The 60737-nt window shown below is 34.8% G+C and overlaps 6 protein-coding genes and 1 long non-coding RNA gene across 10 annotated transcripts in view; 4 read left to right on the forward strand and 3 right to left on the reverse strand.

Moving 5' to 3' along the window:
* Nucleotides 1-4332, reverse strand: part of LOC109159739 (mannan endo-1,4-beta-mannosidase 5-like) — an 8480-nt gene extending 4148 nt beyond the window's left edge. The window contains exons 1-5 of the mRNA XM_019307850.1: nucleotides 3975-4332; nucleotides 3636-3830; nucleotides 2433-2555; nucleotides 1722-1927; nucleotides 970-1247 (exon numbers count right to left, since the gene is read on the reverse strand). Of these exons, the coding sequence (XP_019163395.1) occupies nucleotides 970-1247; nucleotides 1722-1927; nucleotides 2433-2555; nucleotides 3636-3830; nucleotides 3975-4322 (1150 nt within the window). The 5' untranslated portion in view covers nucleotides 4323-4332. The remainder of the gene's footprint in view (nucleotides 1-969; nucleotides 1248-1721; nucleotides 1928-2432; nucleotides 2556-3635; nucleotides 3831-3974) is intronic.
* A 12732-nt stretch (nucleotides 4333-17064) lies between these two features.
* LOC109160371 (dynamin-related protein 4C-like) lies at nucleotides 17065-19165 on the forward strand. The gene has a single exon (XM_019308704.1). It carries the CDS (start codon nucleotides 17115-17117, stop codon nucleotides 19089-19091), a length of 1977 nt encoding a protein of 658 aa, XP_019164249.1. The 5' UTR covers nucleotides 17065-17114; the 3' UTR covers nucleotides 19092-19165.
* Nucleotides 19166-28106: 8941 nt separating this feature from the next.
* Nucleotides 28107-31041, reverse strand: LOC109160138. 3 transcript variants are annotated; one of them, XM_019308321.1, is made up of 3 exons: nucleotides 30386-31041; nucleotides 29882-30205; nucleotides 28141-28469 (listed from the first exon to the last, which is right to left on the reverse strand). In XM_019308321.1, exons 1-3 carry the CDS (start codon nucleotides 30842-30844, stop codon nucleotides 28323-28325), a joined length of 930 nt encoding a protein of 309 aa, XP_019163866.1. In that variant the 5' UTR covers nucleotides 30845-31041; the 3' UTR covers nucleotides 28141-28322. The 3 variants fall into 3 exon arrangements, with proteins under 3 accessions (XP_019163864.1, XP_019163866.1, XP_019163865.1); XM_019308320.1 differs by having other exon boundaries at nucleotides 29882-30225; nucleotides 30259-31041; XM_019308319.1 differs by having other exon boundaries at nucleotides 28107-28469; nucleotides 29882-31041.
* Nucleotides 31042-32826: 1785 nt separating this feature from the next.
* On the reverse strand, nucleotides 32827-35985 carry LOC109160141. Of its 2 annotated transcripts, none has more exons than XM_019308324.1 (8): nucleotides 35908-35985; nucleotides 34665-34789; nucleotides 34509-34597; nucleotides 34342-34437; nucleotides 34150-34244; nucleotides 34038-34078; nucleotides 33871-33954; nucleotides 32827-33279 (listed from the first exon to the last, which is right to left on the reverse strand). In XM_019308324.1, exons 1-8 carry the CDS (start codon nucleotides 35960-35962, stop codon nucleotides 33130-33132), a joined length of 735 nt encoding a protein of 244 aa, XP_019163869.1. In that variant the 5' UTR covers nucleotides 35963-35985; the 3' UTR covers nucleotides 32827-33129. The 2 variants fall into 2 exon arrangements, with proteins under 2 accessions (XP_019163869.1, XP_019163868.1); XM_019308323.1 differs by having other exon boundaries at nucleotides 34342-34440.
* A 1581-nt stretch (nucleotides 35986-37566) lies between these two features.
* On the forward strand, nucleotides 37567-43346 carry LOC109160142. The gene is made up of 4 exons (XM_019308326.1): nucleotides 37567-37692; nucleotides 37809-37862; nucleotides 37978-38029; nucleotides 42876-43346. The coding sequence occupies exons 1-4, from the start codon at nucleotides 37610-37612 to the stop codon at nucleotides 43095-43097; spliced, it is 411 nt and encodes a 136-aa protein (XP_019163871.1). The 5' UTR covers nucleotides 37567-37609; the 3' UTR covers nucleotides 43098-43346.
* A 2816-nt stretch (nucleotides 43347-46162) lies between these two features.
* Nucleotides 46163-50567, forward strand: LOC109160140 (TVP38/TMEM64 family membrane protein slr0305). Its single transcript, XM_019308322.1, has 7 exons — nucleotides 46163-46768; nucleotides 47742-47794; nucleotides 48222-48314; nucleotides 48408-48631; nucleotides 48759-48825; nucleotides 49209-49313; nucleotides 50328-50567. Exons 1-7 carry the CDS (start codon nucleotides 46369-46371, stop codon nucleotides 50349-50351), a joined length of 966 nt encoding a protein of 321 aa, XP_019163867.1. The 5' UTR covers nucleotides 46163-46368; the 3' UTR covers nucleotides 50352-50567.
* A 980-nt stretch (nucleotides 50568-51547) lies between these two features.
* On the forward strand, nucleotides 51548-53661 carry LOC109160143. Its single transcript, XR_002050692.1, has 2 exons — nucleotides 51548-51715; nucleotides 53102-53661. It is a non-coding gene; the product is annotated as an uncharacterized LOC109160143 (long non-coding RNA).
* Nucleotides 53662-60737: the final 7076 nt, after the last annotated feature.

Below are 60737 nucleotides of genomic sequence, written 5' to 3' on the forward strand. Positions count from 1 at the left end.
AACTGTAAGCCAGTCGATACTCCTATGGTCCCTGGTATTCGGCTCACCAAAGAAGGTGGCATCATTCTCAGTGATGCCTCTGGCTTCAGGCGTCTTGTTGGCCGGTTGCTCTACCTTACCGCAACAAGACCAGATATAACCTTTGCCGTCCAACAACTTAGCCAGTACGTCGATGCTCCAACAACTGAACACCTAGCAGCAGCACATCGTGTCCTCCGCTACATCAAGAAAGCTCCTGGACAGGGGCTACTCTATCCAAAGTCTAACGCCCTGCAACTCAATGTCTTTTCAGACTCCGACTGGGGATCATGTTCCGACACTCGAAGATCCATAACTGGATTCTGTGTCTTTCTTGGCTCTGCTTTGATATCATGGAGGACGAAGAAACAAGCAACCGTTTCACGTTCATCATCCGAGGCAGAATATCGCGCTCTAGCTGCCACCGTTTGTGAAGTCCAGTGGCTTACAACGCTAATGCATGATCTACAGATAAAGCTAGAGAAGCCGGCTGCTCTTTTTTGTGACAACAAATCGGCAATCGCTATCGGTGAGAACCATGTGTTCCATGAACGCACTAAACACCTGGATATTGATTGCCATATTGTGCGGGAGAAGCTCAATCAGGGGATCATCAAGCTTCTGTCCGTCCCTTCTTCAGCCCAAGTGGCAGATGGCTTCACCAAAGCTCTTCCTATTTCCTCATTCCAGTTGTTCACCTCTAAACTGGGTGTTCAGGACCTTCACACTCCAGTTTACGGGGGGGTATCGAGAGGCTTTGAGGGACTTTCATGTAATTTCATTCCTTGATGAAAGTTGTTAGAGGCGGTTACATCATAACCGTATATATATAGTCTAGCATCTGTTGTAATCACAGATTTTTTTTTCCATTCATTCGGTTCACTTCCTCAATACAACTCAAGTTTTCCCTCCTCTTTTTTACTTCTGATCTTCCAATGCCATCCTAATCAACATATCCGTCGTCCCATCCGCCCATGCCTCTTGCCATGAGCTGCCACACCATGCTAGCCGCCATTGTGCCACCGTCCCTGGCCAGGTTGTAAGTTTGCCTGTAAACGTTATTCATGAAAGAATTTCGGACGCCCACGCTGAATCCTCTGTCCCTGCTGTTCTTTCCGAATTCTGCTAGCACTAAGGGTTTATTCAGTATTGTCTTTGCATCTTCCCAATGCCTTCTTATCCACTTCTCTACAAATTCCATCTCATCATTTTCACTTTCTCCCGGAAGCCTGTAATAAACCACCAAGTTAAAAGCTAACTTTGGCCTTAACTTTTTTACTGTTCTGGTGGGACTCGATCTAACACTTGCTGTGGCCCTGATACTACTTGTTATAGATCAAGCCCTAATAGGCAATAGCGAAGGCTTTAACTTTATTTCTTTATAGACTTTCGACGTTGGATGCTGGCCTTGACCTTTACTTTTTTATCGGCCCAACAGTCCTGTAGCCCCTGGGTGCTAGACTTGGCCTTTTTTAGCCTCCGCCCAACAAAAACGGTAGTCACTCTCTGAGAGTGTGCACGAGTAAACCTTATCTTGTGACCATAGTCTCTAAAGGATCACAAGGGGGTAAACCGAAGACTGCGATTTGAATTTGTGACCTTGTGGTAAGAGTACAAGTCTATATGGTTATCCCTACTCACATGTTAATTTATGTCAATTTTTTTAGAGCAACGTAATGTAACGACGTGGAATTGGTGCTTACCATCGAGTAGTGTATAGATGGATGGTGGCGAAGTCAATTTGTTGAACAAGGTGGTTGGTAATGAAATCAGTTCCCAGTAGGTAATTGCCAGGGTTAAATTGCTTCCTATCAGGCACTGAGTTCCCATAAAATCCTTCCATTCCTATCTCCAAAAGGTGTTTGCTATCTATTGACTTCACAAAGCTTGCCATTTCTTCAACCCATGACTGCAGGTACGTTTTCTTATTCAATCATATAGCAAATATGGTGGATTTACAAATTTAAACAAGTTTAATTTGTGAATCTTGATAATGTTTAGATTCTATATTTATTTATTTATTGTTGGCTAAAATTTTTGACTGTTGATGATATAATATATAAGCATAAATGTACAGTTTAACTATCAAGTTAAAGACTTTTAGTTGAGACAAAGCACATCTTTTAATTTGGTATTATAATATATAATATAAATGTGTATTCCAAATATTTAAAAAAAAATTGGGAAAAGCAACCGAACTAATTTCATGAGTTTTTAGGGGTGGTAAGTGTTGAAGAAAAGTTTATGAATCTCAATGGAGGTTATTAAGTAAGGTGATAATTTAACTTCATTGGACATAGAATAAAGATGCAACTGCGTGTTTGGTTAGTTTGACTTTGTTTTTTTAATATTTGTTTAGTGGTTGGAAATGATTTTAGTTTTGAGAAATGCAAAATAGTGATGTTATTGCTCACATTAAAAATATGTCCAGAGTAATTGGCTTGACAACGAGGCTCATTCATTAGTTCCCATGCCATCACGGCTGGATCATCCTTGTATGCAATTCCAGTAATTGTGTTTATTCTTGTTATAACTTTCTGCAAAATAATAATAATAATAATAATAATAATAATAATAATAATAATAATTTAGTCTCGTGGATTAGATTAAAAGAAAAATACGAAAAATGCTATTTATCCTTCTAATATTTTTTTTATCATATTTTATTTATGATATGAGTTATAAGAATTAGATGCCATGACTGACCCTACATATTTTTAATTAAACACTAACGGCGCGTTTGGTTGGAAGGAAGGAATTAAGGGGGAAAGGAATTATAATTCGGTGGGAAAAGAATAAGGTGGGAATAAAGTAGGAATTACAATTACATTGTTTGGTAGGGAGGAATAATGAAAATGGGAGAAGTGATATAAAGACTAAAAATACCCTTTGTGTGATAATATTAATAATAACATTCAAGGACAAATATGTCTTTTCCTTCCCTTTCCCTTTGCATGAATTCATTGAATTGCAATTCCATGGAATTGCAATTCCCTCCAACCAAACAATGTAGTTTATCATTTCATTGAATTGCAATTCAACTCCAACACAATTCATGCCAACCAAATACCCCCTAAAGTAACTAAGTAATTAGTGTCACATCAAGAGAAGAAATAAAGAGGGAAATTTTGTCTAGGAGAGTGTGTAACATTACTTTAGACTAAGGCTATGTTTGACAAACCTAGCTAAATTGAAAGCTGAAAAGGAGTTGAAAGCTGAAAAACTATAAGTTAGGAGCTGAAAACTGAAGAGCTGTTAACCTAGATGTTATGCTTGAAAGTGTTTGGTAAAATTAACTTTTTGATAAGCTGATAAATGTAAAAAGATAAAGGAGAAACGAAAATGGTTTTAATTGTAAAGGGTAAAAAATGTCATTTCTTTAAAATAATAAGGACAGAGATAAGAAAAAAAAAAAAAAGTTAGGAAGCTACTAGTTTATTTTGAAATGCTACCTTAGGTAGCGTTCCCAAAATAAGCTCTCCAAAATAAGCTTTAATTTTAAGCTACGAGCTTATTTTGGAAATATTACTAAACAGTGCTTATAGCTTATTAGTAGCTTAAAATAAACTATAAGCTCCTAAATAAGCTCTATCAAACAGAGCCTAAATGAACTTTACCTTGATGTGATTCTTGTAATAACCTTTGGGGACTGGATGATTAAAGAACTCATCGTCATTGTAAACCGGTGCTCCTGCATTCCTAGCCCATTCAACATATTGTCTTTTGCCACCAAAGTCAACCCAATTGTTCACTAAGCTCAATATCAAACGAACCCCATGTCTTCCTGCTTCCGAGAGCACAAAATCAAGCCCCTATGATCACCATGCAAAAATAAATAATCCATTACAAATAATTGATGTATATATTTTATCTCAATTAAAAATTTAAACTGATATCATAGCTATATATATTTATATTATATGCTCAACATGTGGGAAAATAGAACAAATAGTTACCTCAAAAACACGTTCATCATAGATGCCCGGTAATATTTGCAGTCCGTTGTAATGATTTCCGTCGCTAAAAGCCAAGGTTCGACAGACCGATAGGCCTGCGGCGGAAGCATACCTGAGCACCTCGACGACTTTGTGCCTCCCGTTGGGCTCACTTGCCTCGACCATCAACCAATATGAGTTGAAGCCGTTGAAAAGAAATGGTGAGCCGTTGAGCTCAAAACGTGCACCGTTTCTTGTAACCCACCCTTTAACTTGTGACATTTTTGGGTGCCTAGCTTGTGTTGTTGAAATAGTTAAAAGCAATAAAAACAGCAAATTGAAACAACAAGCTTTCATTAGAGAAGCCATTGGCACAAGATTGCTAATGTTGTGGAGAATGGTGTGAGGTAATGGTTTGGAATGTAGGGTTATTTATAGAATTGGAAATGTAATGCTTATGGTGTAACATGTATTATATATTAATCAGGACCGGAATAAATTGTTTGTTACTTATAAATAAAAGTGTAATACTTTTAAATCAAAACGTAATATTTAGGAGTTGAACAATTACTTATGACAAAAAAGTGTAACTAGACTGATTTATGAAAGAGAGTGTAATACTTTTAAGTCAAAATGTAATATAAGGGGTTGATGAGTTACTTATGATGAAAATTATAATATTTATAAATGAAACTGCAATACTTATGAAAAATCTAACTTGTCTCACGGATGAAGATTCGTGTGATGGTCTCATGGAAGATTTTGCATTATTAAATTATTTGTAGTTCAAAAGGTGTCTTTTAGGATCCATTTATTATCTAATTTAATCTAATTATTTGATTGTTGGTAAGACTTTCCCTAACTTTTCTAGTGGTAGAAAGAGTTAAAGTCCTGTTTGATAAAAAATTGGCCTATAGGTTAATTTTGATTTTTTTTATCACTATTAATTGTTTGATTTAGTCAAAATATCAATATAAATGTTTGGTTAATTAGTTTTTTACAACTCCAAACAGCTATCAACTAACAACTAATTTACCAAACATTTTTCTAACAACAACTAATGTTATCAACTAGTTATATCATCTAATTAACGCAATCAGCTAACAGGTAACAACTAACAACCATTTACCAAAGAGGACCAAAAGAATTCTAAATTTTTCACTTTTTTTTTAATGTTTAGAAAATCGACAGAATTTCGAGATTTTTTTTTGTAAATGTTAAAAAGTTTATGAATCTCAATGGAGCTTATATATTAACTAGTATTTCTTATGCGCGATGCACAAAAAATAGGTGCTCAATATTAATATTTTATATTAAAATTTTAAATTTATTTTAATTTTAGATATTTAAATTATTGTAAATAATAATAATAATAATAATAATAATAATAATAATAATAATAATAATAATAATAATAATAATAATAATAATAATAATAATAATGTAAAACATTTCTATAAATTTAATATTTATATTTTAAGAAATAACTAACATATAACCCCAATATATAATGTGTATATTATTATTATTATTATTATTATTATTATTATTATTATTATTATTATTATTATTATTGAAAATAAGAAAATATATGGTGGATGCATGTGCATGGTAGCACTAATGGAAAATATAACGGAAGTTATAACGGTAGGGGTATGTTTGTCCAAAATATTGTATAGTACAACATTTATAGCATAATGTATCATAAAACTTAACGAAAAAAAAAAAACGAACATAAATGAAGGGTAGGTAACCTTCATCCACACTTACCTGTAATTTAACTTCATTGGGCATTATAATTTAATAAAATGGGAGATATTCGACAAGCTAGTTTTCGATAAACATGGTATAAAATGGGTGTTGGTTTGACTTTGTTTTTTAATGTTTGTTTGGTACGTGGTTGGTTATGTTATTAGGGAAATGCAATAGTGATGATATTACTCACATTAAGAGTATTTCCAGAGTAATCGGCTTTACAACGAGACCCATTCATTTGTTCTGATCCGCTGATCCCATGCTATCACGTAGGGCAAATTATATCATGAATTATTCACCTTGTATTATGAATTTTGATCTAAAATGACATTCAGATTATGCGTCTATAGTTAACATATCATGTATATATATAATTTATTAACTACATGCATATAATATGTTAACTACAAATACATAATATATTTATTAAAGTAGATACATAATTTAACGGGTTAATTCCACCAAATGTCCATTTTCTTTGGTGACAATTCAAAATTTAGTTTCACACTATCGTTTTTGTCATTTAACACCCAGACTATTATATTTTAGACACTTTTAGTCATTCTCATGATTTTTCTATTTTTAGTAAGGACATTTTTGTCTCTTCATATTTTTCATTTGTTATTTTTCCGGTTTGAATCAGTTTAATTGGTTTAGAACTTTACTAAAAACCGGTTGAAAATATGGTTACTAAAAATCAGAGGTTATCTAAAGTTTTAAAATGATTAAACCGGCTGAAACCCGAAAAATAACAAAAGAAAAATATGAAAAGACAAAAATACCCTTACTAAAAATATGAAAAGTCATGAAAAGGACTAAAAGTGTCCAAAAAATAATAGTCTGGGATGTTAAATGACAAAAATAATAGTCTGTGATTAAATTTGAAATTGTTACTAAAGACAAAGGACCTTTGATAGAATTAACTCTAATTTACCTGAATATATATAATATATTAAGTGCAGATACATAATCTGAATGTTGTTTTGGACCAAAGTCTACAATGCACGGTAAACCCTGGTCCAGGGATAACAAATTCATCATGTTAGATCATCCTTGTATGTAATTTTAGTAATTATTACTACAAGAAACAACTTAATTAGCGCCATTTCAAAACCACCACTAAGGTATTTCATGTATAGCGGGTCCCTAATCATCACCTAATTAATGAAGTGTCATGAACTATTTCGCAGTGATTTTTCACAATCGTCGAATGTGTCGCAAAATATAAGTCATTTATCAATGATAATTTAGCATCAATTATAAGATCATTTAGCGATAGTTTTCCTAAACCCCACTAATCATATCACAAATAAATAAAATCATGGGAAAATGGCACTTTTTACTGCTGAGTTATATACTTATAGCACTTTTCCCCTCTCAATTATTTAGGTAAACATATTAGCCCCCTCAATTATTCTAAAAGTGGTGCTTTTTACTCCTGATATATTAAATTGACATTTATACCCTTAAAGTAAACATTTTATTTATTTTACTACTCCAACAAATTATTGCGTATACGTAGGGATGACCACGGTCGGTTTGAATTGAACCGGATACTAAAGCAATTGAATTAATAGTTTCCGGTTATAATTCAGATCTAGAACCCAATATTTAAATGTCAATTTATTAAAATTATGTATCAAAAAAATTGAATCTTGAACCGTGAACCGGCGGTTCCGAATCCGATTCGCGATTTTGAACCGTATTTATTTTAAAATTTTATTTTTTATTTTAAAATAGTCTAAATTCAACAATAAATGTATTTTATTTTTTCAGTTCGAAACATGAACCGTCCGTTCCAGTTCACAATTTTAAAAAACTCTAAATATCGAATTTCGATTCTAAATTGTAATTGGAATATTTCAGTTTGGTTTTGTTTGGTTTGAACCAAATTATGGTCATAATTTGTTGGAGAAAAAAAATAAATTAAATATTTAGTTTAAGGGTAAATATGTCCATTTAACATTTCAGGTGGAAAAACAGCCACTTCAATAATTTAGGGGGAAAATATGCTATAGGTATATAACTCAGGGGGAAAAAATGCCATTTTCCCTAAAATCATTTATCAATAATAATTTCGTGGCAATTCCATGATATTTTAGCGGTGGTTGCCTTAACCGTTGCTCATCATAGCACAAATTGTTTAGCTATTATTTGCGACATTTCATAATTGTAGCTATAATAATTTTTAGAATAATATTTTACATTTATATTTTAATTTTTTATTTTATTTTTTATTATTAATGACACTTATTAATTATCGCTAACATTTTGTAAATCTTTTTAAAAATGTCAATAACTATTTCTTTATATATATTTTTATTTGTTTTTATCATAACCATTTATTTATATTAAAGGTTATTAATTACAATAAAATTTCTCCTTGCATTTTCCTATATAATTTTTGGCACTACTTCATTACTATTATAATTTTTTTTTATCAATCCCTTTATTAAAAAAGAACAAATTGCACTTTTGGTCCTGTGAGTATTAGGGTACTGACAATTTGAGTACGTGACTTTCAAAGCTCCCAATTTAAACCTTTAACTATGCAATTATTGGCAGATTTGGTCCTCCGGGCCAAATTGCCGGCCAATTATGGCCGGAAAAACATAAATTGGTTCAAATTGTTTTTTGACGAAGGTAAAATTGTCATTTCACTCCCTTCTTCTTCATTCTCCATTTCTTCTTCGTTCTTCTTCTTCGTCCCGGTGAACTTGATATGCTCCAACGACAGCGCCGACAGCATCGGCAGCGACGCCGTGAATTCCGGCAAGGAGCCGTGCAGTTTGTTGAAGTTGAGGTCAATCGCGATCAGCTTGCTGAGAACGCCCATGTCTTCCGGGACTTGCAAGCGCGTGAAGTTGTTGTACGAAAGAGTGAGCTGTTGGAGTGATCGGTGCCGGAAGAGCGCCGCCGGCGCTCTTCCGGATAACTCGTTGTGACTCAGATCCAGTACTTGTAAACACCTCAGCTCCGATACTGCGTTTCCGGCAATCCTGCCGGTTAAGTAGTTGTTTCGAATCGAGAGTTCGACGACGGACCTCGGGAACACCGCCGGAGATTGAGTTATCACTCAGGTCTACGAAGTACAGGTTTCCGAGTCGACTCAGATTTGGTAACTTGCCGGAGAGATTATTGTTCTAAAGCTCGAGTTTGTTCAGTCTCACCAACCCGTTGAAACTCGGCGGGATAGAACTGGTGAGCGAAGAAGAAGAAGAAGAACAAAGAAGAAAGGGAGAATGAAGAAGAAGGGAGTGAAATGACAATTTTACCCTCGTCAAAAAATAATTTGAACCAATTTATGTTTTTCCGGCCAAAATTGGCAGGCAATTTGGCCCGGAGGACCAAATCTGCCAATAATTGCATAGTTAAAGGTTTAAATTGAGAGTTTTGAAAATCACGTACTCAAATTGTCAGTACCCTAATACTCACAGGACCAAAAGTGCAATTTGTTCATTAAAAATGTACTATAATAGCAATTATACCCATTATGTTCGTTGCATAATTTCACTTTTAAAAAATTCAACTAAAATTAATATTAATAAAGAAATACTATTCAACAATATTCTAGTAATAATCTAAACATTAACAATGTCACAATGTAAGTATAAAGTTTGTCATCATTTGAATATCAGATCATACTATGCATATTGCAGACTAGGTAAACAAACGGAAAAAGAAAAAAAAATAAACATATCATTTTTTAAAAAGTAAAGATCAATTAATATGATATCAAGTATAGTGTAAAATAAAGTTTTATATTGTAAGGAACATAACCAATATGAATGTATGCTTGCTTCACTGTTGCCTGTTGGCTATTGGGCCGACATTTAGGGGTCGTTTGGTTCAAGGAACGTCAGATTACCTTAGGGAATGTTAGATTGCTGGGAATGTTAGATTACTGGGAATGTTAGATTACTGTGTTTGGTTAAAATTGATGTATATAATATAATCATGTTTGGTTTAGGGTTATCTTTTATACACACTATAATATCCTTAACATATTTTCATATATTTTAATAAATTTAAAAATTAAAATAAATAAATAAGATAACGGGATCATATATAATTACATGATTTTAAAATATTAACTAAAATCTTGAACTTGAGAAACAAAATTATTTTATATGCTAACATAACATAATAAAAATAAAAGAATATATAATTACAAATATATATATATATATATATATATATATATATATATATATATATATATATATATATATATATATATATATATATATATATAATAAACTAACATAACTAAGGTTATCTTACATTACCTAAGATTTTGAAGGGAATCACATTCTCTTCAAAATCCTATGTGGAGGGAATGTGACATTCCTTGGGAATGTTAGATTCCCTAAGATAATATGAACCAAACACCTGAATGTGAGCTTTGGAATGTCACATTCCCTTGGTTATGTTATATAACCTGAACCAAATTGGTTGTGGTTTTTAAATGGATTTTTGTAGCTTTAGCAGAAAGAGAGAGAAAAAACTCACCAAAAAAAAAAAAAAAAAAAAAAAAAAAAAAAAAAAAAAAGAGAAAAGGGGTAAAAGAAATCAGAAAAAAATTAAGAATTTTAATTAAGGTACTCGCCAGCTCTAAGTTGGACGCTTGCAATGGAGTAGTTATACCATGGACCAGGGTCCACCTTGCAAGGTGGGCCCTGTTCCTAAACCGTGTATACCAATAGGGATGCTTTAGATTTGTTACCTTTTTGCAATGCGCTACCCAGTTGGAGATAATGGTGTGTGTGTATAAGAGAATCAAATGAAAATCGCTACCTATGTAGGAACTGGGAGCCAAATTTAACCGTTACTTTAATTTGGGATGATAAAAGAGCTGTAAAATAAGGCAACATGCAGTGACAATTTGATAAACATATCAAACTTAAAATGTATCATGCAACAATTAAAAGTACGCGATGCACTTTTATATCTCAGCGATTTTACTTATAATTGTTGCACGATGCAGTTTTAAAAATCTAATTTTGAGTGCATATTTACATGATCGCAGTTGCACTTATAATTGGTACTCGATACACATTTACAATTTTTACGAGAAGAATGATATATTCTTACCTGAGCTCGCTCATACATAGGAATGAAATGAATTAAGACTACTACAAGGAATCAGGTCATATCACCTCTACATTATCAGCAATAAGTAGTAATCTAATACTACTTAGGAAAAACGCAAGCACACACATGAAGGCCTAAGTCAATGTTTATGCATGCCTATTTAATTTGTGCTAAAATTTGATTCTCTATAACATGTCTTATTTTGCATCTCCATTCCTGATTCAACATACTTCCAATATATAGTTTCAACCAAATTATTGTTATATGAATTTATACTGTATCCACCCTTCTTAATTTCATCAATTGCGGCACGAAAGTTTCTTTCTAACTCTGCATATCTAATTCTCCTATTAAAACAAATTAAAGATGAAATGCCAACACGGGCTTATGAACCATTGAGTTTTTGTTATTTACATTTTGTCAAATGCTTTGTCAAGCTATGATGTATGTGAAGGCTTTGAGTTGGGATTTGACCTTTGGGAAGAAAAAACAATGATAAAACCCACCATACTTCAGCCCTAAGACTTACAATTTAAAAAAAAAAAAAAAAGATTCTTTTTAAAATTTCAACTTTAGTGTCTACCAAAAAAAAAGTGCCCATCATTTCTCACTATAAAAGAAAAAAAAAAAAAGAGAGAGAGAAAAAGAAATAATCCACAGCAATGTTGAAAAAATCGCTAGGCGCCCTCTAGGCGTCGGGGGACCGCATAGGGCCTAAGAGGCCGACCGCCTAGCGCCTAGGCGTCGATTAATCGGCGCCTAGGCGCAATTTTTGCAACATTGATTCACAAAATCATATCATTGTGTGTCTCGATAAAAAAGAGAATGAAACTTGATTTCAACGGCAATATAGAGTTCGATTCTTGTCACAAATATTAGAGGTTTGGGTTTAGGTTAGTTTTTCGGTGAGCAAAAATATACAGTTTGCGTTGGTATAAGTCTCGAGACTAGATGTCGGATCGGGGTGTGGGGGCCTTAGGATTGAGGTTCAACCTTTTGGAAGATTAACTTGATTTACCTCTTTAAAAGACGAGGATAGATTCACGACTAGATTAACTTGATTTACCTCTTCAAAAGATTAAGAACTGAAAATTTTGGATTAGTTAAAAAGAGAGAGAGAGAGAGAATGGGAAAGTATTTAAGTAGTGGCATTAGGAGCCAATAGAGAAATGACTTGGTCTCCAAGAGTTCTTTACCACCATATTCCTAGCTTTCGCATAATAAAACAGAAGCGACAAAGCAAAGCACAACTCGTCAAAGGTTCCGACTTTTATGGTGTACGGAGCTGAGAAACACCGAATGAAATTAACGCGCTTATTGCGTCAGTGATGGAACGCTTTACATACAAAATACTTTCTTTATTTGCTCTGCAGCAGTATACGGTTGGTTTCTTATAGGGAGACATGCACTGAAGTGAATCTACAGCGAAGAAACAAAGAAAATTATAGACTGATGATACATTTATTTTTTCATACTTATTTTATAGCATGTGATTATTTGATTCTTGAATCTTATCTATATTTCACTACAAAAGATTTTATATGTAATCATATTAGTAAATATGTAGATAATAAACCATCTCACGTATCATTAGCTGTGAGACTGATCTGACTGAGTCAGGACAATATGAAAAATTAATACCTGAAAAATGTAATACTAATCAGAAATAAAATGTTTGTTATTTATAATGGAAAGTGTAATACTTTTAAGAAAAAATGTAATACTTTTACATTTTGATATAATAAAAAAAAATGTAACACTTTTGAGGCCTTCCGAGCGGACCAAAAGGCCTTATTATCTTATGAATTAATTTCACTTTTGGTCCCACGACTTTTGAGTTCTTATCACTTTTGGTGCACAACTTTGAATTTTTTCAATTTTGGTGCTTAACTTTGTTATTTTTATCAGTTTAGGTCCTTCTAGCCAAATTGACGGTAAAATATTTCCAAATTTTATATTTTAGGGGCAAAATCGTCATCCCATGGAAAGATCTTCAATATTTAAACAAAAGAAAAATCATATTAAGAGGAAAAGAAGAGTTTGCCAATGGTCGAAACTATAAATCCCATATATCTGTCTAGTTTCTGCCCATCTTCCCCATTATTCTCATCATCAAACACCTATAAATATGATTTTACGGTGATCTTGTTTAGATATTGAAGATGTTTCCTTGGGATGAAGATTTTACCCCTAACAATATAAAATCCAACAACATTTCACAGTCAATTTGGCCGAAAGGACCAAAATTGATAAAATAACAAAGTTAGGCACCAAAATTAAAAAATTTTAAAGTTGTGCACCAAAAGTGATAGAACATCAAAAGTCGTGGGACCAAAAGTGAAATTAATTCTTATCTTATTCTGTAACTTTCATTATCCTTTTTCTCAGAGTTTGTGCGATTTGAAAAAAAAAGTGGTGCATTAGTGTCCTTTCTACATCCAACGATTGGGAGAAATCCACATGTCTTCATCTAACAACTTTAAATACATAGCTGGTTTGCGTTGGATCCCCTGCTAATGAAGTGACTTAGGATTCTTCTAAACACAATTTGAGGATCCAGCTAGTAGGTATTTGCTGATAGACTGAGCTGGTCAAATCTACTGATTCGTTGTCTTTAGATATGCTTATTTACTGTAGTTGATGCTTTGTCAACATCCTATTGATATACTAAGTTGATCAGCTTGAACAAACTCAAGCTGAAATACAAATTTTCCCAAGTTTTTTGCTTATACTAAATATACCTAGCCGAATACAAAATTTGAAACGTTTGAGATATCTATAGTCCTAATACAATATTAACATCATCAAAATCTAAGTAGAACGGTTCCAAACAAAAATACCGAAGTCGGGCCCTTCTATATCGTGGTAGGTTTTCGTTTGCCGTTGGTAGTTTTTGACCTGGATCATGGTAGACTCCTGCTTTTCATCTATTAGGTTCAAATCAGTCCAATAGATGCATGTCCTCGTTGGGTAATGCGGCCTTTGCATAGCCCTAAGCCTCAAAACCATATATACACGAGGGAGAACGGGGTCTCGCCGGTTACTCTTCTCAGCGTGCCTATACAAATCATAATAAACAATGTTTAGTGATATTTTTAATGAACCTACAATATTATAATAATGGACGATGGTCTATGATACAAAGGTGGACCATGGTCCATGATATAATTTGTTTACCGGCACATGAGGTGATAAATCAAGTATGAGTACAAAGAGTCCATTCCAAACACACCCCTATTCTGTGCCAAAAGCAAGTCTTAAATGAGACTTTCATCTATTAAACCAATTTCTAGGGGACCAAAATTCTTTCTTTGGTATGTATGGGCAATTTCTTACAAGAGTGACATGCACCAAAGAGAATCTACCTCAAAGAAACAAAGAATATTATAGAGTGATGATACATTTATTTTTAAAATTTGTTTTTTAATACTTATTTCTCCTGTTAAAACAACGATGAAACCATCACACTTCAGCCCTAAGACTTACAATTTAAAAATATTAAACTCTAGTGTGTACAGAAAACAACTCAAAAACATATGCCCATCATTTCTCACTATAAAAAAGTTTTTTTTTAAAAAAAAAAAGTTGAATAAAAAGAAAGATTAATCCACAGAAGCGTTGCGTGTCTGGATAAAAAAGAGAGAATATATGGGGAGCCAATAGCGAAATTACTTGGTCTAGCGTTCTTTACCAGTTACCACCTTTTTCCTTTCGCATAATAAAACAGAAGCGACAAAGCAAAGCACAAAATCCACAAAGCTCTACACTTTTAGAAAGACTGAACAATATAATGAAAGGCATTACGTACAAAATACTTTCTTTGGTATGCACCATATACACTTTCTTTCTTATAGAGTGACATATATACATGCACTGAAGAGAATCTATCGCAAACAAACAAAGAAAATTATAGATCAGTAATAGATACATTTTTTCTGACTCTATTACATTGTAATGTCTACATAGAGTCAACAACACCTCCGAGGCTCGATCTCATTACCTCCCATATGAGAGAGGTGACTACATGTCATCTGAGTACAAAGTGTTTGACAGATACATTTATTGTTAATACTTATTTTATAACGTGTGATTATTTGATTGAATCTTTTTTAAATGAATTCATGTTTAATTTGTATTAAGCTTAATCAATTCATAATAGTTGATAAATCTAAAGACTTTGTGAAAAAGAAAAAAGAAAAAAGAAGTAATTCTCATTATTAATTCACATCCTGTTGGATTACGGTCTATTTGAAAAGTAATATTTTTATTTTCCTTCTTTCTGTGTTAATCAGTTTTTAAATGTTAAACAATGCCATTTTAGGTTTTTGAAAATTATACTCCCCTTTCTGATATTTGTAATATTTAATTTATTCTTAGTGAGTAAAATGGAATAAAAAACCAGTGATATGCCTATTGTAATTGGCTACGGTTGGAAATTTGTCCGTTGCAATTGAGAGTTGATAAATACATGCCTTAGTCACCAAGTGGCTTCTAGTCCATTGGTATCCGATTGGCCCCTTATGTGGGATGTCTTAGGTTTGAGCCTTGGTGAAGGCGTACATAGTATATGTGGGTGTCCCCCTTCCTTTGTAAAAAAAAAAAAAATACATGCCTTAGTCAATTTGTTGCAATTAGGTAGGTAATATGCTCACGGGACGGTTAAATTTATAATTTTTAAAAATTTTGACAATTTTAAATTAAAATAACTATAAAAAAAGTAATTGTTTTTAAATTTAAAATTGTAAAATAAAAATAAAAATCTTAAATTTTAATCGCCATGTCAACTTATTAGTTTTTGAACCAATTTTCGTGGTTGTATTTACGGATAAATTGAAATAGAGTCAGACGGGACTACATCCCAGTACATAGACGTATTATGATTAAAAGCAGTAGATGCTAAAGTATGAGCTAAATGATTCTGTGATCTAGAAATAAAATTAACTGAGCAATAATCAAGCATAGTCATGTAATCTCTGCAACCATCAATAGCATAGCCAACATAGGATCGAGTCTGGGTGTTAGATGAAGATATAATAAGTAGCCCTGAAGTATTTGGCAGTCAGTGTATAGCTCAATTGACCGTTACGTTCCCCACGAGCTCTTAGCCATGACAAAGCTTCTTTGCACGCAAGAACCTCGGCCATAAGTGGAGAGAAACAGCTCTGGAGGGGCGCACTGTAGGCCAATACGTATCCACCATTGTCGTCGAATAAGATTGCTCCAACTGTGGCCGTCATCAGCACCAGACAGTACCCCGCGTCGACGTAGCAACGTCTTGGTCGTACTGTTGTGGCTGTGTGGGCAATGGCGCAGGTGTGTGTGCAGTGGCTGTTGTGGTACATCGGCAATATCGGTGTTGCTGGACGGCACACGGTCAGTCGACCGATGCACTTGTTGCCACGCTTGCATGGAAGCTATAGCTGCGGCAATCACCTTCTTCAGCATTGGTAGGCATGCGTCCCAAACCGCCCCGTTCCGTGCTCTCCAAATATTGTATAAAATTGCAGCTGCATATAATATTCCATTAGTGTCTAGAACATCCAAGATTGCTCTAAATCATACATGGAAAACATTTCACAATGTGGGGGAAGTGGAAGGTTAGATTGAATCCATATGGAATTTGCATAACCACACGATACTAGTGAGTGCATAGTGTGCTCATGAATGATTCCACACATGGCACACATCGGATTACATCCACCCTCTTTATAAGCAACTTGTTGGTAGTATGGAGGGTATCACTTATATCTCTTCATAAAAATGTCAACTTATTAGTTGGGGGTTGAGTATCCTTTATTATTATTATTATTAATTATTATTATTACTATTAAGTTTTGTTAAACTCACAATTGATTACGCATCGAAGAACTTTGCGAACAAGTTCAAGCTCCTCTTCACGATTTCGAGTGCATGAGAACTCCACATTTTATTAATAAAATCAAAAGAACAATGATCAAAAGTCCGGATAACAAAATAAGGAACAACTTCACCACCTTATATATGCAAATATAAGGACATATGAATTGGAGAAAGAAAATAATTCTTACCATACAAAGTATATTATTGAACCAAAATTATGAAAGTAAATAAAAATAAATATTGAGGCATAAACCAAAATAATAACCTTTCTTTGTAAGAGCGTGGCTATAAAAGCTCAAAAAATAAATATTGAGGCATAAACCAAAATAATAACCTTTCTTTGTAAGAGCGTGGCTATAAAAGCTCAAAAGGCAGCGCTCAACCTAACATCTTACATACCAAGAATTCAAGAAATTATTCAACTTAGTTTCAGAGAGATCAAATTAAGCAGACATGGGTGAAGAATCTTCTTCTTCGCAGGTATTAATCTGCAGAGAAGAAGCCGCCATTGATGCCCCGATTATCTCATCCTACAATGACCGCATCAGGCCACTTCTCGACTGTGTAGACAATCTCCGGCGCCTCAAGATCATGCAGGAAGGCATCCAGCTTCCGACCATCGTGGTGGTCGGCGACCAGTCCTCCGGCAAGTCCAGCGTCCTAGAGTCCCTCGCCGGAATCAGCCTTCCGAGAGGCCAGGGGATTTGCACCCGGGTCCCCCTCATCATGCGTCTCCAGAATCAACCAAATCTTGCTAGCCCGGAGCTCCAGTTGGAGTTCAACGGCAAAATTGTCTCTACTGATGAAGCTCAGATCGAGAAATCAATAATCGAGGCCACCCAAGAGATAGCCGGCCATGGAAAAGGAATTTCCCACACACCTTTAACGTTGGCTGTCAAGAAAAATGGAGTTCCGGATTTAACCATGGTGGATTTGCCCGGAATCACCAGAGTTCCGGTTCATGGCCAGCCGGAGGATATCTACGAACAGATTTCTAACATCATCATGGAGTATATAACCCCAGAAGAAAGCATAATTCTCAATGTTCTATCCGCCGCTTCTGATTTTACCACAAATGAGTCGATTCGGATGTCTCAGAAAGTCGACAAAACAGGGGAAAGGACTCTCGCCGTGGTTACAAAAGCCGATAAAGCTCCGGAAGGACTTCTCGAGAAAGTCACCGCCGACGACGTTCGGATCGGACTGGGTTACGTCTGTGTCCGGAACAGAATCGGCGACGAATCGTATGAGTTGGCGAGAAACGAAGAAGCCAAACTCTTCCACACCCATCCCCAGCTATCCAAGATCAACAAATCCATGGTCTCAATCCCCGTCCTAGCCCAGAAGCTGGTCAGAATCCAGGCCACCATTATCTCCAAATGCTTGCCGGAGATCATCAAGAAAATCAACGACCGGCTGGCGGCGAACGCGGCGGACCTGAACCGATTGCCCCCCAAGTTGAACTCCGTGGCGGAAGCCATGACCGCATTCATGCGGATTCTGGGCTCGGCCAAGGACTCGCTCAAGAAAATCCTGTTACTCGGGGAGTTCGACGAGTACCCGGAGGATAAAAACATGCACTGCTCGGCCCGATTGGTGGAGATGCTCAACAACTACTCGGCGGAATTGCAGGCGAGAAATCCCGGCCAAAATAAAGACAATTTCTTGATCGACGAAATCTCAGCCTTGGATGAGTCCAAAGGGATTCAACTCCAGAATTTCCTCCCCCGCGGGATTTTCCTCAACATGCTTCAAAAAAACGTCAAGGCAATTTCCGCAATTCCTCGCAATTTCGTCGACGATCTCTGGGATTACATCGAAGCAGTTCTAATCAAAGTGTTGATCCACCACTCCGAAAACTACCCACAGCTCCAGTCTTCAACTAGAAGAGCTGCCCAGAATCTTATTTCCAAGAAGAAACAGGAATCGGCGAAATGGGTGGAGGAGATAATCGGGATGGAAACTCATACAGATTACACATGTAACCCAGAATACATTACTACATGCAATAAACTCATGGAGAAGCAGGGAGAGTTCATGGAGGTCGTGAAGGATCCATGGAGGTCCAAGATCACGATCGCCGGAATCGGGGAAGAGATAGAAACCCAGCATCTCAAGCGCCACCAATCCGTGGCGCAGCAAGCGTTTGACCTGAAAATGAGGATGGTTGCGTATTGGAACATAGTTCTGATGAGGTTTGTGGACTCCATGGCACTGCACGTCCAGTTCTCGATCCACAAGCTGGTGACGAAGGAGATGGAGGAGGCGATCGTTGCCGATCTTATGGCGCCTCACGGCGGCGGCATAGAGAGGATGTTGGATGAGTCTCCCACCGTCGCCAAGAAGCGTATCCGGTTAAGCAAGAGCGTGAAGCTGCTGAAGGAATCCAAGAATGTCGTGGCAAATATCATCGATCGCATTAGTCAATGATGATTTGTGAATACTATCTTTTTTCTAACCTTCTAATTGTGAAGTATGTTGGCTACTCTATGTGCTGTTTGTCACCTTTGCTGTAATGATAATAAATCAAACCTTTATCTGTTTGTGAATTGCGATATTGCAAGGGGTTGCTGGGATAGCACTACTGGGAATTATGAAATTTCCGACCAGCTGAAAGTGATCTTAAATCAAGTTGAAAACCTTGTTCCGACCACTTTTAGTATCTAAAAAAATTTTTGTTGCTATTTCCGACCACTTTTTAGTATCACTTTCAGGTGGTCAGAAATTCCATAATTTTCAGTAGTGTAGGGTGGGGTATGGTCACTTGTTAGGAACAAGGGTATTAATTAAATTTTGATTATACTAAAAAAAGTTAAAAAATTTTAGTACCCAATTATTTTTATTTTCTAGACTTAGTAGTTTTTGAAATCTAAATCCGAAATGTTTGCTTAGAGAATGAAGTTTATTAACGGGAAAGTAAAATAACTGGAAAGTAAACGAAGTTTAAAAAGCAACTTCACTATAATTTAGTCTTGAAAGGTCAGTATAATAACTTCCGAAATGCCAGGCTACAAAAAGTTGAAGACTCAACAGAAAAAAGTTGAAGCTATGAGAAGTCAAAAGAGTGAAAGACCGAAGGTTCTATGGTCGAAAAATGAAAAGACCAACCTTAGTCGGAAAGATTAACGAAAAGTTAATTTAAGGTGAAAAGTAACTTTCGAGTTCCGAGAGGTAAAGGATTAACTGTACAAGAAGTCGAATCCAAAAGGTTGCTGAGGTATGATCTTAAAGAACTCCCCCTTTTAAACTTGGTCCCCTAAGCCTTTAAAGCTTTCAAATCTTCATTTTTATGATTTTCGCACCCCACGTACGAGCACCGTACGCGCATACATGCCCGCGTTATTGGTTCTGCCAATTCCAGTACGAGTGTACTGTTCTCATATTGTTTTAACCATCAAGATGCAAATTAGACTTTATTGTCTTTAGTAAAGTTGTAGTCCATTGAGTTTCTGTTCCAATGCAACTTGAGTTGTAAATAAAGAATAATCAAAAGTTCAACCTTGGATAAAAAGGAGAACTCACAAGATACAAATCAAGCAAAGAATTAGAACAAAGTTGTCTCCATATTTGAATTTGCGAACTCATTGCTATGGTGAAGATAGTAGTTAAGTCAACATTATATAGGGGAGAGATCGCGTTGTTGAATGAAGTTAACACTTCCGTGACAGTTCTTTGACATAAGCGAAAACTCTCAAAATTATAAATTTTTTGCATTTGGAGAAATAGGTCAGCAAGAAAACGAAACCCCTAATTACTCTAGAAGGCTTTATGAACTTTGCAAAATTGGAAAGAAAAAAGAAGAAACATTACAAACCTCTAGAAGGAAGAAACGAAAAATTTATTTGCTCATTCATAATTGCACTTTCACTGCACACAAAAGCAAGAAATGAACCTTACAACAATTTCAATCTAAAACTCCAGACAAATCTCGAAAGTCTAAAAATAAAAAGGAAATGCTTAGAAAATCATGAATAGCACGCAAAAATAATCTGATAAGAAATTCATAATTAGAGCATAAAAAATGAAACAACTAGAGAACAAATCATAATCTATAAAGGTAATTCAGATATGTCTAATCAAGAATTCGAAACAAAAATCAATCAAACATCAATATAGGTAAATGAAGAACAAGAAAAAGTTCAACCTTGGATTAAAAGGAGAACTTGCAAGATACTAATCAAACAAAGAATTTGAACAAGGTTGTCTCCATTTTTGAGGTTGTGTACGTACTCGTATTGTGGTGAAGACTAAAGTTTAGCCAACATTATATATGGGAGAGATCGCTACTGAATAACATTAGAAGTTAGAACTTCTATGACAGTACCCTGACTTGAGCACAAACTATCAAAATTACAAATTTTTGTATTTAGGGAAAGAAGAAAGCAAGAAAACAAAACCTAATTTCCTTAGAAGGCTCACTGAACTTTGCCAAAATGGGGAGGAAAAAGAAAAAGAATACTAACCTATAGAAGGAAGAAATGGAAAAATAATTTGCCCATTTTCACAAGTGCACTTGCACTGCACATAGAAGGAAGAAATGAACCCTACAACAATTTGAATCAAAAACTCTATAAATATCTCAAAAACCCTAAAATTTCATGGAAACACTTAGAAAACCACGAAAACCAAGCCAAAAAAAAAAAAAAAAAAAAAAAAAACACACACACAAGAAATTCATAATTAGAGTATAAAAAAAATGAAACAAAGATTAATCACACATCCATATAGGTAAATGAAGAATAAGCAAGTTAAACCGTGGATAAAAAGGAGAACTCTCAAGATACTAATAAAGAAAAGATTTGGAACAAGGTTGTTTCCATTTTTGAGGATGTGTACTAGTTGATGTGGTGAAGGCTAAAGCTTAGCCAACATTATATAGGGGAGAGATCGCTGCTGAGTGACGTTAGCACTTCTGTGGTAGTTCCCTGGCCTGAACGCAAAAACTCTAAAAATTAAAAAATTTTGCATTTGTTGAAAGAGGAAAGCAAGAAATAAAATAAAACCTAATTTTTCCATAAGGCCCTATGAACTTTGAATAAAAGGACAGGAAAAAGATGTAGCAATACTAACCTCTAGACAGAAGAAATGAAAAAAAAATATATATATATATATATATATATATATATATATATATATATATATATATATATATATATATATTTGCTCATTTTTACAATTGCACTTGCAATGCACACAAAGAGAAGAAATGAACCCTACAACAATTTCAATCAAAAACACCAAACAAATCTCAAAAATCTAAAATTTCAAGGAAATGCTTAGAGAACCATGAAAACCAAACAAAAAAAATCTCACATGAAATTCAAATTAAAGCATAAAAAAAATCAAACAACTACAAAACAAATCAAATCCAATTCTTTCCGCTTGCGCCTTCACTACTAGCAATACACTACAAGAAAATTGGTCATTAATGAGAGGTAAAACCGTCACTAAAGGATCAAAAACCATCATAAAAGACTTTTAATGACGGGAAATTTACCGTCGTTACCCGTCGTTATATCTTCCGCGGTTAAAAACAAATAGTGACGGGATATGATACCATCATTACTAAGCATATAGTGATGGTGTATTTACCGTCACTAAAACGTTCTTTTTGTGACAAAAAATCCCGTCACTAGTACAACTACTCACTAGCATAATTTCCTTTCATTATATTCTTGTAATGATGGAAAATCACGTCATTAATATTACTAATATTAGATTTTACCAATCACTACAAATTATAATTTAGTGTAAAATATTAATTTTCTAATTTTGTATATATTGTTACTTCCATTATATAAGGGAGAGAGAGCCATTGAATGACATTAGCACTTCCATTGCACTTCGATGAAGTGAGCGCACACTCGTAAAATTAGAAATTTTTTCATATGTGGCAATATCCTCTTCCAAATGTTTCACAATGATTTCTCTAATTTTAGAAAATTTTAAAATACTTTTTTCAAATAAGAATATAAACAATTAATATTTATGCTTAAATGAAGAAAAAAATATTTCTACATACACATTTGTAATTTTTATATTCGTACTTCTCTCACATTTTTTTATCCTAAGATTATTGTCTTAATTTCTCATTTCCATGTAACGTAGATCGGCTCTCCTCACAATAGCACTTGGTCTGCACACAGATAGAAGAAATGGACCTTATAACAATTTCAATCCAAAACTCCATACAAATCTTTAAAATATAAAATTTCACGGAAATGTTTAAAGAACCATTAAAAAAAAAAAAAAGACCAAAAAATCTTAAAAGAAATTCATAATTAGAGAATAAAAAATAAAAAGAAACAATTACTAGAGAATAAATATTAGTCTAAATAGGTACTTTGATATGTCACATTGAGAATTCGCAACAAAGATCAATCAAAAATCCATATAGGTAAATGAAAAACAAGCAAAAGTTTAACCATGAATAGCAACGACAACTCAGAAAATATTAATCAAGCAAAGAATTGGAACAAGCTTGTCTCCATTTTTGAGGTTGTGTACTCATTGTGGTGAAGACTGAAGTTTAGCCGACATTATATAAGGGAGTGATCGCCGCTGAAACACTAGAGTACCAATCAGAATCTGGAAAGGTATTTCTTATATGTCTCATCGAGAATTCAAAACAAAGATCAATCAAACATCAATATAGGTAACTAAAGAACAAGCAAAAGTTCAACATTAGATGGAAAAGAAATCTCACAAGATACTAATCAAACAAAGAATTGTAACAAGGTTGTCTCTATTTTTGAGTTTGTGTACCGGTTGTTGTGGTGAAAACTGAAATTTAGCCAACATTATATAAGGTACACATGGCCGTTGAATTACATTAGCACTTCCATTGCACTTCCATGACACGAGCGCAAACTCTTCAAATTAGAAATGTTTTCATATCTGGCAATATCCCCTTCCATAAAATGTTTCACAACAATTTCTCTAATTCTAGAAAATTTTAAAATACTTTTTTAATATAAAAATATAAACAATTAATATTTATGCATAAATGAAGAAAAAAATATTTCTACATACACATTTGTAATTTTTATAATTGCAATTCTCTCACATTTTTTTATCCTAAGATTATTGTCCTCGTTTCTCGTTTCCATGTAACGTAGACTAGCTCTCCTCACAATTGCACTTGGTTTGCACACAGATGGAAAAAATGGACCTTATACCAATTTCAATCCAAAACTCCATACAAATCTTTGAAATGTAAAATTTCAAGGAAATGCTTAGAGAACCATGAAAAACAAGCCCAAAAAATTCTAAAAAAAATTCATAAGTAGAGAATAAAAAAGAAACAATTACTAGAGAACAAATACTAGTCTAGACAGGTACTTCTGGTATGTCTCATTGAGAATTCGAAACAAAGATCAATCAAACACCCATATAGTTAAATGAAAAACAAGTAAAAGTTCAACCATGGATAAAAAGGAAAACTCACAAAATATTAATCAAGCAAAGAATTGGAAAGAATTTGTCTCCATTTTTGAGTTTTTGTACTCGTTGCTAAGGTGAAGACAAAAGTTTAGCCAACCTTATATAGGAGAGATATAGCTACTGAATGACGTTAGCACTTTCGTGACAATTCCTTGACATGAGCGCAAACTCTCAAAATTTGAAATTTTTGCGTTTGAGGAAAGTAAGAAACCAAGAAAATAATAAAACCTAATTGCTCTGGAAGTTCCTATGAAATTTATCGAAATGGAGAGGAAAAGGAAGCGGCATTACCAACCTCCAAAAGGAAGAAATGAAAAGATTATTTGTCCATTTTCGCATTTGCACTTGCACTGCACACAGAAGAACGAAATGAACCCTACAACAATTTCAATCTAAAACTCCATACAAATCTCAAAAGTCTAAAATATTATGGAAACGCTTAAACATCTATGAAAAGAATGCCAAACAATTATTTTACAAGAAATTCATATTTGAAATTAAAAGTTACGTTATTTACACCCACTTTTCACTACAAATAGAAACACCCTAATGGAAATGGTTAGAAATTAATGGGGAAGCGAAAAAGTATTATGGGAAAGAGAGAAATTTATGGCAAAGAGGGAAAATTTATATGTGGCGGAAAGATTTTTCCTTTAAATTTACTTTCCGCAACACTTTCGGGACGAAAGTATCGCGAAAAGTAATATAGATTTTTTAATAATTTACACGTCTATCTTTTGCGCACATTCTGGAAAAATGTGTCACGGAGAGTAGTCGCATTTTTTAAAGAAAACACTAAACTTTTTAAACAAAAGTGTAGCGTTTTCTTATGTATTTTTTTACGATTTTTCCTCCACACATTTTTTTTTCAAATATACACTACACTTTTATTAAGAAATGTATTAAAAAATCATATTCCTATATTCATTTTTGTAGTAGTGTATGTCTCATCGAGAATTTGAAACAAAGATAATTCAAACATCCATATAGGTAAATGAATAACAAGCACAAGTTAAACTTTGGATATGATGAAAATGAGAACAAACAAGATACTAATCAAGCTAAGAATTGAAACAAGGTTATCCCCATTTTTGAGTTAATGTAATCATTGATATGATGAAGACTAAAGTTTAGCCAATATTATATAGGGGAAAGATCACTATTCAATGACATTAGCACTTCCGTGGCAGTTCCCTGACGTGAGCGCAAACTCTCAAAATTAGAAAAGTTTGCATTTAGGAAAATACGGAAGCAAGAAAACAAAACCTAATTTCTCAAGAATACCCTAAGAACTTTGCCAAAATGGAGATGAAAGAGATGAAGATTTACTAACCTCCAAAAGAAGAAATAAAAAATTTATTTGCCCATTTTCACAATTGCACTTGCACTGCACAAAAAATGAAGAAATGAACTCTACAACAATTTCAATTCAAAACTCTATACAAATCTTAGATATGTAAAAGATCAAGGAAACACTTAGAAAACCATAAAAAGCAAGCCAAAACAAAATCTCAAAAGAAACTCATAATTACAGTACAAAAAATGAAACAATTACTAGAGAGCAAATATGAGTTCAGAATGGAATTTCCGATATATCTCATCGAGAATACGAAACAAAGATCAATCAAACATCTATATACGTAAATGAAGAACAAGCAAAAGTTCAACCTTGGATAAAAACGAGAACTCACAAGATAATAATCAAGCAACGAATTGGAAAAAGTTTGTCTCCATTTTTGAGTTTTTGTACTCGTTGCTGAGGTGAAGACGGAAGTTAAGCCAACATTATATAGGAGAGAAATAGATATTGAATGATGTTAGCACTTTCGTGACAATTCCTTGACATGAGCTCAAACTCTCAAAATTTGAAATTTTTGCGTTTGGAGAAAGTAGGAAACCAAGAAAATAATAAAACTTAATTGCTCCGGAAGTCCCTATGAAATTTGTCGAAATGGAGAGGAAAAAGAAGCAGCATTATTAACCTCCATAAGGAAGAAATGAAAAAAAAAAATTCCATTTTCGCATTTGCACTTGCACTGCACACAAAATAACGAAACGAACCCTACAACAATTTCAATCTAAAACTCCATACAAATCTCAAAAGTCTAAAATATTATGGAAACGCTTAATCATCCCTGAAAAGAATGCCAAAAAAATTATCTCACAAGAAATTCATATTTAGTGAATTGAAAAATGAAAAAACTAGAGATCAAATCAGAGTCTATGATGAGTGTCAAATACACTATGTTTGTGAAGTGTTTTGGAGGCGTTTTGTGCTTTAATTGTTATCCTTAGGATGCTCTAAGTGCTATAAATTGAGTTAAAGGACTAATATGGTGCATTTTGGTGTTTGTTAGGCAAAAGGATTAAGGCAAGGCCAAAATAGTTAAGAATATAACTTAAATATGAAGAATGCGAGATTGGACAATCACGCCCAAGGTCGTGCCGTGAGGAGTAGTGTGACACCAACTTCAGAGACATGGTTCTGCTCTTCACGCCACTCCCCACATAGTAGAAGCTCATGACAGAAACTTCCGCAAGTTGGTTATGCTATCCACGCAAACAATCTCGAAGTAGGAAAACTCGTGACATGAACTTTTGCACCATGGTTCTGCTCGTCACCCTTCTCATCACGAGGTAACTAGTCTCATGACGAGGTTATGATCACGCGGTGATTGACTTGTCACACAGTCCACTACCACGTGACGAGCTACGTGATGTAGGTTAAAATTTCGGCTATATATAGATGTTTTCTTCTCATTTGCGGGGGGGGGGGGGGGGGGGGCGGGGAGGGGGGAATTTTAGATTTTTACACTTTGTTCAGACTTGTACTTTATATTTTAGAGAGAGAATCCTCCATAGGGTTCTTGGAGCAACTTCACACATTGATCTAAGGAATCTAGGGGATCCCAACTATAATTGATTGGAGATTTACCTAAAGATTGGAGATTGTTCTTGAAGCTAAGTTTAATTTGTACATTTCATTCATTTGCAGTTTACTTTTTGCTGGTCCGGTATGAGGGGTTAAAGGCAAAATCAGCATCGATCTTGACAATAAAACACTTGGTAAATAGGATGTAATCAATGTTTAATAAAGTTTATGCACAAAGTGATAAACAATTTAACTCCAAGTTAGTATTAATTCAATAAAAAACAAAAAAAAAAAAAACACACACACACACACACAAAATCAAGTAATACACTCATTCATACTAATTCTGAAAATATGAACTTGAAAAATGAACAAGTGCAAAATGGATGTGGAAATAATTGATGAAACTGAATACGTTGTGGCATTAGTATTCGGACTACCTACAAAGTTATTGTTGTTACTATCAAGTAAATAAGTTATAAAAATAGAACAAGAGATCCTACTCATGAACGTTATACAAATATAATATAATAAATATTAATATTTTATTCGATACTTCCACAAAAACATGTAGGGAAAAACTACCACTACATGCAAGATCAAGAGCTCATAGTACAACTAAGAAAACAAATCCACAACTTCCTACACCATAATATCATTACATGTCATCTATGCTACCATCAGTAACACAATTACAAATGACAAACTGCCAAAAAAAAAAAAGACAAATAGTGAAGAGGAAGACAATGACGATGCTACTTAAAAGAGAATTAAGAAAACTTAGAGAAATTCAAATAAAAAATAGTATTTATTTAGACTATAATTTTTAGACTAAGTATTTAGGCTATCAATTTTACAAAGTTACAAGCATTTATTTTTAAAACAATTATAATGAATCTCCTATACTATCTTACCTTCATATACTTTGAATTACCTATTTAAATAAACAAATTCGATATTCAATTACCTATTTATGAACTTATCCTATATAATCTTGCATTGATATACTTTAAAGTACTTTATCTAAGTATAAACTAATCATATATAATCTTGCATTGATATACTTTGAAATACTTATTTAAATATAAACATTGAAATACTTATTTAAATATACATATTGGACATTAACATATTCGCGCAATGGGCAGTGTAAAACTAGTAATATAATTCAAGTGAGATACAAACTCTATGCGTAGTAGTCGTCCTAATACAACCAACCCTTTGAAGTTCAATAAACTATATCATTCTCAACTATGTTTACAGAAAATACGTGCAACTGGAGGTTTTTAAGTTGAGCAACAACTTCAACTAAACACAAAATTCTAAAATCTTAACCATATAACAAATCATGCTTCCTGCAGGGCAAGTTTGGTCATGACTGGCCATGGTGCTACTCCAGTTGCTGGCAACTGAGGCCGGATCACAGGGACCCGCTTCACTACCGAGAATGCCTCGTTAAGGCGCGCAGCACGGCTCATGAACTGAGATACCTTCTGTACACACCAAACGTACAATAAAATAGTCAGACTGCCAAAACAGTTCAACATGCAAACATTAATGGATATTACAGTCCCTGAACTATATATCTAAGCATTCACACTCTATGTTAATCCAATCATATGATTACAATCAACATAATGCCAATGAAACACAGTCTTTTGATCATATCTTACCAAAAGGTGGAAATTAAGAGGCCTTAGTAGGACCTGTATCAACCCAATTATATGTAACTTCAGGTAATTAACAATCCAAGTACCATGTGTGATGTGTTCGGGTCAGTCAATATGCACAAGAATTTATTTCTGGCATGAAGCAAACCAAAATTCTATAAGGTTTCTTCCCAGAGAGGCACAAAGTAAATTCTCAAGCCCCAATCTCCCTGTCACATACTCACATGGTGACAACTGAAAAATTGCACCAAAAATCAACTTCATCTGCCTAGCATATGCAACTTAATTTCATAGAAGGTTATGGGATGGATGCCAAATATTCTCACTGGTTTAGGTAGAATAATAGTCAACAATATATTCAAGGATAAAGTATGCTATAATTTACTGAATTTTTTAGCAAAACTTAGAAAAATCCCTTGACTATATACTATTCCCCTGAAATCTAACGATAATCAAGCTTCAGGTTCAGTATACCCCAGCTACTGGCCTTTTTCTAGAATAAATAAAAGTGCAACATCAAAAGAAACAATACGCTGCCTCCCGAGGTAACACACAGCTATTATTAGCAATTACTCCGTATTACCTAAATGTATACATAATTGGATGGACTTTTTGAAGATAGTAAGCATCACTCGAGGCATATTGCATAGGATGTACTTAGCAACCTAAAATATCAGTATTGTTATAATCTAAGATGGGCTATAATGCACATAGGCCAAACCACACTACAAGATTGAACCCAATCAATTAGCTGGTCTAACCCAATGGCCTTATAAACAAGTATCAAATACTAACAGCGTAGGAATAATCATTTCTATTGAAACTTTCTTCTGGCCATGAAAGCAATTCAATTCCCTCTGGAGTCTAGACCTAGAGAGAAAGCCAAATGATGCAAGAGCATAACTGGGTGTAAAAGCTTGTTAAGTCATGTGTTTAACACAAAGCTAAGACACATTTGTTATTCACAGGCCAAACCAGCAAAATATTTAAGTAATCAATGAACACATTGATGGAATAATCATTTCACACTCTACAGCTACAGAAAGCTGCCAAATTAAATTTACTAACAAATGCATCAAGGCACTAAATCTTTACCAGTGGGTTACAAAAAACATTGTATTATCAGTGTCTGTTGATAGTATTAAATAGATGACTAAATCAAGCTTTGTTTTTAAGGTGTAAAGCAACCAAGCACCAAAGTAAAGAGCAAAAGAAAACTTCAACCTAAGACTAACCTTGTCATCCATGGTGACTTTGAGCTCCAAGCTCCTTATCTTCTTCTTCACCCTGTATATTCGGTGACCCAAAATAGCAAATCCTATCAGAGCAGCAGCCATGGAGAAGGTCCACACAGGTTTAAACCTGAACATACAGTACTTCAGAAGCTCAAACGGCGCCTTCCACCAAACCACACTCTTCTTTTCCACCTCTGCCTTCTTCACTTCAACAATTTTGTTCATGGTTTCACCACCAGTTGGCACGATTTCATGTTCTTTTTCAGTGAACACCTCTGATCCGTCGCACAAATTCTCCTCTTTTTCAACTACCAACTCCTTATCCTCAAACTCATCGAATTTCGCTCCACCATATCCATATCCATTTCCTCCCCAACCGGAATTGAACTCCTCGAAGTTATTCTTCACTTCAACTTCAACAGTTTTGTTCACGGTTTCACCACCAGTTGGTAAGGTTTCATGTTCTTTGTCAGCAAAAACCTCTGATTCCTCGCGCAAGTTATCCTCAAACTCCTCGAATTTCGCTCCACCGAATTCATTTCCTTCCCAACCGGACTTGAATTCCTCGAAGTTATTCCCTGTCTCATTAATTCCACCAAAACCCCCTTGAACTTTCTCCTTATCGAGAAGAAAGTCAATTTCTCCTTTCCCCTCAAACTCCTCTAGCATCCGAATCTCTGACCTATCAACTTCCAACTCGGGACAGAACTCGTCAGAACCCTCCCGGGACAACGCGTGGCCAATCCAATTCGGATTATCCGATGCCCCTGACCCCGCCGCCCCGACGGCATCAGCAGCAGCAACGGTTTTCAGATACCGATCGTCATCATCAACTGAAAAGTAATCGTTACGAATCACACCATCCGAATCAGCTCCGAATTCCCCAAATTTGAACTGGTTTCCAGAATCCGAACCCGGGCTCGGCTGCAGCACCTCCCAATCATGAAATTCATCCATATCCATGGCGGTTTCACTCTTCCTTGATCGAAGGGGAAAAACAAAGAAACGCTAAGCTCCTTGGGAATGAATCAATTACAGTGAGAGAAAAAGAGATACAAGGGAACGGTGAAAACAGGGGCAGCAGAAGCCCCAGGGTCGAGCAATTACAACACTGGGCGCAGGTGGTTTAAACTACCTCTTGGATTTGGTGGTAGTGGTACCCATCGGATACGATTCATTTTAAACAATTTTACTCCGTATCGGATAAATAATGTTTATCAAAGTACGCGTTTTGTGCGAATAGATAATGCTTAATAGTTATTTTTAAATAAATATATTAATATACATAGGTAAATAAATATTGAATTTGTTTATTAAAATCGATAATTTAACGGATACAGGACTGACCCAGAGGGGGGGTAGGATGAGCACCCGCCCTGGGCCCAATGTTGGGAGGGGGCCCCTAACTTTTTTTTTTTTTTGTTTTGTTTTTTAAAACAAATGTTTACAACCATTTGATATATTTATCTGAAATCTGAAATCTCCACTAAAACTCAATTTCATGACCTCCCATATGGGAAAGTCACTACATGTCATTTGAGTACAAAGTGTTTGGCGTGAATATTGAATTAATTTATGATTATACTTCATCTAGGGTCCCAAAGTTTTAGTGAGCACTACTCCAAGACTATTATACAATGTTTTTTTTTTTAATAAAAACAGTTATATGTTTACAAAAATTAAAAATTGTCATTTTGTTATTTTCAATTAACCAATACTATCTATTAAGAGTTTTTATACCATAAACCAGGATCCACCTTACAAGGTGGACCCTGGTCCTAAACGACGTATAAATTATGTATTTTTAGTATTAGAATTGTGAACTTCTAGAATATAAATTGTGTCTCTAAGTCAAAACACATAACAACAGTAGAATGAAATTTGTGAATAAAATACTAGGTCATCAAATCCTAATATCTTAATATTGTGTGATTGCAATATTTGAAAAGAACTTGTGAATACAAAATAAGATAATCGATTACATATATATATTAACATCGTGTATTCGTAGTATACAAATTTTGAATTTTTAAAAAGTAAATTGTGATCATTTGGACTGAGGTCCACCTTGCAAGGTGGACCTGGGTTCACAAAATAATTTACAATCTTTTAACTTCATATATTAAGGATTTAAGGGCCCTTGTTTTTGTTTCGCCCCGGGCCTATAAAATGATAGGACCGGCCCTGAACGGATATAAATACAAAATAATATATGATATTAATTATATATAACTATTACAAAAATAAATATTTACAATTTTGTAATAATACTAGTCTAAGTACTCAATCTAAAAGCGATAGTCTAAATAAGTACTACATTTGATTTAAAAATACGTTTTAAATAAACAAGTAAATAATTAATATATTTTTTAAAAATATTTGTAAATGCAAACTTATATTTTTAATAATTGTATTTTTCTCACACATTTGGTATCCTGCGTTTTCTCTTTTTATATTTCTGTGCAACCTAGGTGTGTCAGGATACAAAGTCACTCTTCTATTAATGTCACCCACAAGAGACAAGCATGCAGAAGTAATTGATTCTAAATGCACCGATGAAAGTCAAGAGACATTGCACTAATGTATATAGTGTGCTATTGTGTTAAGAATGATTAATAATTTGTGATAAAGTTAAAAAGATAATATAAATAATTAATAATTTGTGATAAAGTTAGAAAGATACAATTTCAATATAATATTGTTGTTTAATCTCATCTTATCTTATCACTCCCAACTGCAATAACAAAATAACAAAAGCACAAATGTTAATGACAAACAAAAATCCTAAGCATGGTGCAAGTTGAGGTATTTCATAATTAATTTAAAAAAATAAAAAAAAAATGAGAAGTTATTGGTATATGCCGTCCAATATTACATGACATCAACATTCTATGATAACCAAATATTTTTATTAAAAAAAAAAAAAAAAGGAAGAAAGACGGGTCCTAGTGCTATGAATTATCTTCAGTTTACTAATTCCTTTTGAAGAAACAAGGTCAATATTGATGCCTTATGATCAAAGACAGGTTTTTTTTTTTTTTTTTTTTTTGAATCCTGCAGTATGACAATTCAGAGAGCTAAGGATTTAGTTAGGTGCCTTGTCTACTTACAATTCAATAGTTGCAGTTTGCTCATCTATTTTCCAATACATCTTCAGTCAGTCAGCCAGCCAGTCATTCAAATGTTTGTCCCAAATTGACTGATAAGCATGGAGTCCTGGGTCCATTGACATTACTTGGTATCATTAGTTAACTGATTTTGGGACCAAGGGAATACTTCAAGTCTTTGAAAAACATTGATATTTTCTCAGCTTTATCGGCTGAAAGGTCAGTGTTCTTCAAAATACACTCCTTTGATGCTTTGGCTATTGCTTCAATTGAACCAATGGCTTGGTTGAGCTGAAAAAGAAAGGAACATAGTTAACTTTACATTCGTCAAAGAAAGGTTAGATAAGAGTGCAGGCATTAAATATCATGCCTGGCTTCTAGCTTGAGCAACCAAAATAAGTTCTTCTGCAGTAGTGGTTTTATCAGATTATCAAGAAAGTAGAGAGGAAAAACTGATGTTAAAGCTTATAGGTCGTACTATCATGGGATGAGTAGGTCTATATACTATACTCCTGGGGTGACGAGAGAAACCCGCAACCACTACCTGAGGGTGTACAGGTAAACCATGCCTTGTGACCTTAGCCGGCAAAGGACCACAAGGAGGTAAACTAGCCTAAGTTGCTCATAGCTAATCGGCTCAAACCAAGAGGGTTGAGATTCAAACTCGTGACCTTGTGGTTACAAGTTTGTATCCTTAGCCATCTTGGCTGGGGTTACCCCACAACAAGTTTCTTCTGAGATCATAAAATGAAGGCAACACCAGTTACTCATGTCAGAACTTAGAAAATAGATGTGGCTCAATTGCGAAAGAAAGCGTAACAATTCCTTAGAAAATGGACAGCAATAATTCAACACAAAATGATGATTAACAGAAGTTCTTACTGAATTTGCATCATGCTTATCAATGCCAGGAATTGCCGAGACAACTTTGAGATAGGCATCCATTGCTTGAACTGATTTTTCCTTCTAACAATGTAACATGACAACTTAAATTCACATAAAATGAAGAATGCAATATCAGTAAAAAAGGAAACAGTCTGAAATCTAACCTCAGATTTCAGTTTTGCAACTGCATCTTGCCGCTTACAGACTGCAATTAGTAGCAGTTGGTATAAAGATATGCATAAAACTTTGATCAATCATCAAGAAATGAGGCCTTACCCCCACGAGCATGTGCAATCTTCACGATCTTTTCCATACCCATCTCTAAATATTTCACTGGAATAAAAGTTGGCTTTCCAAGTTCCATACCATACCTTCAACAAAAATAATAAAACATTGCACAAAATAAGTTTCTGCTTGTTAGTACACTATGCACAATTTAGTTAAAAATAAAAGCAGAGAGGACCTTACTTGAAGTAAGAGCAAATGAAACAATCATTTTGTTCCTGGGTTGGGAGGGTGACAACCACATACAGGTTTGCAAATTGTTCCTTTAGTTTCTGGACTCTACTATCAACAAGACAAGATTAGCTAAAGGTGCAAATGATCAACTAGAAAAGCAAAAATTCAGAAGTTACCTGCAAAATATTGATTTTGTTTCCACACCATCCCAATTAGTTACAAAAATGAAAGCCACAGACAAACCCCCACAGTTAATGATAAAATCCTGTTAACAACCATAGTTTAGTAGCACATGGAGGACCAGAGACAGTGAGCTGAAATCAGATATTTACCGGTGCTATTGGCACAAAATTCAGACGAAAAGAGTTTTCCTGTAAGAAGCTGGAGATGAAATTAATAAAAGATGGGTGTTGCTCATCCCTCCAAGTGTTACTCACCATACACACCCCATTGCAACCTGCATGAGGATTTATTAAAGGAATTGGATAGATTTAAAGAAAAATAGAGAAGATAATGTAACAAAACTAGACCACTCTGATCAACAGTGACGGAAGACATAAAAGATCTATATATGAACAGTTGAATATCATTTAAAGCTTTCTGAACAAGATGTCAAAATGGAAAATTATGTTGATGCAATCTACTTTAGGATACAAAAAAGGAGAACCTTATCCTGTAAGTGAGAAATCATCAGCAATTAAAAGATGACTATTGATATCACATGTACACATTGCTAGTGGAAACATAAATCATAGAACTTATCACATCAGACCTATAAAGTATCAATTAATTCCATCACTACAGAATACTGTTGGTAGAGAAATTTGATTTAAATTCATTAGGAATATAGTGTCCTAGAGTCCTAGCTCCTAGTGCATGATAAATAGATGATGAATAAAGCTTCTTGAAAAAAGGAAAGCAAATGGACTAGCACAACATTTGAAAAATTGCTAATTTCATGTCACTTCACAATTCATGATTCAAAAATGCTGCAAACTTGTGTGTTGATGATACAGAGAAATGTAATGTTTTGACTGTACTTATGCCTTAAAAATCCGCAAATGAAAATTTGAGCTTTAGCTCCCCAAAATTTGTAAGCTATGGTTGGTAGAAAAACTATGAGTTTATTGGAACAAGTTGATTTATCCACACAACCAATTTTCCTTTCTGACATCTGAGGAAGAGCGCTTAAAATTTTACACAGAATTACAAAATCAAATTCGCAAGCCCATTGTGAACCATTTCTCTAGCGAAAAATTACTCAATGCTATTGCTGATCAATATTCTCTAGTAAGTTTAGCGCAATTTAGAGGTTTAAGGCATCGAAGTGTCAAACTGCAAAATGAACAATTCTGCTGGTATCCACAAATCAGAACACTCATATTCAGCTCTAAAAAACATTAGTTTCAGCATCACGAAGCAAATTTTTACACTGGACAACATGAGATCGAATTTAATGGAGATTTTCAATGCAACAGAACGCAAATGCGGAACGCATGAGAATCGCGATGAGGAAGAATAGAGAATAGATACAAAACGACGATTAGGATTGAAGAAATGGAAGTGGAACAATACCAGAGTTGGATAAGCTAGAAGGATTCGGAAATGGCTGCCTGTAACCGCCACTCATCAGTTATCTTCGAGTCCGTTATGGTGAGAGAGAACAGAGTGAGATCTCCGGCATTTTTTTCAACTATATATACTCGACTTCGAGAACCGCGAAAATTGAAATCGTTTTTCCCTTTTCTTTCTTTTTCATTTCATTTTCTTTTTCCAACTTCAAATTTTATTTGAGCAGACAATACTTGACACCGTAATGGCAATATAATAATTTTTTTTTTTTTTGAAAATATAATAATTTGATTATTATTATTATTATTATTATTATTATTATTATTATTATTATTATGTAATTATTTAAATTTTTTTGAAAGGTAATTATTTAATTTAATGAGTCCACGTGGCAATAGAATAATTTGATTATTATTATTATTTTATTTTATTTTATGACAAAAATTAGAAGTTAGGGTTTAAAGACTTTAAACCCTCTAACCTCTTGAATAATAGAGATTCAAGTTCTTTTACCACCAAGCTACTCATTAGTGTTGATATATATATGTGTAAGAAATAAGTAATCATCTATCCTCTACTTCATCTACTCATCTACTATAATAAAGCCACAACATTAAGAAAAATAATAATAGAAATAGTATATTTATGAATTAGTATCTCTAAAAATATAATTACCAATAAGGAATAATGACCACATGTTATTTTCAATGTATCTTTTGAATTCAAGCGTTTTTTGAGTACTACAAAACATTATTTGTACGCATTAAAGTAGATAGCAATATCTGTATATATATTGGGTTCTCATATTGTAGAGGACTTAAAGACAGTGTCACCATGAGCCCGAAAGTGATGGTGGCGATAACGTGAGTACCGCCGAGGTCAAGGAGGAAGGCAGCATAACGGATCAAGACAACGACAATTATTGTTCGCTAAAGAGGATAGAGAAAATCTCGAATTTTTTAGCGATCTAGAAGACTAGAAGAAGCGATGCTGCCGAGACCATAGAACAAAACATCGGCACCAACTATTATCACACATCAGTGAAGATAGTTGGAGGATAAATTTTATGAGAAGGCTATATATATTCGCTAGGATTTTTTTTTTTTTTTTTTTTTTTTTTTTTTGTAGATTTGAAGTTGGCATTAGTTTGGCTTAGTAGCATGTTAATGGTGGCGGTGGGAAAAGATTTGGTGATATGTGGCTGCAGCAATGAATGGCAGGTGTGCTCGGAGAAGACTGCATGGGATGATAACTCTGCATGCAGATGAGATATACATGTATATTAATAGGATTAGGGTTGGGGTTCAGCCTTTGGAATAATGTATATTAATAGGATAGATTTAAACAAAACGAAAGCTTAAAGAAATGTTGTTCCTTAATTTTCAAAACGTCACATATATTGTCCCTCCCCTAATAAGAAGAAAGATGAATATTGTTGTCGGTAGCAAAAGAACAAATAAATAAAGAAATATGGAGGAAAAAGCGTAATTGTCTTCAAATATAAAAAATGACGAATATCCATATTTATACTACTAAAATTTTAGATGAGAAACAATATATATCACATTTAAAAAATTAAGAGACTAATAATTTAGGAATGCTATTGATAATTTACCTGGCCTAAATTACCATTTTACTAACAAACAATAGTCTTGAAATAAGATTGAAATTGAACGTCCCCGCAGTCCCCTGTACAGAAAATGCAATGGACTCAAGCTTGAAAGTGAACTATCCCAACTCCAAACGGCCCTCTAAAGCTCTCATTTTCGACCGCCGCTATGGTTGGGTGTAAGCTTTCTAACCCGCCCCACTTCCTTCTCCCCCCCTGTTTATATATCTATCTTTATGTGTGTACCAGTTAACATTTATCTTTGTTTGAATACATAATTCTTTGCGGTTTTCAGGTTTGATGAGTGGAAAGATCCATCAGAACAGGCCTTAGAGGGTAGCCGTGGAATGTAATTTACTTAATCATTTTAAATTGAATTGGATTTTTATTCTCTTGACTGAATTTTTTTCTGAAAATGTTCCTAGATTTTTCGTTTCTCTTAAACATTGTTTGCTTTGTTTAAGGTTCTGCGTTTTGCCTTTAGCAAAAGCTTTGTTGAAGACGGCTTCACAAACGGTACATAGCTTTCTTTGTCTAATTATTCAGAAAAATGGTTATTTTCCCCTCTAGTTTATTTTATTATTTATTATATATTCCTATGTTGATGTGGATTTTAGGTTCATATACACTGATTTGTGATTATGTTTGATCTCCATGTTCATTTTAATTGTGGAAAGCTATTCTAATAACAAATGTGTGAGTAATAAGTCAGTATAGGAAGGGTTCCTGAGCATTTTGTGCAAATTTGAGGGCTCGGGGTTCTGTATTTGGTGTTAATTCCTTTTACTACCTTCGCCCTCACATGAACTGATTTTATGAACTCATATTACTTCTCTATATTAGTTTTGAGTAATATGCTTACCGTAGAGTATTTGAATTAAACCTACCTCCCACATAGAACCCCAAACATTCTTCACTCATGCAATTTCCCTATATTTTCAGCAGTCATTAAATTCAATTCATTTGGCTTTTGCGAAAGCCTAGCCTGGCAGCGTCTTTTAAAAGACCATACCCTCTATCTGTCATTTGATGTTGCTTCTAATTCCTTTTGTCTCATGCTTTCTCCTAATGTAGTACAAGTAGGGGAAAAAGAGGTAGTCTATAGAGAAGGAAGAACAGGAAGAAAAGAGAGAAAAAGGAGTGAGGAATGGGAGGAGAAGAAGACTAGTGTTGGTGAAAAGCTTCAGTATCTTCAATATTCCTAAACTCTTTGACCAACTAAGGGTGTGTTTGGTTCGAACATGGGAATCGGAATCAAATACTTGGTAATTGGAATGAGTATTGGTGGATGTATTTTGCATGTTTGGTAGTAGGGTGGAATTGGAATGATTACTAATATTGATGTTTGGTTATGTATGACCCTATAATCGGAATAATGGTTTTAAAAATACAAAAACAAAAAATTAAAGCAATTGATCTTAAGAGTAACGATGTAGTGAGTAGGCAATGCATTGAGGAAGGTTGCTTACTTGCCATGTTACATGAACAAAAACAAAAGGCATATTCCTCAATCTCCTTATGACCTCATCAGCCTTCATGAGTGGCTTGCAATTTGGCAGGTCTTTTCTGTAGAACTTAATCTACTTTGAAAACATAGTTTCAGATCAAACTGTTAGGAAATAGACAGGAGATTATGATCCAATTTTAAAGAACTGAAGTGGTGGCTCTTGACAACTTTGGGACATAAATTTGAACTTGCTTGCTTTTCTTGCACAAAGGTTGCTTAAATTTGTTTGGAATGTCTGCATGTCAAACAATGCTTGATTCTTTCTTGTGTTTATTCATCTGAGTTCAGAACAAAGGCCCAGCAAAATGCTTGTAAATAGGTGAACTGGAATAAGTGGGCTCATCCACCTGTGGAAGTTTTTCAGGAACACTTTTATAACTTTGACCCAAAATGGATTCTGAAAGGAAAACTTTGCCTCTTTAATTCTTCCATCCACTTTCTTTCTAAATCTAGGGTATTTTTAATGATTATGGTGCTTGAAAAAACAAGTTTAGCAAGGAACTTTCCCTTTAAAACCCAATACCACATGTTTCTCAAATGGAATTTGCAGCTGAAGCAGTAAAAAGGACCAAGAACGGCAAGAAGTAAATGTACCAGTATGTGTAGTTAAAGAAAAGTTGTGAAAAAACAAAGGATTCCAAGTAAAAACCCCACTGGAAATCAAGAACCAAAAACTCACCAGAGGTATAGAAAAAAAAGACCTTCCTAGTTGTTTTGATCAAAGAAAATACAAACTTGTACTAAATGAAACTAAAATTTTGGATCTATGTTCTGAATGATCACCTGGATCTTTAAAAAAAAAAAAAAAAAAAAGAAGCTCCATAATGGGCTGTTTATGAAAATTTTATGGAAAAAACCCAATTACACCTTACTTAATGGCGTGTGATCAGCATGTGATCATTATACATCCAGGGAGATAAATTTTTTCAACTTTCCTGTAGATGTAGGATGGTAATTTTCCAAATTGATAGTTAGGTGCCAATTATGGAATACCACTATAGTCACTAGGCAGTATAACCAGAATTAGCTCTACAAATGTCCAAATTTAATGTCCTTCTGGCCTTTATTCACACAGTTATATGCTGCTGCCCTTACATACCACCAACTACCTTTTCATGTTTCTGTGTGTTGGAGAGGAGGGGATTATGGGGGCTTCTATGAATTGGCTGGTAACTCTATTTCACTTCCAGCAAAGTTGCCTTCATCTTATTATGGGTTCTCGTGGCTAAGAATATATTTCTCAGTATGGAAATTGATAAAAGAACTATTGCTTCCAAGGACCATAAGGCCTTTATGAATTGCTAGTGGCTCAAACCTTGCACAACCATAGTGTTGTTACAATTATTATTATTATTATTATTGTAGTGGGATATGGGATAGCCACTTTCTTAGGTAGTTACAACCACTTAGGTAGTGGGTAGTGGGTAGTTTTATATTACTATGTATAAATAGCTACATATGTAATTGAAGAAGGGGACTTTGGAAATTCAGAAACTTTTTGGCTTTCTATTAAGGAAAGATTGGGGAGACGAAGCACTCCAGAAACGCTTCATTTGTATTCTTAAGTTCCTAGGCCTGTGACGCGATCCTAATATCCCGGTGCCTATAACATGCACAATTATGGCCGGGAGTCCAGCGCTCATCACAAGTAAAACAGAGACCCTTGGAGCGTCGATGTTGGTACTCAGATCGCGAGAGACGCCGTTCGGTGGGAAAGGGAGAGGACTCGCGTGAACCGCCGGCGGAAGAGGGCGACGACGGAGCCGGCCTAGGGTTCGCGACGTGGAAGCTGTTCGCAGAGGTCGCCGGTGCCGACTGCCCAGGCCGCGCCGGAGTGGACTGCCCAGGACGCAACGAAGTATCACCGGCGAAGGAAGAGAACGCCGGACACGGTCGCGGACGGTGGTCGGGTACGGAGAGCTGGCGGCGAGAGTAAGATCTGGCGAGGTTGATGGCGACATCCAGGTTCGGTGGACGCTGGTTTTCAACATCGATGCGTAGCCAGTCGTCCAATCCCGCGGTGTAGAGGTCAACGACTTGGTCATGGCAAATCGAAGATGTACGAAGCAGCGCCGTCTGGAAGTCATCAGAGTAGTCTTCGACAGTGCCGCCTCCTTGGTTCAGTTTGGCGAGACAACCCAACGCATTACCCCGGAGGCCAGGGCCGAAGCGCAGGTAGCAACGTTGTTTGAACTGAAGCCAAGTAAGTTTCAGCTCTTCCATCTCTAGCCGGAAATACCAAAGTTGCGCCACCCCGATCAGGTGGAAGGCCGCCAGGCTGACAAAATCGCGGGCTGGGGTGCCCTGTACCCGGAAAAACTGCTCACACTGGTGAAGCCAGCCGGAGGGGTCCTCTCGCCCGTCGAAACGGGGAAACTCCAGCCTGGTAAATTTGGGGGCAGTGGTGGTGGCAGCAGGGCAGGGTGGCGGAGGTGGTGTCCTCCGCGGGAGGAGGAGAGGGCGCGTTGTGGCTGCTGGAAGCAGCCTCTTTTCCGGCCAAGAACTGCCGGAACATAGCTCGGAGTTCGTCCTGATCAGCCTTCATAGCCTCCTGATCAACCCTCATAGCCTCGACTGTGGTCCGGAGGTTCTGAATGGCATCTCCCAGTGTCTGATCGCCCATGACGTTGGCTCTGATACCAAATGTTATAGGCACCGGGATATTAGGATCGCGTCACAGGCCTAGGAACTTAAGAATACAAATGAAGCGTTTCTGGAGTGCTTCGTCTCCCCAATCTTTCCTTAATAGAAAGCCAAAAAGTTTCTGAATTTCCAAAGTCCCCTTCTTCAATTACATATGTAGCTATTTATACATAGTAATATAAAACTACCCACTACCCACTACCTAAGTGGTTGTAACTACCTAAGAAAGTGGCTATCCCATATCCCACTACAATAATAATAATAATAATAATAATAATAATAATTGTAACAACACTATGGTTGTAACAAGGGGATTATGGGGGCTTCTATGAATTGGCTGGTAACTCTATTTCACTTCCAGCAAAGTTGCCTTCATCTTATTATGAGTTCTCGTGGCTAAGAATATATTTCTCAGTATGGAAATTGATAAAAGAACTATTGCTTCCAAGGACCATAAGGCCTTTATGAATTGCTAGTGGCTCAAACCTTGCACTTTTAATGAAGCTTTGACTTTTCTGCAGTGGAATTCACTTGGATTTTTAAAAACATTTTAGGACTTGATTCTATTATATGGAATTCACTTGGATTTTTAAAAAAGGAAGCTTCAATTGGCGATAATGAATCCTATTGGTGACTGGAGTTTGCATTTCTATTTTCAAATTGCTTTACTGTTCTGTGATTTTTGTGATAGCATCTGCCTGACCTGAATCAAGCTGTAGTGTTAGGCTTGATATCCTTGATTCCTTGCGGGGTTGTATGCCTAGGTTTCTGAACATTTTTGTGGCTTTCCAGTTTCCATTTCACAAGTCACGATTAATTATATTGGTTAGTATCCTTTAAAACTGCAATCACCTTTAGCAATTGTAACAATGAATTTTCAGTTTCTAGCTATATCTGTGTTTCCTTAGTTTTTTGTTTAAGGAGGAACCCCACAACCCTTTTGGGTGTGGGTAAACTTCACCTTGTGGGCCTATTCGGCAAAAGACCACAAAGAGGTAAACCAGTCCAGGTTACCCATAGCTGATTGGCTCAAACCAAGGGGGCAAGGATTTGAACTCGTGACCTTGTGGTTACAACTCACAAGTGTGGATCTTTTGCCATATCGGCTGGGGTGACCCTCTGTGTTTCCTTAGTTGTCATTGACACTTATTATGATTGTTATTACCAAGGAAACATTTGGCTCATGTTCCTTGTATAAATATGCTTTTATAGATTGATTCTGCCGCCAACACTGCTGTCAAAGTTCTTGAATCTCCCAACTCGCTTTCACCTGAAGTGCTGCAAACCAGTATCAATGATCAACTCCACAAAATTGCATCCTCTGTGAAGAAACTGGAGTTGAATATGATGAAGTTCAAGAAAAATTTCAGATGGGAGTTAACTACCTCCAACCTTCACGGAGAAAGTCACAAGACACCGTCTTGCAATCCTTGACGGCCAATTGTGTCCAGTCTTAACCATGACAGGCTGATGAAGGAGGCTACAATTTCACCTGTTCTGGGCTGTTTTGTCCTAGCTGCTTGGATATCCTCTTACTATTTTTCTTTTGTTGGGTATATGTCTGTGACTATTATCAGTTAGACACATGTTTTTTAACCAAAGACGATATCCTTGTGAATGAATCTTGGACTCTTGGTGTTAACATGTTAAACTTCATGCTAGTTCAGGCAATATAGGACATCATAAGATATGTGTAGGTCTATAGCTGCATTTAGGGTTGTTTTACATATATATAGCATACTGGGTTTTGTAGCTGGAAGACTTGGTAGACTGTTGGGATTGCTAGAATTGCGAATATCAATAAGATCCAAAATATGTTTGTGAAATAGATTTTAGTGGATACATAAAAGGGCATTTGTGATGTTATGAAAAAATAGCATTTTTTAAGGAGTTGGAAATTGCTAATGAAGGATTTCCGAATGGGAAATTTGTACTCCGTATTAGATTTTGATGATACTAAATAATAGGAATTTAGACTCCCAATTATTTTATTTTCTAGACTTAGGATATTTCTACTCAAACATTCGAAATAAACCGAATGGTATCTCGAGTAGTAACTTATGTTTACATCCGAATGGAGGCTCGAGAGGACAATCACAACAATGATTCAAAGAGTAACCCGAGTGGTTAACTCTCGACTGAGAAGAAGGCAACGAGTTGAAGATCAACCCGAGTGGTTATCTTTTGAATAGCTCGAGAAGACGAATAACACGAGTAGTTATCTCTAGTTCAAGAAGACCGAAGACTGAAGATTCGAAGAATGGAAGATTATCAAGATCGAAATGTTGCAAAGACCAAGAGGTGGAATGGTCTACCTTTCGAAGTATTGCAAGACCGAATGGTAAAGTCAACCATTCGTAACCGAAGGGTCGCAAAGGTCAAAGTTAGGAAGGACCTACCTTTCGAGGAGTTAAGGGACGAGTAAGGGACGAGTAAGGTCAACCAATCGTATTCAAGAGGACCTAAGGCTTGAGGCGTTAACCTAGTTAACCACTCGATAGGACTACAAAAGGGAATGCTCTTAGACCCGTCTTATATTTTTTTAGACCTTCATCTTTAAGCCGTCTCCAAGAATTGATGTTTATGCATACATATATATCTATACTCTGAGGGAAAGTTACATGAAAATTACGATGGTTAGGAAAACCAACTTTCAAAGATAATACATAGATAATTTATCTGCTATGGGAACATTGTTCTCATATGATCATAGGGAACGACAACAAAAACAATAAAAAAACTACGTACATAAAATGAGACCACACAATTCTTACAAATTTTATGATAAATGGAGGTTGAACACCGCTGAGAGATTTTGAAAATTAATGTAAATTAATCTTGACCAAACAAAGACATTCAGTCAACGCACAGTTAGCTTCATAATAAATATGGATTAGCCTGCATTGCAATCTCTCTCTATAGCGAATCCTAAATCGCTTATAGAATGAAGTGGTGGTACTCTTGGAGATATTACTTAGAGCATCCATATGGGATATTTTGCACTTTTTGAGGAGTTTTTGTAAGTGATTATGAAAGATGATGGGGGAGGGGGAGGAAAAAAAAAAAAACAAAACAAAAACTGATTTATTTTAAAACATAATATTAAAATCACTGTCAGGCGCGTACAGTGCATGTACCCGTGTGGCCCTTTACTGTGCGCGAAACGCGCACACCGAGACCTAATAAATCTACATAAATATTGTTCCAAAAACCACCTCTTGCAAAAGCTTCCCAATTTTCTCTTTCCACCACATCATCAATTATTGTTCCAATAACTCCACTTTATTCACGGATGGGGATGCTCTTAGTTAAAACCTTTACAACTACAACTTATAAATTGTTCTCTTTAAAAAAAAAAAAAACAATGCTATACCCAATGGCGGAGCTATGTTCATTTGAGTGGGTCAATTAATCCACTCAAATTTTATTGTTTATTACCTATACATATGTATACTTTGAGAAATCTTAAATTTGACTTCACTAAAATAAATATAATAGGGGTCAACATATTTTAAAATTTTAATTTTCAAAATATAATAATAAAAAATTTAATAACTCTTTGTTTCGTAAGAATTGAAAATGCAAATCAAAAGTGAGAGTGGAAATGAGAATTGAAAAAAAAAAACCTAATTTTTTTTCAAATAATTTTTCAATATGAATGTAACTTATATTAATATTTCTATATTATTAGGAATAATATTAAATTTAATATTTTTGACACCACTTAGTTTAAATATGATTTTCTATTTTATCTGTTATGTTTACTATTCATGAGTCTAATCAATTATTTTTTTTTTGATTATTTTCTTTGGAGCATCCACACTTGTGGTTTATTTGGAGTTATTTCATAATTAATTCTCCCCACCCAAAATAATAGCTGATGTGGGTGTAGGTTATTTGAGAAATAATATTACTACAAATGTGGGGTGAATGTCAAAAATACAAAAAAAAAAAAAAAAGAAAAAGAAGAAGCAAGTGGCAACACGGCACGCGCTCGTGTGACTCGTCAGGCGCGCTGACGGACACGTCCTTTTTTTATTTTATTTTTTTTTAAAATTTTAGTTTTGTTTTTTTTTTCTTTCTTTTTTCTCCCCTCCTGTCTTCTCTTTCCTAATCACTCTTACATTATTCCCCAATTCTCCCCAACCATTGTGGATGCTCTTAGTATTTTTAAATTTAATTGTCTTATCTTTAATAATTATATAAATTTTATATACTAATATTAAATTTATTGTTATAAAAATTTAATTCAAAATAAATCTAATAAATGTCGTAAGACTTAGACGGGATGTCTACCTTGAAGCAAGATCCCCAGGCAGGAGGCAGCCACACACCATTACGGGCTTACGGCATTACCATTATTATTGTTTTTTTGGTGGGGTGAAAAATTTAAGAAAGGAAAAATAATTTAAAAAGAAAAGAAAAAACTACACGTGCCTCAACAACGAACACAATTTTATCCATCCTGATACCTCTAGAACTCGATCTTGTATTTCAACGTCACAAAAATTTCCACAAAAATCAATTCGCAAAACACAAATTCAAACAGCGATAGCTAGAAGAATGGGAGTATATTCTGTTTGTTCGAAATTTTTCCTGGCATCTGCCCTCTCCTAATTCCTAAAACGTTCTTGAATGAGCTCAAAAACACAACTAGAAAAGCAGAGGAAAAAGAAGCTTTCTTTGTCCTCTTCGACCACTTGAAATGCCCACCGTTTCCTCGACCCGACCATTATCACTATGCTTTGCCCTTTCCTCGTCTTCTTCCCCTTCTTGCTCTTCGTTTCTATATAGCTTCAGACCCAAGAGGTTCCACTTCTTGAAGCCACGCTCTTCCCTCAAACAAACCAAGAAACAGCAGACCCTTTCCAAGACTCCCTCTGGTGCTCCCCAGAGCTTCAGTAAGCTCTTGAATTTGGGTCCCAAAGAGGAGAATGATAGTACTGAGAGTGGTGGTGGGGAAGGGGATGGGGATGCTGCGGTTAAAGGTACCCTTTTGGCTGGTCTTTTGATTGTAGGTGCAGTTGGTGGATTTGGGGTTGTAGGTTACCTCTACAAGGACCAGATCAATGCTTTCTTGACACAGTTTTCAAGCATCATTGATGGTATAGTTGGATGAATTCAAATTCCTTTTTCATTTCCATTTCAAATTTGTGTGTGTTTGGCTATGCATAATGAATTTAGTTGGTGTGGAAAAGATCTTGCTAATTGCTGCCAGTTCAATGTGTGTGTGTGTGTGTGTGTAGGGGGATGGTCTAGAAAGAATTGCTTTGAGGAATTATGTTCTGGGCAGAATTGCAGCAAAGATTTGGGTTTTGAATAGAACCTAAATGTTATGTCATAGTGGGAAGATCTTGCAAAAAGCTTAAACTAATCGAGGGTCATGGCTGATATGAAAAGTTTACATTTTGGTTGGACATAAATGTTTTATGTATATAGAATAAGGGAACCTTACTATAACCTTACATAGATGCCAATTGTTTGATAAGATCATCTAAGGTTAAGTTTTTGATTGTGATGAGAAACTAATTTGAGGCTACAGATAGAGAAAATAATTGCGCTTCTTAGGTGAGCACGAATCATTCATTTTTTCAATGCAGTGTGCCAATAATTTTAGGTTTAATTTTGAGTTTCCTATGAAGTTTACTTTGATGTTAGCTTGATGAAGAAAGATAGAATGAAGAACAAAGAACAGGCATTAATGGCTCTTGATAGTGTATATAGTCTGCCCCAAGAAGTCCCAACTAATTAACCTAAGACCTTCTACGATGCCTTGCTGTATCATTGTATACTGCTTTAGATAACTGCTCGGGGTCTTTGCTTCACTTTGGAGGTCGAATTATTAGTTTCCCAGCTTTATGCAGACTACTATTGCAGAGAAGCATGGCAGGAGTGATTTTTTTTTTTTTTTTTTTTTTTTTTTTTTTTTTTTTTTTTTTTATAGATTTGGGTTTTTGATCTCCTACCAAAATTTATTTACTACAATTCTTTCTGAAAGAAATTAAAAATTGAATAGAGTTATTGAATTTTACGAACTTTTCTTTCCTGCGAGTGTATCTGAGGCTTTTTATGTGACAGATTATGGTCCAGCAGGATATGCACTTTTTGTTGCAGTTTATGCTGGATTAGAGGTAATATTCTTACAATGTGTGAAATATATACTAATGCATCTGTTTACTTTAACTGTCTGAACATTAACTAATAGTAAGTTGTTTTTAAACCATAATCCAATTTCAGTAATTATAAAAAAGATGTTATTTAACCAGCTTGGTTGGCGTGAGTGGCCGTGCACTCTTGTCCCTTAAGAGAGGTCGGGCCCTCTCGTATGGAAAAACCAATCTGGTCAGCACTTTGCCTCTTAATTGTGCTGGCCCGGTGCAAACGGGGATTAGTCTGAGTATGGTATGGGCTTAAAGGTGCCTCCTACAGTTAGGGTCTGCTCAGGACATCTCGTGGTCTGACAAAAAAAAAAAGATGTTATTTCATTGTTAACTTTTTAAGGTATTCGTCATCCATGTGAGGCAAATTTTCACTAGTATTTGTTTTTTTTTTTCCTAGGTCCTTGCAATACCCGCCATTCCGCTGACCATGTCTGCTGGTCTTCTGTTTGGCTCTGTCATTGGAACCATCATTGTCTCTATCAGTGGAACAGTAAGCTAGTATATATATTTTGCTTCTACAAAGCTATTAAGAGGATTTGGCGATACTTAAAAAAAACTATGTTCTTTAATTTACTCCTTTCAGGTGGCTGCAAGTGTTGCGTTTCTCATTGCTAGATATTTTGCTCGTGATCGAATTCTAAAACTGGTTGAAGGGAACAAGAAATTTCTTGCAATTGACAAAGCAATTGGAGAAAATGGTTTTAAAGTTGTGACCCTTCTCCGTTTGAGTCCTTTGCTCCCGTTTTCTCTTGGAAATTATCTGTATGGACTCACTTCTGTCAAGTTTGTGCCTTATGTTTTGGGAAGGTCAGTGTCCTTTGGATTATCGTGCCCCATAATATGCAGAAAAATCATTGAAAAACTTTCTGTTTTCAGAATTGCGAAAAGATTAATGATCCTTTTACCCGTCTTACCCTTTCTTTCTTATTTGCAGTTGGCTAGGTATGCTTCCTGGAACTTGGGCTTATGTGAGTGCGGGTGCATTTGGTCGAGCAATTATTGTAAGTATTTCTTTCTATTCAGTTCTTATTGTTATCGGTATTTGTTTATGGTTGATTATTATTAATATTTTTTAAGGATAAAAATTAAAGATTGGTTGGTAGCGATATACTTTGATGATAGTATAGGTAGTCTTCATCTAGTACTGAGGACACAAACAACCTCATTTTTTGCAAAATCTGTCGTGTTTTGTGATATCAATCAGGATATGAATTATGTAAAATATGAAAGGGAAAACGAGAAAAGAAGAAGAGTACTATATTTTAAGCATTGTTACCTGTTTAAGCTTTCTTCCTCAAGAATCTTTCTTTAAAGATGAAATTTGTTTTTATTTTTTATTTTATTTATTTATTATTATTATTTTTATATTTCCCGGCTTTTCCAGCAAGATGAATCAAGCATTGGTCTTGGAGGGAACAGTCTAGTGACACTGGGAATAGGTCTATTAGTTACGGCCATAGCTGCTACTTATGTAACGCGGCTTGCTAAGGTAATTTGCTTGTCGCTATTGTTCTCTGATTTGTTATACTCCCTCAGTCCTGCTATATTTTCTATACTTCCTAATATGGATATACTTACCACTGTTATAATCTAAGGTTGGACCAAACCACACTAAAAGATTGAATCCAATCAATTAGCTAGTCTAATCCATCAATAGTTATTGCCAATTGTTACACTATGGACCAAGGTTTATATAGCATTGTGAACTTTGGTTCAAAAATTATGTGTCTACGGTTCTGTACCTCTAAACAAATTGAATAAATTGTTAACTGCAGGTATAAAATATGTTAACTGCAGACACATAAGAACAATTTATGTGTCTGCAGTTATCATGTTATGTGTGTACCATGTGATGTGTCTTCAATTTGTTTACAGGTATAGAATGTGTCAACTGCATGTATAGAATCTGAATGTTATTTTTTGACCAAGGTCCACATTGCAAGGTAGACCCCGGTTCATGATATAATTTGCCCATTATAGCCTAGTTGAGTAACCTTGGCCCAATCTTAAATTATAACATGGTATTAGAGCCTGGTTCGGTCAACTTTGTGTTCACTTGGTTGTCTACCCGTGGTATTGGTGGCGGGGAGGTGGTGGTTTGGCTCATGTGCAATATAGCCTAGGTGGTGGTTTGGCTCATGTGCAATATAGCCTAGTTGAGTGCTTCCCAGAGGTAGTCCACCTTTTGGCCTCCATCCAAAGTTCTTGTATTATTCTTCCTAGCTTGTTGGGAAAAACAGAACTTTATGTTTATTCTAGAGGTCACCTTATATTCATGAACTTTTGTACCTTTTCATCTTCTTCACAAGGTGTTGCTTTCTGGTGTTTACTCTTACTCTTCTGGGTTTTTGACTGAAATGGGAAGAAATAGAATTGATTCGACAAAAATAGGACGCATTTGAAAGTTAGGAGAAAACGAGATGGAATGAGTAAAAATGAGTTTCTTTTACAAACAAAATGCTCGTCTCTCGGCCCCTTAACCTGTTTGTTATCCACGATGCAGGATGCTGTAAAAGATATCGAGTAGAGATCGGAATCAAGAAGTGCATGATTTCATTGAAAGTACAACACCTTCAATTGTAAGATGGTACATTTGATCCCACCTGTAAATGGAAATATGATAGTTGATGAAATCAAATAGGAACAATTTTCTTTTCTTTCTTTCTAATTATTCTAACTGCATATTAATTCTATTGAAGAACAGCAAATATATACCATTCTACTCCAATAGTTTTACCTCTTGACAGTCTTGGTTGTGTTTGCAGTTTGGTAATACAAATTATTTTACTTCCAATTATTTTTGAACATGCTTGCAGCAAATCATGCCTGCCATGGCTTTGGGGAAATATTAAATAGACGACAAAAATTTGTGTGAGACTTTATCACGAATCATTGTTCGTGAGACTGGTCGAGTTATGATGAAAATGTAATATTTATATGGTAAAATGTAATAATATGGAATAAAGTATCCCTCACTTATAAGGGAAAGTGTATATTATTTACTAATTGAAGGTACATTATTTGTGAATATAAAGTACATTATTTTTAATATATTAAAAATGTATTTGATTTGGACAAGATGATAACTATCTTATATAAAAGAAGACAATCTAGGCAAACAAAGAAAGATTGATTATAGCCTAGTGAAAAAGAAAGAGAGATCTTCGACAAGGGAAGACATTTTAAGCAAGCAAAGAAAGATTGGTTATAGGCTAGTGACAGAGAAAGAGAAGGATCTTCGGCAAGAGGTTCTCAGCTTCAGGAGACCTCGATCTGCTCTAGGCTAAACTCAATGGGGTCTTGCTTTGTTGATGTCAATCTCTTGGTCTAATTCATATAAACTTTGAACCATGAAAAAGAACGAATTCAAAGTGAATTCTTTCATACGAGATCTTCTACCTAGGGTTTGGTACACGAAACACAAACAAAATCTTAATGAAATGAAGTACACGCAACTATGCCTATGAACTCAGGTAACCTTTCAACATTCCTTTCATATAGGAAAATAACTTTCTTCCGGCGACCTTGACTTCCTTGAACGGTCTCCGGTTATTTTTTTTGCCTGAAATTTCGTCGAAAGATGATCGAATTCTGATAGTAGGTCATTAACTGATATTTAGGTAAATCCGTGAAAGTAGTACCTCTAAGGGTACTTCGGAAGCTGTAGAGGGAGGGAAATTTTTTATATTTACCATATAACCCAAATATATATACCAATTACCCACCCCTAACCTCAAAATCCCCAATTTTAATAATTTGTAAAATATTAAATCCTGCGGTTGCGATCTTGTCCGAGACTACTTCGACTGGCGAGTGGCGACGGACGGCAACAGGCGACGGGCGACGGGAGACGGGCGGCGGGAGACGGGCGGCGACCGGCAGTGAGTCGAGGTATGTCTTCCCAGCTTCCATGGTAGTCCGATTAGACATCCAAACAGGGTAGGTAGGTACTACCGCACTAGGTAGTGTAGCAGACTAGCAGGTCGCTCCCCTGCGGTGGCTGCTGCTGCGGCCTGGGGCCTACAGCGGGCGGCTCGGCGGCTGTTGCAGGCTGCGGGTTCCGGCCTACGGCTGGCTGTCGGCTGCTATGAAACGTTTGGTATTATTGTTATAATATTCAATGTTAGTATGTTACATTGTATTATGGACGTGGTGTTTTGTGTTTATTAAACTTTTGTTTTTGGATTTTGTATTTATGAACTTTTATTGTATGGTTTTGTATTATGAAGTATGAACATTGTTGATTGTAATTTTGTGATGTGATTTATGGATTTGTGGTTATATTATGAAGTATGAACATTGTTGATTGTGAGTTTGAAGAATAGGTATTTAAAAAGGCTAAAAAGGCCTAGGCTTGGCAGCAAGTTATGCTCAACAGCTCATGCTTCTTCCCTGTGTAGTTTTAAGTGAAAGGCTTGAAACCAGTTTATGCTAATCTGTAATCATCATTCCTGTTGAATATAATATTTGAAACAATTTGCTAAATATGTTTTGTCTTCTTCCCTTGTAGATTCATCTTTTTGATTGTTAAGAGCATCTCCCATTCCACTGCATTTGACTAATGCATTTCTAATGTTTGAAACCATTTCCATTGATTTCAAATTTCAATTGAGTATTCTTATTAAGCCGGTTTTGAATCTTTCTGTGGATTGTTTGTAAATGCTTACATTGGTGTTGGTTAATAAAGTGAAATGCAGATTGCTGGCATTAGCAATATGCCAATATCACTTTGTGGTTTGAAGAGAAATTGACCATATTCAATTACGTGGAGAACTAAGTTCATATTTCTTCCAAGTGGGAGTAGGCCACTTAAGTAGAAGGCAGAGATTATAAACCACTCTTTCAAAGATTATCTGACTTCTTTCCCAATGTGCTGAATTGGCTAATTTTATGTGATGATTGCATCGAAGTATCGAACCCTAAGCCAAAGATCCAAATGGAGAATATGAAGATATAGAAACTAAATGATTGTTTGCTGCTTGACTTGAGCCAAGCCCTGGGTTCTCTCTTCGTAATTTAATTTTAACTTGCACCTATTTTGCATTCTGCTGCTCGAATAAGTCTTGCGTGATACTGTCTCACCGTGAGACGTATAATATCTTTTTATGAGTGCATAGAAAAATATTATATTTTAACTAAAAAGTATTACACGTCTCACATGAGACAGTCCCACTCAAGACTTGCTCCTGTTGCATACAGTATTAGAATTTCTTTCATTTTAAGAGATTGGCATGTTCTCGTTAATCTTCTCACATTTCTATCCTTTCTGTGGTGTAGTTAAATTTCAGCACCGTCTCGAGAAAAAAGCTTAATATGGGAGCCTCCAGTGGTCAAAGGCTCTCTGGGATGCAGAAACAAGTGCTTTCTCTGTATAGGGGATTCTTGCGAGAAGCCCGCGCTAAACCCCCCATTGAGAGAAGGAAAATGGAGTCTCTCGTGTCAGCTGAGTTCCGCCACAATGCCAAGCAAGTTGATCGTAAGAATTTCATGTACATCGAGTACTTACTTCGACGTGGTAAGAAGCAACTTGATCAGCTCAAAAGCCCGGATATTGATGGGTTGTCATCTTTAAGTGTTGATTCTTCTCAAACTAAAAGATTGTAAGCCAGAAATCACTATATCATTATTCTTTCCCACATTCTAATAATTAACACATTTGTCATTGTTACAACTACAAATGTGTTACCCATTGTTACTTTGAGCTTGCATATTTATGTAACATAAGCAAAGGTCTCCTGTGCTTTATGGAATGAGAAGGATGCTAATAACACAAGGGCCAGGTTTTGAAACCAAGAAATATTTGAGAGTTCATTGAAATGATATGTTGTTTCTCTCTCTCTCTCTCTCCCAAATGCAAGAACTGTGATTGTTTAAGATTGAGTTAATACCCAATTTAGCTTTCGACTATAGTTTTGTTTTTTTTTTTTTTTTTTTTTTTTTTTTTTTTTTTTAGTCCTAAACTATTTTTTGTGCTTAATTAGGTCATCGACTGATCGACTTTGATGGTTTTACCCATTAAGTTCTCTGGTAAGATAGTTTGATAATTCCACTTCTATTGATGTCCAATTTAGTCATTGATTATAGCAGTTTTATCCAAGTTAGTCTTCGATTATAAAGGTTTTATTCGATTTAATTTTTGACTATAGTGAGTTTTCTCGATTTAGTCATTGATTCTAATAACTAAGGACTCAATTGGATAAAACTATCAAAATCCCAAACAACTAGAGCTAAGACCAACATTTTTTTTTTAAATTTTTGTTATAGACATAACTTTATTAGCTTTTATTATATTAGTAGATGACAAATGACAAATTATTCAGTGGACTCGGATCTAAAATACACAATTTATATATTCAATTTTCACAATTTACATTAGTATATAAATTATGTATTTTGATTTGGGTCCATCTTGTAAGGTGAACTCGATCTATGGCTGTACAGCCTGTACTTAGTAGATAAACAGTGGCAGTTTTTGTAATTAGTTTGTAGTTAAATTGGTACTGATACATAAATAATTTTAATTATATTGGTGTATTAAATTTATTAAAAATTATAATGTACTCAAAAATAAAAGTATTCCAGTTCCTTTTAGGACAACCCTAATAGGGATCATCATCAAGTTTTAGAAAGAGTAAAATTTTCTTAGTTAGCTTTTAACAAATGGGATTGCAAACTTTTGAAAAACTCTTTCTCCTGCAGATTAAAGGTTAAAGTACCTGATAGGTCCCTGTACTATATCATTTTGTTCATTTTAGTCCCTGTACCTTAATTTTGTTCAATCCAATCCTTGTACTTTAAAATTTAGAACAATTAAGGACAAAATTTAACACCGTTTATTTTTTCCGTTAAGTTTGCCCCCATGGCGTTCGATTTGCCATGTCAGATTTTATCCAAAAATAATATTGTTTTATGCCACACCATAAAAGTTGACATGGCAATACCATATCACAAAATTTGACATGGCAAATCAAACGCCACGTGAGCAAACTTAACGAAAAAAATAAACGGTGTTAAGTTTTGTCCTTAATTGTTCTAAATTTTAAAGTACAGGGATTGAATTGAACAAAATTAAGGTACAAGGACTAAAATGAACAAAACGCTACAGTACAAGGACCTAGCAGGTACTTTGACCGTTGAAAAATCATGTCAGAGATTATGGTACACACGTGGGTTGGGTTTAAAAAACTAAAATTAATGGGAAGAAGAATTTTTGTGATTGAGTGAGATAGTAAATGATAAGGTGAATGATGGGGCTCACAAAAATTTGGAGAAAAATCCTCAATTATTGAGAATGCCCTTATGTTTATTATAGATTACTGCTAGAGTAGAGCAAGTACATACGTCACTTTATGCAAAGAACTATGCCCATATTCTTGCCGCACGTTGTTGTGTGTGTCTATATATATATATATATATATATATATATATATATATATAGGGCGCACTCTCATGCGAACGGCTATTCAAGAAAGAATTGAGTCTAGATTTAAGGGATGAGAAATACTGATTTAAAAAAAAAATGTGGTTGCATTTTCGTAAATTGCAAGTAAAATGTATTACAAGTGCAAGTAAAATGTATTATAAGTGCAAGTAATTTTACATTTTACTTGCTAAGTGTTTCTCATCCGTTAAATCTGGACACGTGGCTGATTGTCATGTGTTCTGAGTTTTCTCGGGGACGTAACGTTCTCACCTGAACGCAGCGCTATGTATGTATGTATGTATGTATTGGATCATATAAGAACAAGTCCTTTGAAGAAAACAAAAAATCAATCTTAGCCTTACATCTAGAAAAATCATACGGATCAGATCATATTTAAAAAAAATGGGGTGACATTTTTGTAATTATCACCAACTTTGCTATGCAAACTTGAACATTAAAATATACACTTCTAAGAATTTTCTAGGTTTTCACATTTAGTATTTAACATATTGCACACTTAGTAGTAACATATTGCACATTTAATATTAAAAGATTGCACTTAAGATTTGAATTTTTGAGTTTATGAATGAGTTTTTGGTTTTATTTGATTTAGGGGTTCACATTTTACTGCTTAGATTTTAGCATTTACGATTTAAATTTTTCATTGATATTTTAAAATTTATCTAGATTTGCATATTTAGTTTTTAGAGATTACATATTTAGGAGTTCCAAGTTAGTAAAGTAAAATTGACTATATATAATTACGAAAATATCATCGTATTTATTTAAATCTAATTTAATCTGTCCAATATATATTGATGAATATATTATGCTCGGAGCGAACCGACCCGGAGAGGTGGAGTAAGACCCGGAGAGGTGGAGCATACCGACCCGTGGAGGTGGAGCAAGACCCGGGGCCCCGACGCATAGGGCCTCGGCCATCACTCAGCTGACCCCGCCTGGAGAGTTCGTCCGCGGAGAGGTCGTCCAGGAGAGGTCGGCCACGAACGAGGCCGACCTAGAACTGGTCAAGGAGGCGCGGTCAACGCGGATCTAACCACCCCCACCTTAGGGGGTGGCGGTTGGGGGGTTTAGCTTGTATAAAAGCCCCCTCCTTGTCCTAACAAGGCACATTCATTACATTCTATCAACTAAATTCATATCTAACATTCATTATATTCTACACACTTTGTCCTAAAATACTATTGTAATAGTCTATTTACGGTATTTAATACAATATACGGTCTCCAATGACCTTTACGACATCGTTTCATTTATTTATTTATTATCTATATTGCGTTCTTAACCGGGTTTAATAATTCGGGCCACCTCAGATCATATATATATATAGTGATGACAAGAATGGAGGTCGGGACATGCAGCAATGCAGCATAATTTTCTCCATGTTTGGCAGACCAATCATTTAATATCTTATCATCGTGACTATAAATTCAATAATATAACATACTTTTTGATGTTTGGTAGACATTATTCTACATTTCTGATCTACACATAGATTAAGAACTAGAGCTGTGGTTCAACGTAACATATTTATTCATATTAAAGTAAATCATCAATAATTAAAATAATTAAAGGTTTTCCTAATGGAACCTTTACGGCTTTACATAAGAGTTATATGTATTACTGTGTCACTTTGTAATAGGAGATTACTCTAATTTGGCATTAGAATCAAACTCGTGATACGCTCACTCTTATAAGAATTTTTTATCCAAAGTATATTTATGTTCGAAAGAAGCTGAATGGTAAAAGGAAGAGATTTGCTTCGATTTTTTTTTTTTTCTCTAGTGCTGCACAACCATTTCTGGGAGTGTTTGGATGGCTACACAGTCATAGTTTGTAAAGTATATTTAAGTGTGACTGCATATTTTTTTTTATAATTCCGACCACTAGATGAACCTTAATTGTTTTCTTATATTTCTTTACCTATTTTTTGTCACTTAGATTAGAGTTAAATTTATGCTTCTTAACGTATTTGGAGTTTGTAATCAAGATTCTACTTTTCTATTTGAAGATTATCTTTCCATTTCAATAGATAAGTTTGATAATCTCTTTCTTTTGTAATGTTTATGCTTAGTACTTTTCTTTTGTTTTGTTTGTAGTTAATATGTGTGAGAAGTTTGTATAAGTGCTTAGGTAGGATAATCTATCTTAATGTTTATTTGTTGATTACTGTAGAAATGGATAGATCTAATTTAGGGTTATTGAGTTTATGTAGGATTTGTGTGTGTTCTTGTTAATTTCGAGAATAAGAGGTTTTTGATACTTTTCTTGTGCTGGACTTGTGTTGAAACGTCACGTGAGTGGAAGAGGTGGGGCAATACTTCGTCCTAGTTCTTGTTTAAATGATTACAAGAATGTCTTTTAGACTTAAATTTTGTGAGCATCTCTTCAATCCCATGCGTGGTTTTTTTTTTTTTTTTTTTTTTTTTTTTTTTTTTTTTTTTTTTTTTTTTGACGAGGGAAGCTTGCAGCCACTACTTGAAGCTAAGGTGTGCACTAGGTAAACCCTGCTTTGTAACCCTAGATTTAGTTGCTCATGACGCAGACCAAGAAAGTCAATAATAAGCTGCTCCCATTGGATGTCAAACTTAGAACTTAATGGTTACCAAACCAACCGTCTAATTAACTCGGTTGTTGTTGCTCTCGAAATTCAAGTAGATTTGAATTTTAAGGAGAGTATTCATTTACATTAAGTTATAAAATAGAAGTTCCTTCAACCTAGAGAGGTAATGAAAAACTAAAGGTACTAAGCAACATCTAGTTCTTATCTTTCAAGCTCACATCGCAAATCAACTAGATTCAACCAAGCGCCAAACCTTAAGTATTATAAGGGGACAAGCAAAATGCTTTTACTATACGTACACACTTTGTGCCAAATATTTTCACATTCAAAAGATTTAAAAATATATCCATTCATCTCTCCATAAACTTTTAGCTTGCCCGTGACTAATATTAATGCATGTTCACTAAGGGAATAGTTAGTACATATCACATATTGAAATTAAGCCATTTAATGAATTCATCAAGTTCGTTTTATTATTTTTCATATGCATTGTGGTTGTTTGACTTCATTGATTTAAAAATTATATTCTTCTATAAGTTATTGGTCTAGACATTAAAAAGAGAAAAACATTCTTAAAGTTAGATAAGTTAAGGAACAATAAACTTACTTTTCAAGGAGCTTCAAAGTTGAAAAACTTCTTTTTCATTGGACCAAACATGCATGCATATAATGTAGTATATGAAAGAAATGCTTGTATTAATTTGGAAAGATTGCGAATAAAGATGTTTGATCATCGAATCAAATGAGTGGTTCTGATCTTTAAATTCACTAGTAAATTTTTAAATTAAATGTTCTACACGTAATTTCTTACATGATTGACACTTTAGAAATCTCTTTCTACATTCTTCTAAAAAAAAGAGAAATCTCTTTTTACATATGTACGTATTTTTTTTGGTTAAAAAATAATTTTTTTTTTACAATAATGTGCTTTTGATAAACTAAAACTAAGATTATGTTTGGGAATTTTATAGCTCCCATTTTACGAGAAAAATAAGGATATATAGAGCACACTATCCCTAGCTAGCTCATGATCCGTGAACTAAATAAACGTACAATAATACAATTGAATTCTTATTTTATTTTTCTTATATTTCAATACTTATAAAATAACACTACTATTATATTCCTACTTGTAAAGTTTCATTTTGCAAACTTCTAATCTATTCATATGGTCTCCTTTAACTTTTAAGTGATTCCCCTAACTCTGTGGGAAGATTTTGGCAAATAAAGGTATGTATTTAGAAAAGTTAGGTCTAATGCCTAATCAAAGATTATTCCTCATATATACACATTCTTGCATGCATCCAAGTACTTGAGTGTTATTCCTATGAACTAAGCATCACCCTCTTCTTTATTTTAATTAACAATAAATATTCCACAAGCAAAGCATCATTAACTAGCTGTCATTACATGCAAAACAAAAAAAGATTGTGGGGAATATTTATATTAAACTCTTCTTAATTGAGGTACTAACTATGTCGGATCGGATGTTAATTATATTGAGGAATCTTTAGTGGGTTCTTATCATGGTATTTATACTCTTATCAACTAATTAATTAGTTATTTGAAAGTGTAATATTGCAGCTGATAGTGCAGCTCAATCGTTTTGTTTGGCAATCTAGGTAATCTTTGTTCCAATCAAAAGCTTGAATAGTTGAATCCCAGCCCCAAGAGCCTCTAGCCCCGACCCGACAGAGCATCTGGAAAGATGTAAATTATGGTAACTCAACTAAACACAAAGACTAGACCTTTGCTTATTGCGCATAAGGAGCCTCCTTCACTTTGAGAGATTATTCCCATACTGTCGTTGGTGAAACTCGATCTCGGATCATTGTGTACAAACTTCACTGCTATGACCAATTGAATTGAACATTTTGTAATCTAGTTATTCTCTAACTTGAATTGAGCATATAATAATAAGTAAATGATAAAATCACAGCTATGATCTTTGGATTATTCTGAGCATCCCCATTAACGGGATTTTTCACAGTTTTGATTTAAATGTTGCTTTGTTGCAAGAACCCAAGTTTTGTAGGTTTGTGGATTCCACTGTGTGAAGAGAGAGATGTGTCTCACGGCGCAACTCTCGCACCCAAGCGGGCGTGTGCCCCTGGGCGCGTAAATTTATTATTATTTTTTTTTTTGGGTTTTTTCAATTTTTGATTTTGTTTCCACCCACCCCTCCCCTCTTCCATTTTCTCTTTCCTAATTACACATACAAAAATTCCTCAAAAACTCCACTATTAAGGATGCCTTATAAATTTTTTCTATTCTCTTCCAATTTTTAATATTTTGATCGTTTACTTGTTAGCTATATTGTAAAGTCAATCTCTCGGTTGATTAAGATATCAATTAAGTTGGCCCTTAGGGTTGTGGTTCAGCCTTTTGAAAGAAGATATCAATTACGTTTTGATTGTATATAAAATTTAATGAGACAATATTCATAACTTTCAATTTGTTTTCTAATTTCTCATAAAACCCTAAATACAATTGAATCAGAGCTTGATAATTGAGCCAATTTTGGGATTGGATTTACAACCTGTTTAATAATTAAACGGTTTAATTTGTAAAAATTAAAGAGATTTTTTTTTTTTGAAAGGAAAATTAAAGAGATTTAAATTTATAATAATATATATATAGGAACAATTGAGGGATTAAAATGGGATTTTTTCTAAATAAATTGATAAGTGGCCGGATTAAAATTTTATGTAATGACATAGCTTCAATTCATTTAATCTGGTTTGCAGTGAAGTAGACTAATCCAAATATGAAAGGTCAAGAGGATTTTAATTTTTAACAACAAGATCGATTTCAAGTTTGACTCTTGGTAAGAGTTGTTTATTAAATTTATTGATTTGAGCCAATTACCTATTGACACATAATAGGATGGTTTACCTTAGTCCTTT

This window comes from Ipomoea nil, unplaced genomic scaffold (assembly GCF_001879475.1).
Source record: "Ipomoea nil cultivar Tokyo-kokei standard unplaced genomic scaffold, Asagao_1.1 scaffold2845, whole genome shotgun sequence".
Lineage (NCBI taxonomy): Eukaryota > Viridiplantae > Streptophyta > Magnoliopsida > Solanales > Convolvulaceae > Ipomoea > Ipomoea nil.

Coding starts and splice junctions, on each gene's coding strand:
- LOC109160140 (XM_019308322.1), top strand. CDS start 46,369: ATGCCCACCGTTTCCTCGACCCGACCATTATCACTATGCTTTGCCCTT. Junction 47,795..48,221: donor CAGTTTATGCTGGATTAGAG/GTAATATTCTTA, acceptor TTTTTTTCCTAG/GTCCTTGCAATACCCGCCAT. Junction 48,315..48,407: donor TTGTCTCTATCAGTGGAACA/GTAAGCTAGTAT, acceptor TACTCCTTTCAG/GTGGCTGCAAGTGTTGCGTT.
- LOC109160142 (XM_019308326.1), top strand. CDS start 37,610: ATGGACTCAAGCTTGAAAGTGAACTATCCCAACTCCAAACGGCCCTCT. Junction 37,693..37,808: donor GACCGCCGCTATGGTTGGGT/GTAAGCTTTCTA, acceptor TGCGGTTTTCAG/GTTTGATGAGTGGAAAGATC. Junction 38,030..42,875: donor TGAAGACGGCTTCACAAACG/GTACATAGCTTT, acceptor ATGCTTTTATAG/ATTGATTCTGCCGCCAACAC.
- LOC109160141 (XM_019308323.1), bottom strand. CDS start 35,962: ATGAGTGGCGGTTACAGGCAGCCATTTCCGAATCCTTCTAGCTTATCC. Junction 34,245..34,341: donor TTCATTTGCTCTTACTTCAA/GTAAGGTCCTCT, acceptor TTTTTGTTGAAG/GTATGGTATGGAACTTGGAA. Junction 33,280..33,870: donor ATAAGCATGATGCAAATTCA/GTAAGAACTTCT, acceptor TTTCTTTTTCAG/CTCAACCAAGCCATTGGTTC.
- LOC109160371 (XM_019308704.1), top strand. CDS start 17,115: ATGGGTGAAGAATCTTCTTCTTCGCAGGTATTAATCTGCAGAGAAGAA.
- LOC109160138 (XM_019308319.1), bottom strand. CDS start 30,844: ATGGATATGGATGAATTTCATGATTGGGAGGTGCTGCAGCCGAGCCCG. Junction 28,470..29,881: donor AAGTCACCATGGATGACAAG/GTTAGTCTTAGG, acceptor TGGTGTGTACAG/AAGGTATCTCAGTTCATGAG.